Source organism: Salvelinus sp. IW2-2015, linkage group LG5 (genome assembly GCF_002910315.2).
Source record: "Salvelinus sp. IW2-2015 linkage group LG5, ASM291031v2, whole genome shotgun sequence".
Taxonomy (NCBI): domain Eukaryota; kingdom Metazoa; phylum Chordata; class Actinopteri; order Salmoniformes; family Salmonidae; genus Salvelinus; species Salvelinus sp. IW2-2015.
The window spans coordinates 34,359,215-34,431,303 of record NC_036844.1 but is presented as its reverse complement, the minus strand read 5'-3'; the positions used below and the strand labels follow the sequence as shown (position 1 = coordinate 34,431,303).

The following is a 72,089-nucleotide window of genomic DNA, read 5'->3' as shown; positions in this document are numbered from 1 at the left end:
AATAAAGCAGAGTTCACTGCCAGTTCAACAGATATTTCAACAGGGACACAAATGGAATGTCTAGAAGAGACCCACATAAGGCTTAGCAGCATTCAGCACTCTAAAGTTACAGATGATGACGACCTATGAAGGAATGTCATCATGTCTCCTGACAGTCAGAAAAAGCATGCAGGTTCTGTAGAGGTGTATCTGAAGTTCCTTTTACCTTGGGGGTAAGAGTCCGCTGTTTGATTGACATGGGGTCTCTTAATGGCAGAGGAGCGATAAACGATGTGATGTCGTCCGTCTCCGCCTTCCTCCTCCCCTGCCCCACCCCCTCGGTGCTCCAGGGGTTCGATGAAGAACTCCTCCCGCCCCATGCGGATCATTCCTGCCTGAGAAAGATGAGATGAGAAGGGGGTTGAACTCTACAATCACAAGCATCTATCTAATTGGAAGAAAAACAACTTTAAATAACACTTTGAGAATAACTTAATTGAGAAGGGAAATGCACAATACTCAATATATCCACCACTTTAAAGCTCAGCCCGAAGAGAGGACAACATTGACAAAAATACAAATGACATGAGACTGCAAAGAGACATGAGTTGATCAATATGGGGCAAATTTATATCAACCATCTGATCAACAATTTAGACCAGCCAAAACAGCGGTACTAATACTTCCATAAATGCAGACAGACAAAATGTGGCGTGACAGCCCAAACCAGGTGGTCCCCTATCCTGTGTCTGTTGTGGAAAATGGGGAACGGGGAAGAGGAGGGATGTGAATGTAAACTTTAAAACACACTGTGACTGGAACAGACACGCCTGTTCAGGGTCAGCTCAATACTGCTTCTCTCTCTGACCCCGACCATAGAGCTGGAGAGGGGCTGCTGAGACTGCCATTTAGCACAGCCTCCTGAGAAATATTACACAAGGAGCTGTCACATCCTCCCGAGGTTTCATTACCAAGGAAAGATCTGGACTCTGCATAAATCGACACCAGCAGTTACACCTCGGTTGGCCAGCTCTCTGAGCCACTGTGAAGTCAAACTTAACCTACCTTACCACACGCAGCAAGGCTAAGTACACTTCTTCCACTCAGAAAATCAGTTGCTCAGTCACCTCATCTCAGGAACTCTAGAACTCTAACAGCTTATTAAAGTCATGCTAGTGAATAAAGGAAAGATTCTACTCTGGGCTGCAGGAATGAAGCACATACCTCAGTCTTGAAAGCAAGAATTTCCATTCTACCTTGTGACAGGGAAGGCTATATTTTACTGCAGCAACGTTGAAAAACAAATAAACTAAGTCTTGTCATTTTATATTAAACAATGTTGCAAGGCTGGGGGTTTTACATACTAATTCTTTCCATTTGTCTACACTGTGATAGACATCCAAACCCGTAATCTGAAATAAAACTCTGTCTTCAACAAMAAATAACTTTCCCAGATGTCAAATTCTCTCTTGCCAATTGAAAATCGTAAACTAACATTTGAGGGATCAACTTCACTTAACAATCACAAATAAATCACTAGCTCTCACTACCAGCTTTACTGTCAGAAAAAGTCTACAGTGTCCACACAGTTGGATCAGTGGTCCACTATTCAGGTATTATACCCACACCACTCTGTAGATCTTTAGCTGTAAAACAGCATAAAAATTGTAAACGTTGACAGGAGAATTTAAGGAAAAGTTAGCATAAACCATGCTGAATTGCAGAATCCTTTTGAAGATGTGATCCAGCTCCACTGTAACAATGAGACTTTTCCATAAGCCTGAGAGGCTCCAGAGCCTGCCTGGACTGCCAAGAGTGAAATAGGAGAGCAGAGCCTGAGAGAGAGGGCCTGAGCAGCTCCGTCCCGGTTTCCAGCTCAGAGTCAGGCCTGCCTGAGGCGGAGGGAGGGTTCTGATGGAGAGAGCAGCGCTGTGCTGCCTTTGGCTCGTTGGATCTGGCCAAGGGGGTCAGCCTGCTGCCTCGTTAAGAGACTGGTCGCCCGGGAGACCTGCTGTTCATACCCTAACTTTTCAGTGTTCAGTGTGTGTGTGGCGTATGTGTGTGTGGCGTATGTGTGTGAGGGGGCAGGAAAATACATTAATCCAGAGGTAGTTATGTCTGTAGGGAGGAGGAGGAGCACAAAGCCTGCATGACATATTCCAACTTTGCCTTGGTGCCAGCTTTCTGTCTGTCTGTCTGTCTGTCTGTCTGTCTGTCTGTCTGTCTGTCTGTCTGTCTGTCTGTCTGTCTGTCTGTCTGTCTGTCTGTCTGTCTGTCTGTCTGTCTGTCTTGTCTGTTCTGTCTGACTACTGACTGACTGAAATGAAGCAGGGGTGGAATCACTGAAGCACTACCTTAGCTCTCACAAGGACAGCTCTGTGTGAAATGACAGATAATGTATACTGCAGCTAAGTACACCTCTTTGAGGTAATGACAGCTTTGAAAGGGTTGACAATAGTAATCTTTTCAAGTTTATATGAATGAAAGAGCCATTGTAAAACCTAACCCTGGGTAACTAAAAGTTATAATAAACTCTCAATTTTCACTACTGGATTTATGTTTCAGTGGAAGGGCCATGGAAAAGAGAAAATACAGTGTTTAAACTGGAAATAAAGTGGATAAGTTGTTTCCTAATGACAGCGTCTTCACACTCTATGTGTTGGAAAGGAAAGTTTAAGAAGACTATATGGGGCCGTATCCATAAAACTTGATTAAGAGACATCTTTCCATTGCACAAAAGCATGACCTTATGTTCCTTGGCAATAGTTTCCATTGTAAAAAGGCCAAAAGCGTTGAAAAACGTGTTGACTCAGTATTCAGTGTTAGTTTCTCATTGAACAGCTCATTGGTTTACATGACCCTCACTCACACTGCTCCAAAGAAGGGATTTCTAAACTTCCTCAAGCTTCCTCTCAACCTCTAATTGAATCAGCACTCCACTCATGATACTGTGTTAATTGTCAGCCTTTTCAACATAATCTAACACATTATCAATCGATTACATTCAATCAAATCAAATCAAAAATTGATGTTTTGTTAAACTTTGGAAGTGAATTGTGCCAGTTGTTATTGTGGCAAGTGAAATAGACACTCAGATTGTGCCACCAAATCTCTGGGATTCAAGGATTAATGAGTCCTGGAGCAAACTTCATTTTGATCCTGAGTTGGATACAGTATAAAGTCCTGAATTAACATAAACAAGTCAAAATCGTCAGTTTCAAATAAATAAAATATCATCAACCATGTTCATTTTCAAGCCTGGCAAGAATCAAAGGTGCTATGATGTACAGGCCAAAGCTACTTATGATTTGAGTTGGATTGTTGGTTCATTCCAGTTATCTCCTTCATTTCTCTGTTAACCACTGGCAACAGGAATGTAGGACATCAGAGAGTAGGGCTTTCAGAGTAGAAACTGAAAGCCCTTTTGGGCTGCCTCCCTTCACTGTTCATTACAAGCTGTCATTCAAACTCACAGCAGCAGAACTCTACTAACAGGTGTCAGGAATCAACACAACCACATCAATATTAATATCAACACACGACGATAAAAGCCCAATAAAACAAGAACTATATAAAGTGAAATATGCTCTAGTCTGGTCGAACGCACACAATCCCTCTCTCTCAAACGCACACGCACACACACACACACACACACACACACACACACACACACACACACTAAAATGTCCTGGATCATCAGGTCAGATCTCACATGTATTGACTGCCTTATGAATTCTCTTGGTTAACATCCACGGCACACTGCTGTTTTCATTTTGGAGAATGCAACTCCTGCAGGGATTGGACGAGCCAGGTGGCTGACATCACATCTCCTACTGTAACTACAGACAGGTCCAGACGGGAACCATCACGACCAATTMTCCTACTGTAACTACAGACAGGTCCAGACGGAAACCATCAAGACCAAATCTCCTCCTCTTCATTCCCACTCATCACTTTCACATTGCATTTTGGATAGAGTCACAAACAAGCCTTTGTCCATGTGCGCTCTGAGACTCTTTTCCTTTGAAACGTTTTCCTTTGCAACATCTTTCTATAAAGGTCACACTCCTCCTACACACCATCAAATACATCAACAACTCCAAATGCTATGGTGTCAGTCATGGAATTCATCCAAACGCTATATATATAGATATTAAATCTGTGTAATTGGACTGAGTCTCGTGGCACCGAAAGAAAGCTGACACAGAACCAAACAAAAAACAAACATGACAAGATATTTATTGGCTTCCATGTTTGTGATGAGTGTTCTCTAAGGAGGTCAGCTGTATTCAGGTGTATAGACCTGTTCTCTATCGCAGAGGCCTTGTGTCTTCCAGGTCAAAGATCCTCTTTTCACTCCAGCTGGGCCTGTTCTCTCAACTATAAATCCTGACAAGCGCGTCAATATGTCCCTTTGAAACAGTAATGTAACACGCAGCCTACTGGACTGGGCCTACAGCCTGCCTGGACCTGGGTCTACAGCCTGCTGATCTGGGCCTACAGCCTGCTGGACTGGGCCTACAGCCAGATGGACTGGGCCTACAGCCTACTGGACTGGGCCTACAGCCTGCTGGACTGGGACTACAGCCAGATGGACTGGCCCTACAGCCTGCTGGACTGGGCCTACAGCCAGATGGACTGGGCCTACAGCCAGATGTACTGGGCCCAAAGCCTGCTGGACTGGGCCTACAACCAGATGGACTGGGTCTACAGCCAGMTGGACTGGGTCTACAGCCTGCTGGACTGGGCCTACAGCCAGATGGACTGGGTCTACAGCCAGATGGATGAGCGATGGAGAGAGGGAAGAAAATAACACCAGAAAAATGCTATCTTGTATCCTACAATTAGGACTGAGGTTTCCATCCACACTTAAACAGAAATGAATCTAAACTCCTGGTGAGAGGAAAGGAAGTGTGCCAGTGCAGTCACAGTGGGCTCCCCACTCTGTCCTTCCAATGGAATAATCAAAGGCCACAGCTACTCCATAGAGAGCCAGGGGATTCTGGAATGGCCCTACCTGATAAGTGTTCCTCTTTCACCCCGCTCAACACCACAAAGAGAGTGACTCCTATTRGCCCAAACCAGGGAGAGGAGCGACAGATGGCTGAAACAGTTAGCCCTGGTCCAATTTGGTGCATTTGGCTCAACATTGATTTGAGAAGGCTCGGAGGTCGTGTAAGTACGGACACAGCTCCAAACACCCCAGCCACATCCGTGCCAGAGGAGCAACATGAACAAAATTCATACGACTTGATTATAGCACAAAAGTTAACCCAACTAAATAAGTGACATCTACCGCTTGTGTTGAGAAAAGACCCCTGGGACGACAGAAACTTTAGAAAGGCTGCATCTTTGTCACTATGTTAAACACAGCTGACATAGGCTATATCGTGCAAAGGCTGAAGGATTTCCAACCAACACAGAAACCATCACAAYGCAGAATTGCTTAATTTCCTGAACTTTTGGGAAGCGTGTGGTCTGTATGGGATTATGGTGTCTTTGGTGGCTTGATTGAAAGTTGGATAAGACTACCAGCTGTTCTTACTGTTTGTAGTGCAGAAGGCTTCCTTAAACTATGGATCTGGACCCAAAGTGGGCCCTGTGCATGCGAGAGATGGGTCGTGAGTTATGACAATACATCTATAATCACACACTATTTATTCTTAATTTGTGACATTGGAGGACGATTTGGGTCATGGTGGAACGGTCAATTTCTCATTCGGGTCTCGAGCTGTAAAAGTTTAAGAACCCTTGTAGTATAGGATTGACTGCTCTGATATTATAACACAGAGAAAGTGATATGTAAGTTATATTTAATTACAATTCAGCAACGCAATGCATCTCTGGAGCAAGGTCATACGGGACAGATCACACAGAGAAGGGATGAGGGAAAAAATAGATAGATATCACACACACACAGAGAGAGACTTTAAACTGACAGGCTGACCCCTCAGGACAAATTGCATAAGATGATGGTTTCCATGACAACTGTCTGTAGCATAGGCCACAGCAGATTTGCTCAGGCCACCCAATCTAATTTAGCCTGGGTACCAGTCTCTTTAGCTAATCCACTCCCTGTACTCCATGTCATGTGCCAAGGAGACTGGCCTTTCTGCCATCTTCAAATATTAATATTAATGAGATCGAGGAAAACAGAGGATTTGATCCTGATTCGATCACCCTCACAGCTATCTTCCAATCACAACAAAAATGTTATGCACATTTTGGAACTCTTTTTTTCTCCACCTTTTTTTCTCCACAGAACACGTTGGTATTCGGTTGCTAAGCAACAGTTTTTTGTTTGTTCAGATGCTCATATCTAAATTCTCAAACTAAATACATACAGCAATTTCAACCACAAAATGTCTTAGTTTTGATTTTAAGCATCAAAATACAACTTACTTTGTTATAAATTCTAATTTCGAAGCTCCACATGATGTCATGGAAAATAATAATGTTTTTTCCAACAACCAATGAGCAACTCCGCTGTAAATTCAGCGCATATTGAACATTGACATTGCCGACAGACCAGTATTTTTTGGCAATGACAAGGAGTGGCGAGTGAAATGTTAGCTAAAGAGACTGGTACTCACACTAAATCTAACCTAAGAGGCCATACCAACACATCACTTTTTTTCTGAGAATCATTTGGTGGATGTAACTTCCTCCTACAGATACTGTGGCAATGGCAACAGCTTGTGCCTCTGCTGGTGGGGCATCCCTTACTCACGTGTCCCTTAGCAGGGGTCCAGGACCAGCATCATGCCCCTGCACTTCTCAGTGCAGCAGCCTACTCTGGACCCGTATTCATAAAGAATCTTGGAGTAGGAGTGCAGATCTAGGATCAGTTTTATCTTTTAGATTATAATGAATACACAGAGGAACCTGATCTAGGATCAGTTTTATATTTTAGATCATAATGAATACACGGAGGGACCTGATCTTAGATCAGCACTCTTTCCTTCTCTGAGACACTTTATGTACACAAGCTCCACTCTGCTGCTGGTCTGCTGCAGTCTGCTAATGGTGATACTCATGCCTGGCCTGCAGTACCAATGACCTGGGGCCGACCAGCAATGACCTGCATACTGAATACTGCCACACTGCCTAGTGGAGGCCAACCAGCAATGACCCGCATACTGAATACTGCCACCCTACCTGGTGGAAGCCAATCAGCAATGACCTGCATACTGAATACTGCCATCCTGCCTGGTGGAGGCCAATCCGCAATGCCAAGCAGGGAGAAGTTTGTTTCATTATGAGATTACAGCTTTAGTTTGGTTTACAATCCTCTATTTTGATGCAGACCATATGAAAAACATCTGCCTACATGGAAACTGTCCTCAGTCCTTCTGTTCAGTGATACACATCCACAACAATCTACCAGGGCAGGGGTTCTACTTTTCAATCCCGCCCTGCCTCTTGGATGACCTCAGTCTAGCCATCTTTATTACTATGGCATTTCCCCCTCTGTCTATCAACTGAAGCTAGTAATTGAAGTCACTCACGGACAGACACTCGCCAATGAGACTGTCCATGTTTGAAGACCAGTCTTTCCCTTGATGGTTGTTTTCTGACACTGTAATCTGGAGCTGTTTATTGGACAGTTCTGATCATAGCACTGCAGTGTGATTTGTCCAGGGGACATGGGAAACAACACGGTGTAAAGAGAGAAAATCACAGTGGTGTCTTTTTTTAAACAAATTGTTTATCGCTAATTCTAAACGCAGACTTGTCTGAAACCTACCTTGAGAGAGTATTAGTGTGTGTGTCTCTAAGGAGTATATTTAATTAAACAGAGGGGATTTCAGCTAAACTATTTCATGTGATCATTAAGGAGATGTGGTTTATTTCCTGCAGGGTGGGAGGGAGAGGGGATTAAGCAGCTGTTTGAGATATGAAGTGTTAGCCTCCAGGCACTAACACCTCCCCTGGGCCTCCCACCTTCAACAGTACAGAGACCTGCATACTGAATACTGCCACACTGCCTGCTGGAGGCCAATCAGCAATGACCTGCATACTGAATACTGCCACCCTACCTGGTGAGGCCAATCAGCAATGACCTGCATACTGAATACTGCCACCCTACCTGGTGGAGGCCAATCAGCAATGACCTGCATATTGAATACTGCCACCCTGCCTGTGGAGGCCAATCAGCAATGACCTGCATACTGAATACTGCCACCCTGCCTGATGGAGGCCAATCAGCAATGACCTGCATACTGAATACTGCCACCCTGCCTGGTGGAGTCCAATCAGCAATGACCTGCATACTGAATACTGCCACCTTGCCTGGTGGAGGCCAATAAGCAATGACCTGCATACTGAATACTGCCACCCTGCCTGGTGGAGGCCAATCAGCAATGACCTGCATACTGATACTGCCACCCTGCCTGGATGGAGTCCAATCAGCAAATGACCTGCATACTGAATACTGCCACCCTGCCTGGTGGAGTCCAATCAGCAATGACCTGCATACTGAATACTGCCACCCTACCTGGTGGAGGCCAATCAGCAATGACCTGCATACTGAATACTGCCACCCTACCTGGTGGAGACCAACCAGCAATGACCTGCATACTGAATACTGCCACCCTGCCTGGTGGAGTCCAATCAGCAATGACCTGCATACTGAATACTGCCACCCTGCCTGGTGGAGACCAACCAGCAATGACCTGCATACTGAATACTGCCACCCTGCCTGGTGGAGCAATCAGCAATGACCTGCATACTGAATACTGCCACCCTGCCTGTGGAGGACCAACCAGCAATGCCCTGCATACTGAATACTGCCACCCTGCCTGATGGAGGCCAATCAGCCATGACCTGCATACTGAATACTGCCACCCTGCCTGTGGAGGCCAATCAGCAATGACCTGCATACTGAATACTGCCACCCTGCCTGATGGAGGCCAATCAGCAATGACCTGCATACTGAATACTGCCACCCTACCTGGTGGAGTCCAACCAGCTAGGCCAAGCAGGGAGAAGTTTGTTTCATTATGAGATTACAGCTTAAGTTTTATTTACAATCCTCTATTTTGATGCAGACCATATGAAAAACATCTGCCGACATGGAAAATATCCTCAGTCCTTCTGTGCAGTGATACACAACCACAACAATCTACCAGGGCAGGGGTTCTACTTTTCAATCCCGCCCTGCCTCTTGGATGACCTCAGTCTAGCCATCTTTATTACTATGGCATTGCCCCCTCTGTCTATCAACTGAAGCTACCTAATACGTTCTACAGGCGTACTAGCAGGTTAATAACTATACGTGAGGGATACATTTATCAACGGTGCAGCACTTACCAGGCCATCACAGTTGCTGAGAGCGACGGATGTGTCCCTGACGTTGGTGACCTCTCCTACATAAAAGCAGTCGCTCTCCAGTAGAGGCTCGTAGCGGGTCTGGTTGCCCTCCTCATGCCACTCCACTTTAGCTCCGGGGGCCACCAGCCTGGAGTTGAGGCGCAGGTGCAGGTGAAGCTCCCGGCCAAACACAGTGACGTTGTAGAAAAGTGTCTCCCTGTGCCTGGCGGTGCCCTCTCCTTCCTCCAGGTCTCCATGGCTGGGGTCTGAGGCGGCTGCAGCCTCCCTCCTCCGGCGTCTGTAGACCTGCTGGTGCTGGCTGTCCAGCTGAGGTGCGGAGACAGCACCTGAGAGGAAGCGGCCTTCTGCGTCAGTGTTCACAGGCCTCACCACCCCATATTCCCTCAGGACATGCTGCAGAGACTCTGTGTGCAAAGGGAGAGACAGTCACACACTGATCAATACACACACAATCATGCATAGGAGCTCAGATGCACACAGTCACACACGCACACATGCACGCACACACACACTGAAGCAGGTACAGCTTTGGTATCTAAATAGCATGGGTAAATAAATAAATATGCTGTGTCTCACTTGATAAACATGACATCATAYAATGTGAATCTGTGAATAATATAGATCAGACATTTTACAGCCACAACTGACTTTGGTATATTCCCTACCATATCAAATAAACCACAGGCAACAAGAAACCTGGACAATAGGCCTATCAAACAGCGTTTTAAACTTCGGGGTGCCAATTGCCAAAGTGTTCACGCCCGTTCCCCGCGCGCAGATGAGCATGCGTTTTACACGGTAGGTAGGTAGGCAGACTATCATTCTTAAGTAATTTCAAATTCTATGTTTACAACAAGACTACGCAAGACTGTGTCCATCACTTTGTCGACTTCAGTTTAGGTTGGAAGCAGTGACCCACCCAGTAGGCGACGCAGGGAAGCACGCGTCAAGACAGTGTGATGCTCAAAGCTGTCAATTTGAAATAATCGAGGTGGTAATTAAATTAATTAAATTGAAGTGTCAAGTTTAATTTAATTCCAACCATTTATTTTACAAGTCAAAATGTATTATTATTCTCCAAATTATTATTTGGAGAGGTCGTTGTTGTTGTTAGGGTAACTAATAGCCTAACTGCTGTAAAAACTTCAATAAATTAGCAAATTCACGACTTATCAATAGTGCATGATGAATCTGCCATTGGAATGTTCTTTACATGCTGAATTTGAGCGCACGTAAACTGTTTGGATCCAAAATAAATGTGGAAAAAGTTGGTGTCATGCAAAAGAAAGGGAAACCTTACTGAGACACTGCATTGTTTTTAAACAAACTACAGTGCCTTACCAACTCCAGGATATTTCTGTTTCTGTAAAATATTATTCAACATTTCTGGGCTACGAAATAACCTCTGTGAAATTGACATGCATCAAGAGTCGAATCGTGATCAGATCATATTCTCAACGGTGGTGCCTAGGTTAAGCTTTACACAACTGTATAAAACGTAGCCTATAATATCACAAATCCCACATACCTATGCTATTGGATATATAAAGTCCATTCGCGTGAATTAGTTGCAGAAAAACAATAAAGAATGCAAATCCAGTCGTCACATCCATTGCAGGTCCGAAGAAAAAGACCGCACAGGATAGAGGCGGACTTTGAGTTTCTAGATAAACGATCTACCAGCCCCTAACCCTCCCGAACAGATCTTAAAGCTCTCTCTCTCTCTCGGTCTTTGATAGTGTTCACAGTGACAGCTGAAAAACATCCACTCTCTCAATTGCTATTACACGTCACATTCTCACTTACAGGGAACATTGATAACGATATAGCTCAAATATTTGCCCACTTTAAATCGATAACAAACTTTACAAATGGGCATAAGACATCGGTGTGGGAACCAGCACTTTCCATCACCCAATGACATTGCCTTTCCATGGTCTGTGGGGCATAACCTAATAATAATAATACTACTACTGCTACTAATACTACTACTGCTACTACTATTACTACTACTGCTACTACTACTGCTACTACTACTGCTACTACTATTACTACTACTGCTACTACTACTGCTACTACTACTATCATTACTACTGGTACTATTACTACTACTACTACTACTACTACTACTACTACTTCTAGGGAGTTTTTCCTAGCCACCGTGCTTCTACACCTGCATTGCTTGCTGTTTGGGGTTTTAGGCTGGGTTTCTGTACAGCACTTCGAGATATTAGCTGATGTACGAAGGGCTATATAAAATAAACTTGATTTGATTTGAAACTTGATACTACTTATACCACTGCTACTACTACTAATACTGCTACTACTACTACTATTACTACTTATACCACTGCTACTACTGCTACTAATACTAATACTGCTAGTGTAACGGATGTGAAATGGATAGCTAGTTAGCGGTGGTGCGCGCTAATACCGTTTCAATCGGTTACGTCACTCGCTTTGAGACCTTGAAGTAGTGGTTCCCCTGGCCGCGGCTTTTGTGGAGCGATGGGTAACGATGCTTCGTGGGTGACTGTTGTTGATGTGTGCAGAGGGTCCCTGGTTCGCGCCCGGGTCGGGGAGAGGGGACGGACTAAAGTTATACTGTTACACTACTACTGCTGCATCTACTACTAATAATAMTACTAATACTAATACTACTGCTAATACTGCTTCTACTACTGCTACTATTATTACTACAGCTACTACTACTTCTACTAGCACTGTTACTGCTACTACCACTACTACTATAACATCTACGACTACTACTACAGCTACAACTACTACTGCTACTGCTAGTACTACTACTGCAGCTACTACGATTACTACTACTACTGTTAGTACTGATACTACTGCTACTATTACTTCTATTACTACTACTGCTACTACTGTTACTACTAATACTACTGCTACTATTACTAATATTACTACTACTGTTATTACTACTATTACTTATATTACTACTGCTGATACTACTGCTGATACTACTGCTACTACTAATTCTACTACAGCTACTGCTACTGCTACTACAAGTAGTAGTACTGTTACTGCTACTACAAGTAGTACTGTTACTGCTACTACTACTACTACTTATACTACTGCTACTGCTTCTACTATTTTGTTTAACCTTTATTTAACTAGTTAGTTAAGAACTCATTCTTATTTACAATGACGGCCTTCCATCGACCAAACCTTAACCCGGACGGCGCTGGGCCAATTGTGCACCGCCCTATGGAACTCCCAATCACGGCCGGTTGTGATACAGCCTAGAATCGAACCAGGGTCTGTAGTGACTGAGATGCAGTTCCTTAGACCGCAGCGCCACTCGGGAGCCCAAGTGATATGATTAATACTACTGGTACTACCACTACTATTACTTTTACTGCTATTACTACTACTACTACTAGTACTACTACTGCTACTACCACCACCAATACTGCTACTACTACTATACTACTACTACTGCTACTACTGCTATTACTATTAATAATACTATTACTACTACTGCTACTACTACTGCTACTACTACTACCACCAATACTGCTACTACTACTACTGCTATTACTACTACTACTACTACTACTACTACTACTACTACTATTGCTACTTCTACTACTACTACTACTACTACTACTGCTGCTACTACTACTGCTACCACTACTGCTGATAATAATAATAATAATAATAATGAATATGAATGCAATTTAGACAGATAGTTTTATCCAATGTGACTTACAGTCATGCATGCCTACATTTTAAGTACGGATGGTCAGGGGCAAATGCAACCCACTATCATGGCGTTGCAAGCACCTTGCTCTACCATCGGAGCTACAGACTAGAGGACCACTTCCACTGCTATTGCTACTACTACTACTACCACTGCTACTACTGCTGTTACTACTACTACTACTACTAATAATAATACTGCTACTTCTGCTGCTACTACTACTGCTGCTACTGCTACTGCTACTACTACTGTTACTACTACTAATAATAATAATAATAATACTGCTACTTCTGCTGCTACTACTACTGCTGCTACTGCTACTGCTACTGCTGCTACTACTTCTGCTACTACTACTGCTTCTGCTGCTACTACTTCTGCTACTACTACTGCTTCTGCTGCTACTACTACTGCTACTACTACTGCTTCTGCTGCTACTACTACTGCTACTACTGCTGCTACTGCTACTGCTGCTACTACTTCTGCTACTGCTACTAMTACTAGTACTACTACTGTTGCTACTACTACTACTGTTACTACTACTAATAATAATAATACTGCTACTTCTGCTGCTACTACTACCTCTACTGCTACTACTACTACTGCTGCTATTGCTACTACTACTACTAATAATAATAATAGTAATAATAAATGCCATTTAGACAGACACTTTCATCCAATGTGACTTACAGTCATGCATGCTTACATTTTAGGGGGAAATGTAAATCACTATCCTGGCGTTGCAAGATCCATGCTCTACCAACTGAGCTACAGACTAGAGGACTGCTTAACAGTGTCCCTAGGGAGGTCACTATTCTAGAGGAGTGACATGGGCTCAGGAGGCTGGCCCTAGACTGGGGGACTCCAAGCCCATGGAGCAGGGAGATGGCTGGTCCTAGACTGGGGGGCTCCAAGCCCATGGAGCAGGGAGGAGGCTGGCCCTAGACTGGGGGCCTACAAGCCCATGGATCAGGGAGGAGGCTGGCCCTAGACTGGGGGGTTCCAAGCCCATGGAGCARGGAGGAGGCTGGTCCTAGACTGGGGGGCTCCAAGCCCATGGATCAGGGAGGAGGCTGGCCCTAGACTGGGGGGCTCCAAGCCCATGGAGCAGGGAGATGGCTGGTCCTAGAATGGACCACATAGATATCCAGAAACATCCAACTCCATTATGTCAGCTGTCCCCCACCTCACATGCTCCATCCACACAGCCAAGGGGGGCTATGTCTTCCACTTCATCATCCAACACTTACCCCTGAGACCAACCCAGGCTGTCTGCAAGTTGTATTACTTGTGATTTGGCCACCAAAGCCCTAAACTCTCTTGGCCACTGATGGATTGTTTGGGATAGAATCATAAATGAATCAATTACCCAGGTGGTTTTCCAGACTTACATCAGTGATGTTCAGATGCACGGTCTTCCTACAGCCCACGTTGCAGCCACTGGGGCTGACACTGTTCACCCATGGCACCTTAGGGAAACTACACCCGTGCAACAATTTTAAATAATTTACTGAGTTACAGTTCATATAAGGAAATCAGTCAATTGAAATAAATAAATTAGGCCCTAATTTATGGATTTCACATGACTGGGAATACATATATGCATGGATTAGAAAACCAGTCAGTATCTGTTGTGACCACCATTTTCCTCATGCAGTGCGACACATCTCCTTCGCATAGATTTGATCAGGCTGTTCATTGTGGCCTGTGGAATGTTGTCCCAGTACTCTTCAATGGCTGTGCGAAGTTGCTGGATATTGGTGTGAACTGGAACACGTTGTCGTACATGTCGATCCAGAGCATCCCAAACATGCTCAATGGGTGACATGTCTGGTGAGTATGTAGGCAATGAAAGAACTGGGACATTTTCAACTTCCAGGAATTGTGTACAGATCCTTGCGACATCGGGCCATGCATTATCATGCTGAAACATGAGGTGATGGCGACAGATGAATGGGCCTCAGGATATCATCACGGTATCTCTGTGCATGCAAAATGCAATTGGGTTCATTGTCCGGAGCTTGTGCCTGCCCATACCATAACCCCACCGCCATCATGGGGCACTAGGTTCACAAAGTTGACATCAGCAAACCACTCGCCCACACAACGCCATACACGCTGTCTGCCATCTGCCCGGTACAGTTGAATCCAGGATTCATCCGTAAAAAGCACGCTTCTCCAGCGTGCCAGTGGCCATCGAAGGTGAGCATTTTGCCCACGGAAGTTGGTCACGATGCCAAAATGCAGCCAGGTCAAGACCCTAGTGAGGACAATGAGCACACAGATGAGCTTCCCTGAGACTGTTTATGACAGTTTGTGCAGTAATTCTTCGGTTGTGCGAACGCACAGTTTCATCAGCTGTGCGTGTGGCTGGCGATCCTGCAGGTGAAGAAACTGGATGTGGAGGTCCTGGRCTGGCGTGGTTACATGTCGTCTGCGGTTGTGAGACTTGTTGGACGAACTGCCAAATTCTCTAAAACAACGTTGGAGGCGGCTTTTGGTAGAGAAATTAACATTACATTCTCTGGCAACAGCTCTGGTGGACTTTCTTGCAGTCAGCATGCCAATTGCATGATCCCTCAAAACTTGAGATATCTGTGGCATTGTGTAGGCCTGGTGCGTGGTGCCGGAACTGGAGGCACCGGACTGGAGACACGCACTTCAAGGCTAGTGCGGGGAGCAGGGACAGGGCACACTGACCTCTCGAAGCGCACTATAGGCCTGGTGCGTGGTACCGGCACTAGTGGCACCGGGCTGAGGGCACGCACATCAGGACGAGTACGGGGAGAAGGAACAGTGCGTACAGGGCTCTGGAGACGCACAGGAGGCTTAGTGCGTGGTGCCGGAACTGGAGGCACTGAGCTGGAGACACGCACCATAGGAAGAGTGCGTGGAGGAGGAACAGGGCTCTGGAAACGCACTGGAAGCCTGGTGCGTGGTGTAGGCACTGRTGGTACTGGGCTGGGGCGGAAAAGTGGCGCCGGAAATACCGGACCGTGCAGGCGTACTGGCTCCCTTGAGCACCGAGCCTGCCCAACCTTACCTGGTTGAATACTCCCCGTCGGCACCGACCAGTGCGGGGAGGTGGAATAACCCGCACCGGGCTATGTAGACGAACCGGGGACACCATGCGTAAGGCTGGTGCCATGTAAGCCGGCCCAAGGAGAGTATTGGGTGCCAGATATGTAGAGCCGGCTTCATGGCACTTGGCTCAATGCTCAATCTAGCCCTACCAGTGCGGGGAGGTGGAATAACCCGCACCGGGCTATGCACACGTACAGGAGACACCGTGCGCTCTACTGCGTAACACGGTGTCTGCCCGTACTCCCGCTCTCCACCGTTAGCCTGGGAAGTGGGCGCAGGTCTCCTACCTGCCCTTGGCCCACTACCTCTTAGCCCCCCCCCCCAATAAATTTTTGGGGTTTCTTCTCGGCTTCCTTGCTAGCCGCGTACCTTCATATCTGCGGTTTTGGGCTTGATTCTCCGCTTCCAGCCCTGCTTCCTTGCTGCCTCCTCATATCCCGCCTCCTGCTTTCGCTGCCTCCAGCTCAGCTTTGGGCGGCGATATTCTCCTGGTTGAGCCCAAGGTCCCTTCCATCCAGCTCGTCCTCCCATCCAGTAGTCCTGTTATTCCACTGCTCGAACATACGCTGCTTGGTTCTGATTTGGTGGGTGTTCTGTAACGGTGTTCCTCCTCCTCTTCAATCGAAGAGGAGGAGCAGGGATTGAACCAAAACGCAGCGTCTGTGATAAGACATGATATTTATTTTAAACAAAACCGAAACACGACGAACACTTGAATAGAAACAAAACAACAAACGACGTAGACTGACCTGAACGTAAGAACTTACATGAAAACACGAAGAATGCACGAACAGAGAAAATGACTACATAAAACGAACAAACAAACAAAAACGAAACAGTCCCGTGTGGCGGTAACATACACAGACACGACACAGGAAACAACCACCACAAACAAACAATGTGACACCACCTACCTTAATATGATTCTCATCGAGGAGATGAAAACCACCCTGCCTCTATTGAGAACCATATCAGGTACCCATTAAACCAACATAGGAACACAAAAACATAGACTGCCCACCCAAAACTCACGTCCTGACCAACTAACACATACAAAACTAACAGAAAACAGGCAGGAACGTGACAGATGTGTGCTTTCCATCCTCACACAATCTAGGATTAGTGAACCCGAGGTTGTCTGCGTGGCACAACTATGTTAGCCTACTGAGCATAACACCTTGGCATTTGCTCAAGGAGTTAACCTAAGTCTCAGGTCTCAGGCACGGGTTACTCATCACACAGCGTGGTTCATCGAACCACCTCGTTACACAATGACGAGCTACAACCAAAAGATAGAAATACCACGCCAAAGGCCTCCATATTGATGTCAGACCTCATGTCCCTCATCCTGCCAAAGAGGGATCGTGTATTTTTAAATGATTAATATTTGACACCGTGGGCAGTTGTCGACTGCCTCTACAGTATGTTAGTTGAAAAGTGGGTTTGTAAAAGCAGATGGTCATTAATTAATACTGTGTAATATCGAACCCCAGAGCATATTCCCATATGCAGGAATTATTTCCTTTAACCCCCGCCTCTGTAATTTGCTCACTCATCATATTCGCAATTAACAGGATTATGCATAATCATGGTAGGTCATCCACATTAATGTAGAAGAGTTTAGAAACATTCTATTCTTATTTACATTCTTATTACAATAAAAGTGACTCCAAAATTACAAAGACATATTTACCATTAATTCTACTGGGCACAAAATAATCTTGAAAAACACCAACACTAAAAAATACAAACTCAACACAAAGTGCACATCCATAACACATGCCTTGTACCGACGACACAGACCATGTGATTTGTTAAGTCACTTAGTATGTGCTAGGATAGGTGGCCCGAATACAATCGGTTTAGCTACTTTAATACACATACAGTGTAAGTGAATTTGTCCCAATACTTTTGGTCCCTTAAAATGGGAGGACTATTTACAGAAAGTGCTGTAATTTCTAAACGATTCACCTGACATGGATGATTATACCCTCATATTAATGCTGACAGTCTGCACTTTAACCTCATCGTCATTGTATCATTTCAAATCCAAAGTGCTGGAATACAGAGCCAAAACAACAAACATGTCACTGTCCTAATAATTACACTGGATGTTTCCTAGTAGTGTCATGATCAGCCTAAGCTCTCTACTTTAATACCAAACCTCACAAACCAATTGTTGCCCTTAGAATGGTTTGATTTCAAAAACTAAAAAACAGGAGCATTAATCCGTCTCTTTATTATAAAATCAATATTCGGCCTTGATTGACCACTGTGCACTGGACTTTAACCCAACTGGGGGATAGATGCCCAAGCTACAGTCTCATGGAGAGAGAGAGACCCTCTAGTGGGACTTGTAACTGTTGTGTGCTCTTTATTAAGAAGGGCTGCAGTTGTATAACTGCTGGCCCACAACTGGAGCGCCGCCTAGTCTGAGTGTCCTGCCAGGCCGTGTGTTTCCCATTTACTCTCCTATTCCCTCCATTCGTCTCTTCTTCCATCCCTCTCTCCCTCTCTCCCTGCTCCCCCAGAAAAGCTCAGCACTAGCCTGGAACGGGCCCTGCACATCACATCCCTGCAGAGGCCGCGGCTGGTTCACATGCGTGGGTGGGCAGGCGGACTAACTGACAGACACATGCAATAGGATACACGTGCACTAACACTGGAGAGCACACGTCCACAGATACATGCATACGTATTTGTGCACTGCGCTTACTATAATCTTTTTATGGGGTTATATTCCGTTAGAATAGCTACATCTAAAATGATGAGTCCAAATTTGAGATTTTTAGTTCCAACCGCCGTGCATTTGTGAGACGCAGAGTAGGTGAACGAATCATCTGGTTTGGGATGAGTTGGACCGCAGAGTGAAGGAAAAACAGCCAACAAGTGCTCAACTCCTTCAAGACTGTCGGAAAAGCATTCCAGGTGAAGCTGGTTGAGAGAATGCCAAGAGTGTGCAAAGCTGTCATCAAGGCAAAGGGTGGTTACTTTGAAGAATCTCAAATATAAAATATATTTTGATTTGTTTAACACTTTTTTGGTTACTACATGATTCCATATGTGTTATTTCATAGTTTTGATGTCTTCACTATTACTCTACAATGTAGAAAATAGTCAAAATAAAGAAAAACGCTTGAATGAGTAGGTGTGTCCAAACTTTTGACTGGTACTGTATATGTACTGTCTGGCATTGATGAACGTGCTATATTATTTATCTTCTCCCTAAATTGAATTACAGAAGCCAATACAGAGTCATGAATAACAAGGCACGGTATGTTGACATAGAGAAAAGCTCTTCAAGTGAAGACGAACCACTGCAGGTCTGAGCAGTAAAGCATGGTACAAGCCGCGCTGCCATTACCGCATGCTAACACCATGACAACGTAAACTATACCAGGTTCAGACACTACTTCTCTGTCAGCTCACTAAGCTGATTGGCTAACTCCCAAGAAGTGGTAGTCTGTTGCAGTATGTGATTGGTTCTCACTGTAGGTCCAGAAGGCCCACAGGGCTTCCCTGGTGTCTGTTGTTAGTTAATTAGTCTTCACGCAGATGTAAAAGGCAGAAAACAACATAGCAGAGCATCCTCTCCCCCCTCTCCTCCTCTACTCTCCCCTCCCCTCATCCTCCTCCCCCTCGCCTCCTCTCCCCCTCTCCCCTTCTCTCATCCCCCTCCTCCTCTCCTCCTCCTCCTCCTCCTCTCCCCTCCTCTCATCCTCCTCCCTCCTTGCCTTTTCCTCYTCTCCTCCTCCTCTCCCCCTCCTCCTCTCCCCTCTTAGAGTATGTGAAGATGTAATGAATTGAGAAAGATAGATTGGTCCTGTGATAGTCTGAGAGCTAAGCAGAAACAGCATGTGATCCTTGCTGGCAAAATGTGCCAAGCGTGCTGTCTCCAATTCCATGATCAAAGCAGTTGAAATGTTGGACAGGAATGAAGTGGAATGGAAAGGAATGGAACGTTGCAATGAAGAGTTGAACTATCACCGGGATTTACCAGAACAGTTTGTTTTCACAGCTAGTTTTAACACCAGAGCAGCAGACCTGTAAGGCCAAATTGAAGAAATAAACCCTGAAAAATCCCTCAATAAATACAGAGCATTCAGAAAGTATTCACACCCCTTGACCTATTCCACATTTTGTTCTGTGACTGCCTGAATTCAAAATGTATAAAAATGTCTCACCCATCTACACACAATACCCATAATGACAAAGTGAAAACATGTTTTTACAAATATTTGCAAATTTATTGAACATGAAATATAGAAATATCTAATTTACAAAAGTATTCACACCCCTGAGTCAATACATGTTAGAATCACCTTTGGCAGCGACTACAGCTGTGAGTCTTTCTGGGTAAGTCTCTAAGAGCTTTGCACACATCGATTGTACAATATTTGCCCATTATTTTTTTCAAAATGTTTCAAGCTCTGTCAAATTGGTTATTGATCATTGCTAGACAATCTTTTTCAAGTCTTTCCATAGATTTTCTAGCAGATTTAAGTCAAAACTGTACCTCGGCCACTCAGGAACATTGACTGTCTTCTTGGTAAGCAACTCCAGTGCAGATTTGGCCTTGTGTTTTAGGGTGTTCTCCTGCTGAAAGGTTAATTAATCCCCCACTGCCTGATGGAAGCAGATTGAACCAGGTTTTCCTCTAGGATTTTGCCTGTGCTTAGATCCCTTTTGTTTATTTTTTATGCTGAAAAACTCCCCAGTCATAACGATTACAAGCATACTCATAACATGATGCAGCCACCACTATGCTTTAAAATATGTAGAGCGGTACTCAGTACTGTGTTGTATTGGATTTGCCCCAAACATAACACTTTGTATTCTGGTCAAAATGTAATTGCTTTCCCACATTTGCAGTATTATTCCTTCCTCTGCGGAAACTGAGTTAGGAAGGACTCCTGTATCTTGTAGTGACTGGGTGTATTGATACACCATCCAAAGTGCAATTAATATTTTTTTTTTTACCCATCTACCAATAGGTGCCCTTTTTTGCAAGGCAATTGGAAAACCTCCCTGGTCTTTGTGGTTGAATCTGTGTTTGAAATTCACTGGTCGACATACAGATTTTAATTTAATTTAAATTTATTTTACCTTTATTTAAGAACAAACTCTTATTTTCAATGACGGCCTAGGAACAGTGGGTTAACTGCCTTGTTCAGGGGCAGAAAGACATATCTTTTACCGATCTTGCAACCTTTCGGTTACTAGTCCAACGCTCTAACCACTAGGCTACCTGTTGCCCCAGATAATTGTATGTGTGTGGTAGAGAGATGAAGTAGTCATTCAAAAGTCATGTTAACACTATTACTGCACACAGTCACACAGAGTGAATTCTTGCAACTTATTATCTGACGTGTTAAGCACATTTTTACTCCTGAACTTATTTAGGTTTGCCATATCAAAAGGGTTGAATACTTATTGACTTAAAACATTTCAGATTTTCATTTTAATTCATTTGTAAACATATCTAAAAACATAATTTCACTTTGACATTATGGGGTATTGTGTGTAGGCCAGTGACAAAAAAAAATCTAAATGTAATCCATTTTAAAGTCAGGCTGTAACGAAAAAGTCAAGGGGTGTGAATACTTTCTGAAGGCATTGTAGAGGGGTTCTTATTATTATAAAATAACGATAAACACGTTGATCCAACATCCCCTCCCCACAATAGTTCTGGCCACCGAAAGATCCACATAGACAAGACCTACCAATAATAACTAGAGATGATGTAGTTCATCGTTATGCGTAAGCAACACATAACAGCTTATCTAGACACAAACCACTTCCACTGGTAAATATCCATGTCACTTTCTATGAAAATCCTTTCACCGAAATTGACATCAATGCATGACTATAAATGAAAATGTGTATTGACTTAAGTGGAAGTTGCTCCACTACAGCCTCTCTGTCACATTGCATACTCTCTACACTACAGCCTCTCTGTCACACTGTATACTCTCTACACGACAGTCTCTCTGTCACATTGCATACTCTCTACACTACAGTCTCTCTGTCACATTGCATACTCTCTACACTACAGTCTCTCTGTCATATTGCATACTCTCTACACTACAGCCTCTCTGTCAAAATCAAATCAAATCAAATTKTATTAGTCACATACACATGGTTAGCAGATGTTAATGCGAGTGTAGCGAAATGCTTGTGCTTCTAGTTCCGACAATGCAGTAATAACCAACAAGTAATCTAACCTAACAATTCCACAACTACTACCTTACACACACACACAAGTGTAAAGGGATAAAGAATATGTACATAAAGATATATGAATGAGTGGTGGTACAGCAACGCATTTAAAACCGAGACGCACAGATCATCACGCCGAGGCGGCCTACCTGCACAAAATGTTCTTTCAACATACGTCCAGGAGCGGTGGGGCGAACTCCTCCACCCGCCGTTATAGAGACACCTGGGCTTACGCCGTCATCTACCATTAATAGATGGAGTGATAATGGTACGCCCTGGATAACACGTCAAACCATAAAGTGGCATAGTTTACAAGCGACGAACCGGCCCCAGCTCAGGTACACATACCTTTGTACTCACCACACGTCAACACAGGATGCGCAAGTCCACTCCTGTCAGATCAGCACATACTGATCTAATCAGGACGTACAAGTATACCTCACATATTGCACGCCAATAGCACCAATGCATGCGATATCTGCTAACCATCGCTAGGGTATGCATAACATCAACAGATATCAATATATTAACAAAGCTGGCATGTCAGAAGTGGCTCACTAGCCACCGCCCCCTCGACATACCCCGTAGATCGCGCTACCCATCGTACTAACGATTAATCCTTTCACCACACACTCAATTCCCACATATTCTTCTCTCAACTCTAGGATCCACTGCACGTGAGGACTCGTCCTTATCTCATTCGTTCCCGCACCGCCGGCACCCTCCGGCCTAAACGATCTGTATAGCTGGTGCGCGCTTTACACCAGTCCAGCGACCTGCCTTCGACTGAATCTAGAACGCACCATCTCATCGTCCAGCTCGGTCCAATCCAGCGCCTAAAGCGTCCCCTGCACCTTTCGCACCCTCCCTTTTGCCACACCCACAGCTGACTGGACCATCGCCTACTGCCCAGAATAGATAGCTAACGGCGGGACAGTCGAAAGCAGCTGGCTTGGCGTGGTCATCAGTCATGATCCATCTTCAGATGATCCGTCTTAATGGGCCCCTTCCTGTGACATCGCGCGTGGCGTCCGTCAAGGTGTGCCTCTCGAAAGGCGCAGGTAGTTTTGCCCCTGGTCGTGCGCTACTTCTGCCAGCACCTCACTACCCTCCTGTGATGAGCCTTCACGCGACTCTGGCCGGCAGCAAAGTTTGCCGTACCAGGCCGGTATTACACGCCCGACAGAGTGCTCTCGCATTGTGCATCTGTAGAAGTTTGTGAAGTGCTTTTGGGTGACAAGCCGCAATTTCTCCTCAGCCTTCCTGAGGGACTTGAAGAACGAGACGCGCTTAGCGCCTTTCCCTTCACAACGCTGTCTGTGGTGGGGTGGCACCCAATTCAGTTATGCATCGAACGACGCGGCCGAGAAGCTTCCGTTCGACTGCTCCAGGTTACAACCGCTCCAGGAACACATTAAAACCTTTCCCCCCATTGCTTCCCACATCCTACAACCTCGAACTCCTCGCGTCTCATGACTCCGCTGGTCATAGGGCGAGGGGGGTCCTCCCTCTGCTGTATTTCCCTGGAAGTACACCACTCACGATCATCACTCTTGTCTCTCTGTTGATGTTCGTCAGATGTGAGCGCCACAATAATCTTTCAACCATCGAACCACCCATACCACTCCACAAGCAAGGCAGCCATCACCCCTCTCTCCACCTACCTTGAACAATAGGCCGCAACCCTCTCCGTTCGCCCACTACCGTGTTCTGGTACACTCCAAGACGTATCCCACCTGTTACGTGTTGCACTCCACCGCAATCAACTTGATGACTTGATTGGAAGGCGTGCCCATACGCCACCGCCACCCTCACGTCCTGTATTAGCATGGTTGAACCAGGGCAGCATACAAGCCCGCAGCAACGCGGCCCGTCCTCCAGCAAACGCCCACAACCCTTCGTCCTATGGAAGTACCAGCATCACCGACACTAAGACTCGCGACGGCACCCACCCAGTGTTGCTATCTGACGGCCCAACATCAGCTCCTCCGGCGCCGTGGCCCATCTACCGTCCCCGTATCGCGCCACATGCTTCTGGTTACCTACCACACTCCTACCCCACCCTGCGGGCGCCGCGCCGGAAAGCTCACCACCATCTCCCCACATACAGCCGACTAAGCCCAGACCCACAGGCCTGTTGAACAGCACAACGCGCGACAACGCCCTGCACTCGCTGACATTCCCTACCGGTCCGATACCCCCTAGACGACACCCCGCACCTCCAACGCCCCGTTACCCACTAACGAATGGCATGACACTCTCGAACAGCACATCCACGTCCCAACCGCGACACCGCTCTCTTCGCAGAAGTACACGGTACATTCCTATGGGCACTGATAATCAACGTTGTCTGGAGAACAGACCGATACACTCGACCGACACGACCCCACAACCACTCACTCGGAAACCACGCACTTCTCAAAGGAGATCGACACAGTATATCACTCCCTTCAGTTCAGCTTAACCCACACAGTGACTAGACGTCCCGTCATTCTGTCCTATATGGGAGTGCACCGGCTCAGTGAGCATATAGCCTGCCCTCCTGCCATGGTGATCTTCATCCTGACGCTTTGACTAGAATCTATCCTACAACAAACTCACCGTAACCTCTACCTACATCTTCTGCCTTCGAGTCACTTTTCTTCGGTCGAACTGATGGAACCCTATATCTGGGCACCGCCAACCCAATCTCCATCGCGTTACAGACAATAGACATCGGACGATTCCAGGCGCGCTCCTATCAACTCTATGCGTATGCAGTCTGTTGACGTCCTACACACATCGAGACACAATCAGAATAATACCTAGGTGTAGCCAGATCGACCTCTTCATGATCGTAATGATCGGTGATATTGCACTCTGTACCTATGCCATGCACATATAGCGTCAACATCCTTCAAAAAGCAACTCTCTGCGATGCGACCATATCTATCGAACTTGTGATCTACTCGTACGTTTGCTCATATTATGACTACACGACGCTACCTGTCGCACCCCTTCATTGCGTGGCACATGTGCCTGTAATTGAATACGAGTAGCCTCAGTGATCACTGCCACCCTTACGTCTTGTATCTTACAAGTCTTACCTTTCAGCCTTCTTCCAGCGCGGTATACAACACGTAACACTTGTCGATACCATACACGATGAGGGCGCATAACGAAATGGCAGCGTGCTGCCCACTCTGCCCGCTAATGTCGCTCAAATGCTAACCTGATTAGAAATTATGTCTACCGTTAACACTGACGAGGACAACCTAATCGTATCATGCAATGTCTGCGTCTGACATCGACAGGTACTTGCACGATTCCGTACATGTCAGCACTCACCTTGTCCTTGAGTCAAAATCGCACAACTCGCCTAATGCAATTGCAGTCTTAGTAACTGACCTAGCCTGACCCTTGAATTCCAGTTTATCGCTCAGTCATTCTGCACTCAACCATCGACCGTATAGGTGGAGTACCACACCTATATTCTGACCGCCTCGGCCATGAAGTGCGGTCTTTCGGCTTAAGTCATTCGATAACACTGCCTCGTCAGTGGGCTAGCCTCAGCGGCGGAGCCCTCTCACACCACTGTGCTGACACAAGCTGAACCTCTCACTTGTGACGTTGCTTAGAGACACTGTTGATATATAAATGATCGTACTAATGTCTTCAACACTCCATTACATTAGTCTGCATCCACTGCTGCGTACTTCGGATCTCCACCTGCAACCGACCTGCACAGGTGCAACACGACCCAACTCTGTATAACTCTCCCTGCCTCAGTGCACTAATTCGTGTGAAGCATCTTGAAGTATGTACCTGACCTCTGATATGTCTATGAGGAGCGGGCACCACACGCGTTGTCACACCACAGTGCGCAGCATCTGTCTGTATTCGTAAGCGTCCTCTACTTGAGCCACCTGCCAAGAGGCACACCTCATCCGCTAGCACACCAACTAATTGAATAGAGACATCTTTCATTAAACGCTTTACGACATCACTTACGCCAATCACTTGCGAATAAGCAACGAACTAGTCTCCTGCCATCAGTCGTCTTGGCCTACTCGCTATATTTCGAACTGTGGTGTGCATCGCGCTGCGTTACTTCTAGTGAGCTCCTAACAGCATCCTCCAATCGGTGACTTTAGACCTCTCTATGCTACGCGTACGAATAGAGTAAGCTCCACATAGCCACACTACTTGCTACTTGTTGGTATATACCTACCTGACCGGCTGGACACCCTTTATCGTTCGGATCGATCTGGTCCGCCTGAGTTATCCTATCCGAATAGGACCCTTATTACGGGCTTGCACTCTTTAATTGACGTGCTCGTCGGGAACTCAAGGTCCTACCCAACCACCCCCTGTCTTGCAATCATTGCCGAGTCTTTGCCGGACTGAATACCTGAGACCTGACGCACATCAAGCCACTCTCTACACCCAGGTTATCATCTACGGCATATTCGTCTGTCATATTGGATCATTCCGAGTGCAATTCACATGTGCACCATTCATCGATCTTATGCGCCTACATAGCACATCTCTCGTGCATTGTGTCAAAAGAGTCAGCATAACCGTGTCCGCGCTCTTCATGTCAACTGTTGTCGCGCGAGTCAAGATGCCATGCCGTTCAATATCCGAACGCCTCATCTCTGAGCGTGGTGTTCACCTTGTAGTAGATTTTATCGCTTTGCTGTTGTGAGGTTTACCTGAACGATACTGGTACAAACGTGCCACTTCCCTCCATATGAACTAATCGTGGCATCATCTTTGTATATACCATGGAACCTATGTGCACCCTTATAGTGATGTTCAGCCCTTACTAATCTCGTCAGATCCATCTTACGTAGTTCGTTGCGAACTCTGAATGCCGCCGCCTAATCCGCACTGGGACACAGCCCATTATCCCTCCATCTGTATACCGCCTTGTTGTAGTTGAATTTGCGAATACTCGACCACTATGCAATGTCGTCATGACGCCTTATGTTATGTTGTAATTCTAGGATTGATCGGATGACCCTATGTGCACCTTCAATGTGCAGTTAGTCATTACCAAGCAGATTGAAATCGAGACCCCTAGTAGTGCGCACCCTAGCTCTTGTTGTTATGTGGATGCTAGTTGTTTCTACTGTCATAGATTTTGTAGCCGTCTATGTCGCACTCCGTGTGAATATCATGTATAGTAAATTGGGAGTAACGACGTCAATCCCCATGGATGTCCGGCAACCTACATTTTGGTTCAGTCCCTGTCTATTTTATACCGAAAGGAGTGAGCCCATGGTAGCAGCCTCTTATGATGTTCCGTTATTAGATGATAATGACCTATTTGTGCCACCTTATTGTGATAGCTTCGCTACGTCGCATACTACGTGACCCCTACTCCCTGCACACTTATTGTATGTCTCGTTCAATTGGAGTATGACGCGTGAGCCGCCTCTTATCTCTTGATGTCTATGTTGATGTCATGTGCCGGAACAATGCAATTCAACATAGCCTCACTGTGCCGCACCCTAGCCTTTGACAGTTAGTATCATCTAATAAGTAACTGATCTTAGATGAGACAGACGCCTCAGTGGTCATACTCTTCCCATATGCGTCGACTTGTCCAGAGATTCTTTATATGCCTTACCAACAATCTCGATATGACCTTATAATCGTCCCCGACACTCAGCTAAACTCTCTATAAATGCTACGATCATCGACCTCTATGAATCACTACTCAATTTTGCCACAACTACCAGTACTCTTATACCTGACTCTTATTGCATCCCTAAAACTCCTTATGACTAACCTTCCACATTTGAATATATATTACCCCGTCTGCTTGCGAGCCAGCGCTATGTTGTGGTTTCCAGTTACTCTAATTATGATAGCGCGCTCTATGCAAGTCTAATCTAAGACAGACGTCCTGTTCACTAGGGAATTGCCCACCTTCGACATTGTGCGAGTTCCCTCAGTCTCCCGATTCTCTCGCTACATAACGTAGCTGCGGATGACTGCGCGCGGAACTATTATATTTGTGATCGCTCGGCTTGTCTGAATTTAATATTGAATAAGCAGACACTCCATGGGTCTCCTAGTCGGGCCTCAGCAATCCCTGACGATTCTGCGACTCCTATGCCTCCGATCTATCGATTCAATTAATGATTGTGGAGAGGCTATGTGCAGCTCTCTATAGTATTCGTAGGATCGTTAACTTGTGAACAGAGTAAATGACATTGATCCTACTAGTGCACCCTCTGTATTGTGTGTATGTATGATGTATGAATTCAATCACCACCCTTTCTGTGCACTTACATATTTCATAATGGGTCATAACCCCTCTTGATCGAGCCCAACTCTATCTACTTGTTAGCCGCGGCCAAAGAGTAGTGTTGTTTCTGTCGGCGCGATGCATGAAGAAACCAGCTGGCTGCACCGACTCCGTTAGCGTCCCTTGAGTTAGCCATGTTTCCGTGAAGCAGAGCACGTTGCAATCCCTGATGTCTCTCTGGAATGCTACCAGCTATTGCGTGGCTCCGATATTCCAAGTTCAAATACCTGTTCATTTTCGTCCCGACCGAGAGACTGCTCTTGTACATTGTGCGGACAACACTTAGTCAAGCTTACTGCTTCGTGTTCAAAGGCTGCGGAGGTGAACGGCTATGCTCGGAGTGCGAAAAATGTGGGGGGGGGGGGGGCTGGCCGAGGCGTGTGCGGCTCTATTCCCGTATAAGTGTTGCATCTTTTTCCCTTATTTTTTTTCCGGAAAAGCATACGGATAGGATATTACACTTGACCCGAGACCTGCCAATCCTGTGGTCACTGCGGAACTTTCCTAGTTCAGGCGATACGTTACGTATCACAGTTCACGAACACGAGTCGTTGTGGACTCATAATCCTTATAGTAATACAAAGACCATGAGTAGAGTGTAGGGGAAGAAGAGTGCCATCGAGACACCATGTGCGCAACAAATATCACCCTGATGAACAGCATCCGAGTGAGTCGGGAGAAGAGGTGCAATAAAAGCCTCGAGTAAGAAGAGAATCTAGTGAAATGGAACAGTTGAACCTGGTGTAAACACTATCCAGTATATCAGTTAGTTCCTCCGGACTGTATGTAATGAAACCTAAGATTACCTGGAAGTGAGGTTACCGATGTAAGAAATAACACATAAAAAAACAAAAAACTGCATATTTTCCAAGGAACGCGAAGCGAGGCGGCCATCTCTTTTCGGCGCCGGAAGTACAATCACATTGCATACTCTCTACACTACAGCCTCTCTGTCACACTGCATACTCTCTACACTACAGCCTCTATGTCACATTGCATACTCTCTACACTACAGCCTCTCTGTCACACTGTATACTCTCTACACTACAGCCTCTCTGTCACACTGTATACTCTCTACACTACAGCCTCTCTGTCACATTGCATACTCTCTACACTACAGTCTCTCTGTCACATCACATACTCTCTACACTACAGCCTCTCTNTCTACACTACAGCCTCTCTGTCACATTGCATACTCTCTACACTACAGTCTCTCTGTCACATCACATACTCTCTACACTACAGCCTCTCTGTCACACTGTATACTCTCTACACTACAGTCTCTGTCACATTGCATACTCTCTACACTACAGTCTCTCTGTCACATTGCATACTCTACACCACAGCCTCTCCCTCCAGGTGTCCCTACCTGTCCTGCCCTGCCCTGGTCTAGCCCGCCACCTGCACAACACCAATGTCCTGGAGGGTTCTAGGCTATGATGAATGATAGCTTCTCTCTGGCTGTTTTGAGCGAAATCAACACAACTGAGACAAACTTCAGTAACTTTGAAACTCAGATTGATCTGGCTCACTGGAACGATATAGCTGCTCTGCAGTGCTGGAGATTAATATCAATGGGAATCGGTGGTGACAAAAACAGCAGCAATACAGAGGCGGGGAAAACCAAATCAATCTGCTACCTAAAAAGGGAGCTCTCTTTTTTAAATGAGTTTCAGGTGACATTGAGAGAGACTGATTATAGTATAGTGGATGCAAGGAGAAGCAGGCGGCGCTGTCCATGGTCGTTTACATCAAAACGTATCCCGACTGCGGCAACCCTCGCCAGGATCCATCTGTGACTCTGTGTGCGTGTTTGTTTGTGAGAGAGAGAGAGACTTAACTTGAAAACAATTATAAACTCCTCATTCTAACCTCCCAAAGTAGGCTGACCTGAGGACAACAGTCAAACATGCTCCAAGACCAGGGAAAACACATGCTTAGCTATAGACCTGTAATGGGCACCGTCTTAAAGTTTCTGCATGCTCAATCCGACATCTGAAGTGGCCATATAGCATTTACTGCGATGCAGCCAACGTAGATGTCAGGGATTTTATACTTCTTGCGTTTAGTGTTATTGTGAAGGAAGTTGTCAAGGAAGTGAGTTTGTGTTTATACAGGATGTACTAGCCTCCATCTACCGTCAACCAATCATGTCAATGCGGCGCTACGGAGTCCTCCACATTGTTACAACATTTGAGAGGTGCAGGGTGATGCAGAACGGAGCTGGATTTGGCCTCTGCATGCCTCCAGAGGCTCTGCATTTGTGTCCCACCCTCCATACGAAGCCTCTGACTACATTTTCTGATAAAGCATAAATTGGCTTTTACCTCTTCCTCTGTTACCAGATGCAGAGGAGGCCAACCAATTGATCCATGCATCTGAATAATTTGTGATCTATAGACAATCTAACAATTTGAGATTGATTTTATTGGAGCTTGGGAGTGGAGACTTGTTTCATCGCATGCTGCAGCTCCACATGCTTCCCATTAAGGTCAGCGGTCAGCTTGCATGGTGAGGAGCTTGCAGCTTTAGCTCAACGATGTTTGGTTCTTGAGCAGAAAAGACAGACCACATGATCCAATTTCCAGTCCAGTGGTTAGTTTCCTGCAAGCGCTCTCCTTGGCTCCTCCAGGGCAGGGCAAAGGAGACGAGGCTGTATGGATCACAGATGATATCCCATCAAATTCAGCTACAGGAAAACCATCTGGCATTCCCATATCTATTCCCAGGTTTTCCAGAAATCCCGTTTGGCAGAATCCCAGAATCAGGGGGAAATAAGCAGGAAATCCGGAATTATGGGAAAGTTACCAGAATTTTGCAACTCTTGTTGTAATGATGGTGGGTTCTTCTTGGCTCTTGTTTTTAGCTGGAGGCAGGATAGAGGCAGGATAGAGGGAGAATGGAGGCAGGATAGAGGGAGGATGGAGAGAGAGATGGGTTGAGGTTTTTCATCCAGTTCACTTATTTAAAACATATGCTACTGCTGGTGGGTTTGATTCATCGGGGGTTTACGGTTTACTTTTAATTAGTCACATGCCCCTATTTTTCCACACTTTTACAGACACCAACAGGCAAGCACTAGGCATAAGCACTAGACGAAACATAGATTCAAAAATATCTTCCTAAGTACAGCAACACAAAAGTAACCATGGCAGTTAAACTAAGCTGCCCTTGTCTGGTATCTATGGTATCGTCCCAGGCAGAGGGAGAGTTACTGGGGTGAACAGAGCTACTGTATCAGGCCGAGACAAGCGAGGACACGTCTAATACTAATGGACTCCATGGAAAATAGGACAGATGATTTACTATCAGGGCAGCCCCATGGCAGCAGAAAGCCTTTACAGAGTGATTTACAGCCTGCGCTCTTTCGCTCAAACAAAAATCAACGCTCCCTATTCATCAGACTGACATGGCCTGTCCTTGGAGTTGATTTGAAACACCTCAATCCACCGCCCTTGCTGGGTGGATACAGGGGGAGGGTGTGCCACATCCCCAAAGGAGTCTGTCTGTCAGTCTGGAATCGTGTTGTCCTCAGGCGCTAATAACGGCCTTGACCCTAACCATACCCTCTGAAGCGCTAATAACGGCCTTGACCCTAACCCTACCTTCTGAAGCTCTAATAACGGCCTTGACCCTAACCCTACCTTCTGAATCTCTAATAACGGCCTTGACCCTAACCAATACCCTTGAAGCGCTAATAACGGCCTTGACCCTAACCCAACCATCTGAATCTCTAATAACGGCCTTGACCCTAACCCTACCTTCTGAAGCTCTAATAACGGCCTTGACCCTAACCCTAACCTTCTGAATCTCTAATAACGGCCTTGACCCTAACCCTACCTTCTGAATCTCTAATAACGGCCTTGACCCTAACCAACCATCTGAATCTCTAATAACGGCCTTGACCCTAACCCTAACCTACCTTCTGAATCTCTAATAACGGCTTGACCCTAACCCTACTTCTGAAGCTCTAATAACGGCCTTGACCCAACCCAACTTCTGATCTCTAATAACGGCCTTGACCCTAACCCTACCTTCTGAAGCTCTAATAACGGCCTTGACCCCAACCCAACCTTCTGAATCTCTAATAACGGCCTTGACCCTAACCCAACCATCTGAATCTCTAATAACGGCCTTGACCCTAACCCACCCATCTGAATCTCTAATAACGGCCTTGACAAGCATAGTAATTTTCAATTCTGTAAAGTGAGTGAGGAAGAGGTGAAAAAGGTATTGTTGTCTGTCAACAATGACAAGCCACCTGGGTCTGACAACTTGGATGGAAAATTACTCAAGATAATAGCGGACGGTATTGCCACTCCTATTTGCCGCATCTTCAATTGAAGCCTACTAGAAAGTGTGTGCCCTCAGGCCTGGAGGGAAGCAAAAGTAATTCCGCTATCTAAGAAGAGTAAAGCATCCTTACTGGCTCAAATATCTGACCTATCAGCTTGTTACCAACCCTTAGTAATCTTCTGGGGAAAAAATGGTTTGACCTGATACAATGGTATTTTACAGTAAACAAATTGACAACGGACTTTCAGCATAGGGAAGGACATTCAATAGACACTGCACTTACACATATGTAAAAAATGTATGATAAAAAGATTGTGGGGGCTGTTTGACAAAATCGATCATAGTCTGCTGCTGAAAAAAACGTATATGTTATGGCTTTACACCCTCTGCTATATTGTGGATAAAGAGTTACCTGTCAAAAAGTACACAGAGGGTGTTATTTAATGGAATCCTCTGCAAGATAATCCAGGAAGAATCAGGAATTCCCCAGGGCAGCTCTCTAGGCCCCTTACTTTTTTCAATCTTTACTTTATTAATCTTTACTATGCCACTGGTTTTGAATAAAGCTATATGTTATTTTATTGTGTTTATTTATTTATGTATTTTTTTTTTTACTTGAGTTTATTTAATAAATATTTTAAATCTATTTTCTTAAAACATTATTGGTTAAGGGCTTGTAAGTAAGCATTTCATGATATGGTCTACTACGCCTGTTGTATTCAGCACGTGACAAATACAATTTGATTTGCTTTGAGATTGTTTCAGAATGGGTGGAAAGGAATAAGTCCTAAATATTTCAAAAAATAAAGCATTGTATTTGGGACAAATCATTCACTAAACCCTAAAACTAAACTACATTTTGTAATGAATAATGTGGAAAGCAAGTTGAGGTGACTAAACTGCTTGGAGCAACCCTGTATTGTAAAATGTCATGGTCAAAACATGTTGATACAACAGTAGCTAAGAGAGAAGTCTGTCCATAACAAAGCACTGCTCTGCCTTTATAACAACACTATCAACAAGGCAGGTCCTACATGCCCTAGTTTTGTAACACCTGGACTACTGTTCAGTCATGTGGTCAGGTGCCACAAAGAGGAACTTAGGAAAATTACAATTGGCTCAGAACGGGGGAGCACGGCTGGCCCTTAAATGTACACGGGGAGCTAACATTAACGATATGCATGTCAATCTCTCATGGCTCAAAGTGGAGGAGAGACTGACTTCATCACTACTTGTTTTTGTAAGAAGTGTTGACAAGCTGAGTGCACCGAGCTGTCTGTTTAAACTAATATGCACCGAGCTGTCTGTTTAAACTAATAGCACACAGCTCGGAGATCCATGCATACCCCACAAGACATGTCACCAGAGGTCTCTTCACAATGCCCAAGTCCCGAACAGACTATGGGAGGCGCACAGTACTACATAGAGCCATGACTACATGGCTACTATTCAACTTCAGGTAACTGATGCAAGCAATAGAATCAGATTTAAAAAACAGATAAAAATACACCTTATGGAACAGCGTGGACTGTGAAGAGACACACACAGGTACAGGCACACGCATACTCTCACAAATGCTAGCACTCTACACACACGTACATTGAAATAATGTTGTATGGAGGTATTATACATTTTGTATTGCCTTTGTATTGTTTGGACTCCAGGAAGAGTAGCTGCTGGATATCCTTAATGAATACAAATACAAAAGTACAAGGTATGACAGCAATCCATGCTTTGGTTTAGTTTCCCTGGCACTGTTTCTAAATGCTAACATTTTATAATTCATGACACAAATCCCATTCAAGTCATGGGACCAACATTAGCAGTTTTTGTGCATCATGTCCAAATCATTCAAAAGTATCTGAAATTGATTGTGAAGTTCACCAATAAATCATATGAACATCATGCGTGAAAAATGCTAATATCGGTCCCATGACGAATAGGATTTGTGCCACAAATGCTAAAACGTTAGCATTTGGGAAGAGTGCCTACCACTGTCAGGGAAACTAAACCATAGCTGATTGCTGTCATACCTTGTACATTTGTATTTTGTATTTGTATTTATTAGGAATCCCCATTAGATGCTGCCAAGGCAACAGCTACTCTTCCTGGAGTCCAAACACATAAAAAAAAAACTTACATTACAATATAAACAAAAGATAAAACAGTATTACATCATATAACATTATTACACCACTTCATATCTACAATACAAAATGTATAATACCTTAGAAAGTGTTATAATTTACTAAAAATGTACTAATAAAAAACATAAATACCTTATTTACATAAATATTCAGACCCTTTGCTATGAGACTCGAAATTGAGCTAAGGTGCATCCTGTTTCCATTGATCATCCTTGAGATCTTTCTTCAACTTAGTCCAACWGTGGTAAATTAAMTTGATTGGACATGATTTGGAAAAAAACACACTTGTCTTTATAAGGTCCCACAGTTGATAGTGCATGTCAGAGCAGAAACCAAGCCATGACGTTGAAGGAATTGTCCGTAAAGCTCTGAGACAGGATTGTGTTGAGGCACAGATCTGGGGAAGGGAACCAAAAAATGTCTGCAGTATTGAAGGTCCCCAAGAACACAGTGGSCTCCATCATTCGTAAATGGAAGAAGTTTGTAACCACCAGGACTCTGCCCAGAGCTGGCTGCCTGCTCCAGAGATCTCAGGACCTCAGACTGAGGCAAAGGTTCACTTTCCAACAAGCCAATGACCCTAAGCACTCAGCCAAGACAACGCAGGAGTGGCTTCAGGTCAAGTCTTTGAATGTCCTTGAGTGGCCCAGCCAGAGCCCGGACATGAACCCGATCAATCCAGCATGACTTTCGCTGCGTTCTAAACAACTGGAAACTCGGAACTGGGAAATCTCAGACTTCAGTGAGTTCAAGACAACTGGGAACTCTGAAAACARCCGTGCTCCGACTGGGAAAACACATTTTGAACGGTCATCCAACTCGGAATTCCAAGTCGGAAACTCGGGCCTCTTTCTAGGGCTCCGGCCTGAAGATCACTGACGTCATGATTCAACCTTGTTTTCTCRAGTTCCCAGTTGTCTTGAAAGCACCATAAATCCAGAGAATGACAAAGTTTCATGACAAAATTTGCCCACAAGAAGGACCGCCGCACCACCTTCCTGTTCAAGTGAGCACAGCACAACAGTGAGTCYAAAAATGTATTGTATGCTGCTGCATAAATTATATAATATGCCAGGAAGACACAGTATGTATACTGTAGCTAAGAAAGAAATACTAAGTGTATGTTGTGTAGTAATCTGTTAGTCGCCCATGTGCATCACCCTAATAATTTGGTACTGAAAAACAAAGTTCTGCTGCTAGGACAGCTTTATGTAGGCTCTAACAGTTTGTGGGCACCGTTTGTCACCGTTATAGTGCAATTAATGTACTGTTAAGTTTTGTTTTGTGTTGTGCAGAGGCTTTGCTGGCATGCATAAAAAAAAGAAAATGGTTGAGTTTGCCCCACCAAGATTGACATGCTAAAATCGCCACTGTAACCCTCGCAGATGACATCCTAAGCCACGTCATCAGAGCATGTGCATACCAGTTGGCTGGAGTGTTTAAATACATAYTAAATCTCTACCTATCCCAGTCTGTTGTACCCACTTGCTTCAAGATGTCCACCATTGTTCCTGTACCCAAGAAAGTGGAGGTAACTGAACTAAATGACTATCGCCCATAGCACCCACTTCTGTCATCATGAAGTGCTTTGAGAGGCTAGTAAAGGACCATATCACCTCCATCTTACCCGATACACACTACAATTCACATATCGCCCCAACAGATCCACTGACGACGTAATCGCACTGCACACTGCCCTATCCCACCTAGACAAGAGAAATACCTATGTAAGAATGTTGTTCATCGACTACAGCTCARCATTCAACACCATAGTGCCCTCCAAGCTCACCACTAAGCTCAGGGCCCTAGGTCTGAACCCCTCCCTGTGCATCTTGGTCCTAGACTTCCTGATGGGCCGACCGCAAGTGAAGGCAGGCAACAACACCTCCACCACCCTGATCCTAGACACGGGCTGCCACAGGGGTGTGTGCTTAGTCCTCTCCTGTACTCCCTACTCACCCATTACTGCGTGGCCATACGTCTCCAATGCAATCACTTTATATGTATATACTGTATTCTAGAAATGGCTCATCGTATATACGGATGTACACACCGTTTCTATCCATATACTGTCTTTACAGACCGTTATATTGTCATTCAAYTATTATATGTACAGTACCAGTCCAAAGTTTGGACACACCTACTCATTCAAGGGTTTTTCCTTCAAAACTATGAAATAACACATATGGAATCATGTGGTAACCAAAAAAGTGTTTTAAAATATATTTTAGATTCTTCAAAGTAGCTACCCTTTAGGGCTTTGATGACAGCTTTGCACACTCTTGGCATTCACTCAACCAGCTTCATGAGGTAGTCACCTGGAATGCATCTAAATCTACAGGTGTGCCTTGTTTAAAAGTGAATTTGTGGAATTTCTTTCCTTCTTAATGCATTAGAGCCAATCAGTTGTGTTGTGACCAGGTAGGGGTTGTAAACAGAAGATGGTCTTTTACAAAATAGGGCTAAGTCCATATTATGGAAAGAAAAGCTCAACTAAGCAAGGAGAAATGACAGTYCATCATTATTAAGACATGACGGTCAGTCAATACAGAACTTTTCAAGAATTTTGAAAGTTTCTTTAAGTGCAGTCATAAAAACCATCAAGCTCTATGATGAAAATGGCTCTCAATGAGGACCGCCACAGGAAAGGAAGTCCCAGAGTTATCTYTGCTGCAGAGGATAAGTTTATTAGAGTTAACTGCACCTCAGATTGCAGCCCAAATAAATGCTTCAGTGAGTTCAGATGAGACTGTGTGAATCAGGCCTTCATGGTCAAATTGCTACTAAAGGACACCAATAATAAGAAGAGATTTGCTTGGGCCAAGAAACACAAGCAATGTACATTAGACCGATGGAAATCTGTCCTTTGGTCTGATGAGTCCAAATTTGAGACTTTTGGTTGCAACCACCTTTGTGAGACCCAGAGTAGGTGAACRGATGTTCTCCGCATGTGTGGTTCCCACTGTGAAGCATGGAGGTGGTGGTGTGATGGTGCTTTGCTGGTGACACTGTCAGTGATTTATTTAGAATTCAAGGCACACTTAACCAGCATGGCTCCCACAGCATTCTGCAGCGATACACCATCCCATCTGGTTTGTGCTTAGTGGGACTATCATCTGTATTTCAACAGGACAATGACCCAAAACACCTCCAGGATGTGTAAGGGATATTTGACCAAGAAGGAGAGTGATGGAGTGCTGCATCAGATAACCTGGCCTCCACAATCACCCAACCTCAACCTAATTGAGATGGTTTGGGATGAGTTGGACCGCAGAGTGAAGGAAAAGCAACCAACAAGTGCTCAGCATATGTGGAAACTCCAAGACTGTTGGAAAAGCATTGCTCATGAAGCTGGTTGAGAGAATGGCAAGAGTGTGAAAAAGCTGTCAAGGCAAAGGGTGGCTACTTTGAAGAAACTCAAATATAAAATATATTTTGATTTGTTTTAACACTAATTTGGTTACTACATGATTCCATATGTGTTATTTCATAGTTTTGATGTCTTCACTATTTTTCTACAATGTAGAAAATAGTAAAATAAAGAAAAACCCTTGAGTGAATAGGTGTGTCCAAACTTTTGACTGGTACTGTGTATGTACAGTATATAATAAAAGTGAGTACACCCCTCACATTTTTGTAAATATCTGAGTATATCTTTTCATGTGACAACACTGAAGAAATGACACTTTGCTACAATGTAAAGTAGTGAGTGTACAGCTTGTATAAGTGTAAATTTGCTGTCCCCTCAAAATAACTCAACACACAGCCATTAATGTCTAAACCGCTGGCAACAAAAGTGAGTACACCCCTAAGTGAAAATGTCCAAATTGGGCCCAAATTAGCCATTTTCCCCTYCCTGGTGTCATGTGACTCRTTAGCGTTACAAGGTCTCAGGTGTGAATGGGGAGCAGGTGTGTTAAATTTGGTGTCATCGCTCTCACACACCCTCATACTGACTGGTTACTGGAAGTTCAACATGGCACCTCATGGCAAAGAACTCTGAGGATCTGAAAAAAAGAATTGTTGCTCTACATAAAGATGGGCTGGGCTATAAGAAGATTGCCAAGACCCTGAAACTGAGCTGCAGCACGGTGGCCAAGACCATACAGCGGTTTAACTGGACAGGTTCCACTCAGAACAGGCCTCGCCATGGTCGACCAAAGAAGTTGAGTGCACGTGCTCAGCGTCATATCCAGAGGTTGTCTTTGGGAAATAGACGTATGAGTGCTGCCAGCATTGCTGCAGAGGTTGAAGGGGTGGGGGGTCAGCCTGTCAGTGCTCAGACCATACGCCGTACACTGCATCAAATTGGTCTGCATGGCTGTCGTCCCAGAAGGAAGCCTCTTCTAAAGATGATGCACAAGAAAGGCCGCAAACAGTTTGCTGAAGACAAGCAGACTAAGGACATGGATTACTGGAACCATGTCCTGTGGTCTGATGAGACCAAGATAAACTTATTTGGTTCAGATGGTGTCAAGCGTGTGTGGCGGCAACCATGTGAGGAGTACAAAGAGAAGTGTGTCTTGCCTACAGTCAAGCATGGTGGTGGGAGTGTCATGGTCTGGGGCTGCATGAGTGCTGCCGGCACTGGGGAGCTACAGTTCACTGAGGGAACCATGAATGCCAACATGTACTGTGACATACTGAAGCAGAGCATGATCCTCTCCCTTCGGAGAGAGACTGGGCCGCAGGGCAGTATTCCAACATGATAACGACCCCAAACACACCTCCAAGACGACAACTGCCTTGCTAAAGAAGCTGAGGGTAAAGGTGATGGACTGGCCAAGCATGTCTCCGGACCTAAACCCTATTGAGCATCTGTGGGGCATCCTCAAACGGAAGGTGGAGAAGTGCAAGGTCTCTAACATCCACCAKCTCCGTGATGTCGTCATGGAGGAGTGGAAGAGGACTCCAGTGGCAACCTGTGAAACTCTGGTGAACTCCATGCCCAAGAGGGTTAAGGCAGTGCTGGAAAATGAKGGTGGCCACACAAAATATTGATACTTTGGGCCCAATTTGGACATTTTCACTTAGGGGTGTACTCACTTTTGTTGCCAGCGGTTTAGACATTAATGGCTGTGTTGAGTTATTTTGAGGGGACAGCAAATTTACACTGTTATACAAGCTGTACACTCACTACTTTACATTGTAGCAGTGTCATTTCTTCAGTGTTGTCACATGAAAAGATATACTCAAATATTTACAAAAATGTGAGGGGTGTACTCACTTTTGTGATATACTGTATATATATATTTCGGCCTCTGACATTGCTCATTCTGATATTTCTTAATTTAATTTTTTCTGGATTATGTGTGTTTTGTTTTTTATTGCTAGATATTACTGCACTGTTATCACTGCACTGTTATTGCTGCACCTGCAAATCTGTGTACSCAACCAATAAACTTTGATTTGTCTGCATTGGCATTCTTGACCCAAACCAACTGTGGACCGTAATCTCCCAATAATCTGAAGCCATGTAATTTGAGGAAAAGCTGAACAGTGACATTACTAACATAGGGAGAGTGCTTTCTGGGAAAAAGATAAATGTGCAATCCACTAACTTTGGCTCATGGTATTGGTGTTTCAAGGTGAATGAACCTCAGTACAGGCCAGAGAGGCAGATAGGTGTCAGTACTCCCACAGACAGCTCTCATAGAGCACTGTGCAACAATAACCTTTGTATAAAACCATGCCACTATTGGCCTTGAGATGCAAACTTGATTTTCTACTTTATAGATTTACAAAAGTTTTTTTCTAAATGTTTTCTAATAAAACCATTTTATCTCCTGGGAATGTTAGAAAAAAATTAAACTTTAGCCAAGCACTCCTTCACCAGCCATGTACAGCACCACCAGAGGCAATCTGTGTTTCTGTGGGCCAACGGCATGCTCCAGTGAGAACATTCCTTGGTTTGCTGAGCGGAATCTGTCCTTATCAAGACTAATGGCAGCGTTGATTAACTACACAGAGCTGGAATCAAACTGTTGCTCTGTGCAGAAGGGCTTAATGCTAGCAGCTCTAAACTCGCTCGCTGAGCCTCTCCTCATWCCAATCTGGCAAGTAGATCAAAGTGGCAGTTCCCCAGCTCGAGTACTGACAATACTAACTGTTCTGGTGACAGAATGACATGCCAGAGACAAGGCAAGAGAGAGTGTTGAGCACGTGCCAATTGTGAGGACCTGCTAATGGATTGATTTCACGCAGTTTACAGCAAAGCCATTAGTAACATCTGCTGTGAATGTTCCCCTGCGTATAGGAAATAACCCTGGGCTGGGTCTAGAGCTGATATCAAGTTCCTACTCGCATGCCCCTCCCAAGAAATGTAGTTGTCTCTTTACATTTCTTGGCCCCTCCTCCCAGCTTGCCTCCTAACCCACAGCAACAGATGCTGCTCAGACAGAAGACAATGCCGATGCAGCAGCTACAATCAGTAGTCTCTCTCGCCAGACTCAGGGAGATACAGCGGCCATCTGTGAGAAGAAACAACAGTCGATACAGAGATTCATCTGGGATCCAGTTGAGTATCACATCCACAAGACAGAACCTCGATCTATATATTCAACCGTGTCCAGATAAAACAGTCTTTCATCTCTTCCCTAACATGCTGAGTTATTGGAAATCAAACCATTCATAAACCACCTGAAATCAGATTGGACTTTCTAACCGATGGTACATAGACACCATCTGCTGGCTGACTGTCACGATTTTCTGATTGGAGAAATCCCCTCTGTGGGATCCAATAGGAGAAACAATTCACTGCTTATTTATCCAGACTGTTGCACTGCATGTTCCTGAAGGGAATRTTGTTAAATATCAGTTGAGATGTACCTTGAAATAGTCTCCCAATGTCACGCCTGTCCCCATAGGGATCTGCAACTAGAACAAGACATAACTCACATTACCAGAGTCACAGATTCACTCCGGTGTACAACACACAAGTGTTGTAGTCAAGTCACTGAACTCAAGTCCCTAGCATTCAAGTCGTTCAAGTCCAAGTGTTGAGTCACGAGTCCCTTGGTAGCGCTAAAAGCTGCAGTCCAACGATCTCTGAAGCTACAGTATATTTCGATATGTATACAGCTAAGCAACGTTAGACTGCTAATACAGCAGCTATCCAAACATCTGCTGTTGTAGCTAGTATGTTGAATTATGCAAGGGAGGGAGATTCTGACAAATACCGGTCAAGTCATGAGTCATGAAAATCGTGACTTGAGTCTGAATCCTGGACTCAAGTACTACAACACACAAATACAATACACATGGATTTAAAACAGATATAGCATTTATTTTCAACCAGAAGTAGGAAAAATACAGAGGTTTAAAGGAAGCAAACTGACCCAGTTATAAACAACTAGTGGAGCGAACCAAGAAAAATGGAGGATGACATGGTAAACAATTTCACTTGACATATGTATTTAATTGTTTAATTAAAAACAGCTGCCATTATGTTGTGTGTGTGTATATATATATATTATTATTGTTTAAACATTGTGCAAGTTTGTTGCTGGTATTCCATAAAAATGGTCAACAAGAGTTGGTCCAGTGCATTACCTCTATACAGTTCTTYCCTTTCAGCTGGCCACAAGCCTAACCACTGCATTTCTACCTCTACTTTCAGAAAGAAAGGGAAATGGATTGGGAAATAGCATGGAAAAGACGACAAAACGGAAAAGACAGGGATATTGTAATTTCTGCCAAATACTTCTGCAAAAGCATTACAAACTGGAAACTCGTGCAAAAAGTTGAGTTTAAAGCATTATTATTGGCAAGCTCTGGTCAACTATTCATAAGGACGGATGAGGCGCGCCGCAAATCTGTCAGTCGCATCAAATTCATATTCTGCCAATGACGGTGATGGCCATACACGCACCGGTTATCAAACGTAAGAGAAATGGCTAGAGATGAAGTCAAGACACCTAAAGTAGTGCCAGGGAATAGCTCAACGTTGTCAACTAGGCTGTGCTAACAGTAGCACCCGTCAAACATCTCCAGTCCCCCTAGAGCAGTGCTCTCCAATTCTGTTCCTGGAGAGCTACCGTCCTGTAGGTTTTCTAGCACGCCTGACTAATAATTAGATGGTCGATAAGCTGAATCAGGTTAGTTACAMCTGGGGTTGGAGTGAAAATCTACAGAAYGGTAGCTCTCCAGGAACAGGGTCGGAGAGCCCTGCTCTAGGGTCTGCCAGGGAAACAGTGTGAGGGACAAATAGTCTGATAAATGTTGGCTAAAAATCAGTKGAACCTCAAAATGCTGCACATCTACAAGCAAATAGCCTTTTACGCCAGCCTGCTCTTCAGCTACTAGCAGACATCCCCTACCCAGTACCAGCACCCGATAAGATTTTACAAAGCTAAAAGTTGATCTCATTTCGTGACAATGACAAATCTTTATTTATCTGTGATTATTTTCTCTAGATATTTGCCAATTGTTTTTTTTCTTTAAAAATACTGTTTAAATCATCCATACAAATCTAGAATTCGGTGTGCCAACATTTTTACAAAACGACATTTGGTTTAAGAATGAKCAAAGAAAGAAACCAATCATACTACTACGTCTATGTAACACACACACTTACTTCATGTCAAAGAAAGGAAACGTGATGCATCATGACAATTTCACACAAAAAAAAAATCTTAGTTACAATCAGCAATCCAATATAATTAAACAGATACATTGCTTTTGTTGAAAACAACCAGATTTTTTAATTGTAAAAGAAAAGAAAAAGGGACAACAGAAAAGGACCAAGACCGTACTCTCTCCATCAGTTCTCCTGCTTGGTAAAATTCATTAAAAAAATATGCTTTTGCAAAAAGGCAAAAGCGTCAATTAAAAAAGCCATACGAGTAGCTACGCTAGTGTTCTAGAATAAAGTTCTCATCAATCCTTCAAATAAAATAAACTTCAGGAGAGCAGAACAAAAACAAGAAAAATGGCCTTGTGAGAAAATATCCATAATTTAAACAGATCATATGTTATACAGTTGAAGTTTACATACACCTTAGCCAAATACATTTAAACTCAGTTTCACAATTCCTGAGTTAATGACTCCAACCTAGGTGTATGTAAACTCCCGACTTCGACTGTATATCCACTGTGATTTGGAAAAGAGCTGGACCACGCCACCATTCTGGACCACATCACCGTTCTGGACCACATCACCGTTCTGGACCACATCACCGTTCTGGACCACATCACCGTTCTGGACCACATCACCGTTCTGGACCACATCACCGTTCTGGACCACATCACCGTTCTGGACCACATCACCGTTCTGGACCACAACGGACTCAGAATAACACATTCTGCCCCCATTTTTACCTCTGTATTTTTTGTACTGTATGTAAGTGGACTTCATAAATGCCCTTGAAGTAAAATGCGTCAACACTGTAGGTCTAGCAGTAGACAAAAAAAAACATAACATGAAACAAAACTTAAAAAGAGAATGGCCTGAGTTGAGGAGTCAGATAGAACCATTTTACACAAGACTGAGGCTTCTTCATGATCGGCTTCCTCCGAAAACAATGAAGACATGATAAAAACAGACCTAAATACGTTAGAGACAAATTTCAACAGCGGAAACCTGAAAAAAAAACTATTGTACAAGCTGGACTTTTATATTTCTTTAACTTTAAAATGGAGACAAATGTTGCCTTAAAATTTACAATACAATCATTCTTGCAAAAACTGACCATACTTACAGGTACAAAATAACGCAGCATATKATGACTTCTGCAGTTCATATACAATCAAGTTGAGTCCAAGTTTCTGTATCAAACAAATAGCTATTAGTAATGGAAAGGAATAACTCTGTTTAGAGCATGGATGTCTTTAAAATTGACATTTGTTACCTGCCTCTAAGACAGTGCTACAGCTCTGTCTGTTGGAGCATGTTTCTAGGGGGCTGTCCACCCAGCATTAAACCATAACGCAACTTGGCACCTGACCAATTCCATATGGCTACACAGCTATGAGGTCAGAGATGGGCTCTCTGGCCTAAGACAACATGTTGGGAAGCTGTCAAGTCAGACTGACCATTTTCCCTTTTCTAAATCCCTAAGCCCCGTCACTTATAGACATTTTACAGCAGTATTTCAAAGAGGTTTGGAAATGCTGTTGTGCCTTAGCTGCACAGAGCAATTGCGCCACTCAGTATAAAATGGAGCCGCTGAGTTAGAGGACAGGCTTTTAGCACCTGGAGAGGTGGTCTCCGCATCAGCAGGTGGAAAAATAACGTTTGGCCTGCTCTCTCCAGCACCTCCAAACCTGMTACACTATTCAACACACCTTTATGGCAAGATACAGCAATGCAAGGGAATGGATTTGGAGTTGCAGAGGCTGAGACAGACTCTGGTTAAAAACAGGTATATCGGCCTCGTGGGTTTATCTAGTTGATCGGTGGCAACTTGAGATGTACCTGTTTGCTCGGGCTGGAGTGTGGCGACACGACTCCTTCCCTATCAAAATATCTCACTTTTAGATTTTACCATTTGCCACACAATACAATTCAACAACTTATCTGTAGGTGATGTAAAAACTATATGCAAAGTGTGATATGGTGCGGAAAAAAATACAACATCAAATTGTGCCCAGGAAAGGAGGTAAAGACTTATCGTTGAGCTTGCCGTGAGCTTTTGCTTCAGTTAAAATCCTTGGGGGGGGGGGAATGATTGCCGTACCCCCCGCCCCCTCTGATTGTACATCGATTTATCCAGAATATTCTTAATCGACTTTGCAGGAAAAATAGAACAAGATTAGAGCATCAGCTCCCTCGTGGCTCTGAAAACTACCTGCGCCCTGGCAGGTGGATTCCGTTGACTGACGACGGGTTGGGAAAGAGCAGCTCCAGTTGTGCAAACAGGGAGAAGTGATCGGAGGGGATGTGGGGGTGGGGACAGCCGCTGATATTGTTCTCATGGAGCCAGTGAGGATCCAGAGGACCCAAAACCCCCAACACATTGAGCGTAGGCTGAGAGTAGAAGATGTAGTCAATGATGCCCTACACAGAGAGGAAAAGCATGTTAGATGGCAATACATTCACATCACCCGGGCTGGAGAAGATTTATCAGTGTGACCCAAGCCTTCATAATAGCCCAGGCTTTTAGAACATTCCAGACAGCTTGACGCTAAATTTACACCAACGCAAAAAGAACGTGCTACACAGAAGAGGGAAGCTGTGACCGTGACAGTGACAGTCTCACCTTGAAGTCGAAAGTATAGTTGGTGTAAGGCATCAGGCCGTTTTTATAGGYACTCTTCAGCTTGAAGTCGTGGGTGATCCTGCCTTTGGACGCGCYGTTCTTTCCGTTGCAGTTGAAGTTCGTCAAGCTGTCGATGTTACGCAGCTCCTGAAAGTCTTTGTGGGTGCTGTCCACACCACCCGAGCTCAGGAACTCCACCACACCTGCAAGCCCGCAAACACACATACCACCAGGCATCACAAATGTCACTAYAGTAGAGCACGCTCACTATTCAACTGAGCCAGTCCAGTCATCCACTCACCAGAGTCAGGCAGTGAGTTGAGGTCAGCACACAGGACGAGTGGGACGGCGTTGGTCTCCCCGGAGATGGAGGAGAGCTTGAGGCTGCGTGTGGCCTTGTCTACGATGTTCTTCACCTCAGACAGGAACATGACGGTCTGGACCACCTTGACGTCCGAGTACGCCGGGTCCCAGTGCATGTGGGCGTTGGCCACCAGGAGGAGCTGTTTCTCCATGCCGTGCAGAGACTTCCCCRCTGGACAAACACACAGCATAACAGCAGCGTTTCTACATGGGAAACATTTAAGCCCTATGGAATTCCCGCTTCTTTCATGTGTGGTGAGACCTACCACACTGCTCCATYATCTCCTTGCGCAYCTCTAGAAGCGCAGCCACACCAATGTTGTCCTTAGTCATGACTCTGTTGAGCATGGCCTCAGAGCCCTCAGAGTTGGCCATAGCCAGCTGGTTGAATTCCACCGTGTGTTTCTGTACCAGGCTGAATCTATACAGTAGACAGGACAGTCAGAACAGACCGGGTGAGGAGAGCAGAGGCAGAACAGACCAGTGAGAGGAGGAGAGGAGAGCAGACCAGAGAGAGGAGGGCAGAAGGAGAGGCAGCAGAGAGAGGAGGAGAGAGGAGAGGAGACCAGAGAGAAGGAGGAGAGGAGAGGCAGACAGAGAGAGGAGGAGAGGAGAGGCAGACCAGGAGAGGAGGAGAGGAGAGGCAGGCCAGTGAGAGGAGGAGAGGAGAGGCAGACCAGAGAGAGGAGGAGAGGAGAGGCAGACCAGAGAGGAGGAGAGGAGAGGCAGACCAGTGAGAGGAGGAGAGGAAGAGGCAGACCAGAGAGAGGAGGAGAGGAGAGGCAGACCAGAGAGGAGAGGAGAGGAGAGAGGAACAGACCAGTGAGAGGAGGAGAGGAGAGGCAGACCAGTGGAGAGAGAGGAGAGAGGAGGAGAGAAGAGGAGGAGAGGAGAGGAAGAGGCAGACCATGAGAGGAGGAGAGGAGGAAAGGGAGGAGGAGAGAGAGACAGACCGAGGGAGGAGAGGAGAGGCAGACAGGAGAGGAGAGGCAGACCAGAGAGAGGAGGAGAGGAAGAAGGAGACCAGTGAGAGGAGGAGAGGAGAGGCAGGACCAGAGAGAGGAGGAGAGGAGGCAGACAGTGAGAGGAGGAGAGGAGAGGCAGACCAGTGAGAGGAGGAGAGGAGAGGCAGACGCAGAGAGAGGAGGAGAGGAGAGGCAGACCAGTGAGAGGAGGAGAGGAGAGGCAGACCAGGAGAGGAGGAGAGGAGAGGACAGACGAGAGAGGAGAGGAGAGGCAGACCAGGAGAGGAGAGAGGAGGAGGCAGACAGTGAAGGAGGAGAGGAGAGGCAGACCAGTGAGAGGAGGAGAGGAGAGGCAGACCAGAGAGAGGAGGGAGGAGAGGCAGACCAGAGAGAGGAGGAAGAGGAGAGGCAGACCGAGAGAGGAGGAGAGGAGAGGCAGACGCAGAGAGAGGAGGAGAGGAAGGCAGACCAGTGAGAGGAGGGAGAGGCAGACCAGAGAGGAGGAGAGGAGAGGCAGACCAGTGAGAGGAGGGAGGAGAGGCAGACCATGAGAGGGGAGGGAGAGGCGACCAGTGAGAGGAGGAGAGGAGAGGCAGACCAGAGAGAGGAGGAGAGGAGGCAGACCAGGAAGAGGAGAGAGGAGAGGCAGACCAGAGAGAGAGGAGAGAGGAGAGCAGACAGAGAGAGGAGGAGAGGAGAGGCAGAACAGAGGAGAGGAGAGAGGAGAGGCAGACCAGAGAGAGGAGGAGAGGAGAGGCAGACCAGAGAGAGGAGGAGAGGAGAGGCAGACCAGAGAGAGAGGAGGAAGGAGAGGCAGACGCAGGAGAGAGGAGAGGAGAGGCAGACAGTGAGAGAGGAGAAGGAGAGGCAGACCAGTGAGAGGAGGAGAGGAGAGGCAGACCAGTGAGAGGGGAGAGGAAGGCAGACAGAGAAGAGGAGGAGAGGCAGACCAGTGAGAGGAGGAGAAGGCAGACCAGAGAGAGGAGGAGAGGAGAGGGCAGACCAGAGAGAGGAGGAGAGGAGAGGCAGAACAGTGAGAGGAGGAGAGGAGAGCAGACCAGTGAGAGGAGGAGAGGAGAGAGCAGACCAGTGAAGGAGGAGAGGAGAGGCAGACCAAGTGGAGAGGAGGAGAGGAGAGGCAGACCAGAGAGAGGAGGAGAGGAGAGGCAGACCAGGAGGAGGAGAGGAAGAACAGACCAGTGAGAGGAGGAGAGGAAGAGGCAGACCAGTGAGAGGAGAGAGAGGCAAACCAGGAGAGGAGGAGAGGAGAGGCAGACCAGAGAGAGAGAGAGGAGAGGCAGACAGGAGAGGAGGAGAGAGAGGCAAGACCGGAGAGGAGGAGAGGAGAGGCAGACCAGTGAGAGGAGAGAGGAGGCAGACAGAGAGAGGAGGAGAGGAGAGGCAGACCAGAGAGAGGAGAGAGAGAGGGCAGACACAGGAGAGGAGGAGAGGAGAGCAGACCAGAGAGAGGAGGAGAGGAGAGGCAGACGAGTGAAGGAGGAGGAGAGAGGCAGAAAGAGAGAGGGAGGAGGAGAGGCAGACAACCGAGTGAGAGGAGGAGGAGAGGCAGACCAGAGAGAGGAGGAGAGGAGCAGACCAGAGAGAGAGGAAGAGGAGGCAGACAGTGAGAGGAGGAGAGGAGAGGCAGACCAGAGAGAGGAGGAAGGAGAGGCAGACCAGTGAAGAGGGAGGCGAACAGGAGGAGGAGAGAGAGGAGAAGCAGACCAGTGAGAGGAGGAGAGGAGAGGAGCAGACCAGTGAGAGGAGGAGAGGAAGAGGCAGACAGACCAGAGAGAGGAGGAGAGGAGAGGCAGACCAGAGCAGAGAGAGGAGGAGAGGAGAGGCAGACCAGATAGAGGAGGAGAGGAGAGGCAGACCAGAGAGAGGAGGAAGGAGAGGCAGACCAGGAGAGGAGGAGAGGAGAGGCAGACCAGTGAGAGGAGGAGAGGGAGGCAGACCAGTGAAGGAGGAGAGGAGAGGCAGACCAGAGAGAGGAGGAGAGGAAGAGGCAAGACGCAGGGAGAGGAGGAGAGGAGAGGCAGACCAGAGAGAGGAGGAGAGGAGAGGCAGACCAGTGAGAGGAGGAGAGGAGAGGCAGACCAGTGAGAGGAGGAGGAGGGAGAGGCAAGACCAGTGGAGGAGGAGAGGAAGGCAGACCAGAGAGAGGAGGAGATGGAGAAGGCAGAACGAAAGGTAAGTGCAATGTGCTGCCTCTGGGACAGCTTAAAAAGGCTATTCTGCAATGGCTGAACTTGGAATCATTACACCTCTGAAACACACGATATACACACACACACACAGGGTAAATGTCATACATATAGTACACACACACACTAAGGATGCACAATTCAGTAAATTTTCCTGCCGACTAACTGACCTTCAACCAGTTAAGGTTACATTTTTATCAAACAGTAAAATGACATGACCAACAGAAAATACTTTCAGAGATCTGTATATAATGAAGAGATGTTTATTAATAAATGGTAGTCGTCCCAAGRCTGGAAGGCAGGCGACAGAAACACATTGGGCTTGTTTTAATTTTTAATTAAGAGCTTAAAAATGGAATCTTGCAACAATAGCAAGCCTATTGTCTTACAGTCAAAAAGCTATAGCCTATTATTGAACATGCAACTGCTGTAATGAAGCAACTAAGTCATTTTCAAACATTTACCAAAATGAAATTAGCTGGAAAACACAGTTCTAAACAGCAGACCAAAATGTGACAGAGATGAAACTCTCCACTAGAAACTTAGAGGGGGAATCTACAACAACTAGGATAATGTTGCTAATATGACCAGGATCGTGCCTTCGGCTCCAGGACAACAAAAGACAGTTGATATGGAAACCAATAGAACAGGAGAGAAATGCTGGTTAATGGCATCAAGAAGTCTTTATAAAATAATTGCCTCCACGTTTCTATGGAAAGATTTTAAGACATGCCTCATTATTTGAAGTAAAGTAAAACGTTCAGCTTTCAGACAATTACTGCCTCAAGCTCACATTGCAAAGTGGTGGGTGACGCGCTGATAGCCTCCCTACCGTTGACTATAGCCTACGCACTCGAATGGCAAGAGGGAGGTGCGCTTGATTGACAAATATAAAAAAAAAAAAAAGCTCCTTTTAAAATTGTGGCTATCAAAATGTATTTTATTTACACGCGATTGCATTTAGAATTGTTATTTGTTGCGCAATGACTGGGCTTATAAAAGCATGTTTCACTCCAGTGAAGAGCTGATAGGACATCCCTCTCCTCAAACTAGTCTCTGTATGCTGTGAGTGTGATAAGATACATGATGACTAACAAAAATACACAAGTGACAATTTAATTCCACAGAATTATGCAAATTAAACTATGGCCCGATAAGCATGACCGGTGAAATGTATTTTTGGCGRCTAACCGATTAACCGTTAACATCCTGAATACATACGTGAGCTCACAATCTAATTAGGACTGACAGGTGGCAGTGTGGTGTCAACTCACTTTTCGGTTCTGTAAAATATGGCGCAGCCGTCCACATGCTTGCGGTCGCACTCTGCCATGGTCCTGGCACGGGACTTAGGGCTAAAGAAGCCCTCGTAACCTTGCTCCTTCAGCTCTGGCAGGAAATAGCTGTAGTACTGAACTGTTTCCACTTCCTGTTAAGGAAAAACCAGGACAATTCCAGTTAGTGTACATTTTGAAGGTGCATTATTCAAAGTATAGGACCTGTAAACTATGGAAATCGAACCCCCGTTCTCTTCCGACAGATGTCATTCTAACATGACACAGTTGTCCTGCCATCTGATGAAAGACAATGATCTATGCCCTAAATGCTAGACCGATTGTACCACGCACGTGTCATCATTTATTGCAGCGGTCAGTATTAAATCCCAGTGTGTCCGTCTGCCCACCTGTAGGCTGATGATGTCAGCACTGCAGTTCAGGATCTCCTGCATGATTGACTTCTTCCTGTAGTCCCAGTTGAGGGCCCAAGAGGGGCAGTAGCCGTACAGCTGGCGCGTGGCGTACTTATCACACAGCACGTTGTAGCACATCACTGAGAACAGGGCTAGCAAAGGACATARGGACGTAAACAGGAGATTATTCAAGTCTAATTAGGGCTCTGAATATGATCAACACACACAACAATGTGTGTGTTGATATGTGGCTTTCAATATGCATTGCAAGTGATTTGTAAGGGTGGATGAGTTTGTTACCTGCTGTTCTTGCCCGGTCCGGCTCGGCCTGAACAATCCATGATCTGGGCGGAGGCTGCTCTGAGCTGACTGGGACAGATAGGGGGAACATGAGTCATCCTTACACTGCTCCTTAAGGAGGAGTGACCACTTGAATAGGATCCTCAAGATCAACTGACGGAGCCGAGTCATTCCACTCACCCAATGTCAAAGAAAAGCACAACTTATTTAATACCTGCTAACTAACACACTCACAATTCAACACAACACAGGAGCAACAACATCATTTTCTTGTATTTGGACTCACCTTGTTTAGTCCCTGACAGTTTGCCCAGAAGGTAGTTGAGCAGTTTCCTTGTGCCATCATGCTCCTGGTAGAGGTTCAATATTTCTTGTGCAAGGGGGTTACCTGAGGAGGAAACAGAAAGAAAATGAACACACTACACAGAAGATATTACACAGGTTCCAGGATGAAAACAATGCCACATCTCTCATTCTGTGACCTCTACTCTGGAAATCACTTGGCTGAGCAACCAAATAGGCATACACAGATTATTATTAGAGCTAAAAGTACACAAGGGAATCCTTAGAGAAAAACCATGCAAGATTACAAATCACTATGAACTTAGATAACCCAAACATCCAAAACTTAAATGATTATGAAGCGAAGCTTACCTTTTAATCCCAGTGTTTGTAACTGAAATAGATTTCCAAGCTCAAAAGGTAGAACCCTCAACTGGTTGTTGTTTAAAATAAGTTCCCTGTAGAAGAGGTAAGAGACACGTTTTAGGATGCTAGGGACAGAATAAGATTCAGAAAGTAATCAAAGAAGTGAAGGCTTTTGTCAAGTCACCAGAGCTGTAGAAATCCCTCTGAAGTAAAACATAACGATCATCTGTCAATCAATAAGTATCTGTTCAGGTCATTTCCATGTCTGCTCAGCCAGTTACTGAGCAATGTTTAATTGAGGGTCAGGTGCAGAAGAGGGAATACACAGGAGCGATACAAACAAAAATATAAATTTCCTTGAAACAGAGGAACTAGCCATTACAAATTTCAATCATAATGAGGAATAAGGATATGCAATACCACACACGGGAGCCTGAAATGTCTCTTCATCCATCTCCTTTATAGAACGTGCTCTCAGTCTAAATTCCCTAGAGACTCTGAAATGGCAATGTTGACTGAATGAACAAACACAGTTAACATTTCCAATTATAATGGAAACAGCTCAAAAACAACAGGGGTTGAAGCATGATAATTGTAGAAAGGGGTTAAATGAAACAGAAACGAGGATAATTCCAATGCTATTTTGTAAAAGAGGAACAGCAAACTCTTCTCTTTAACAGGCCATATCAATAGCTGTTAGCGCATATAATTTCTCATGTGGAAGACAATAACAGTAATATGGATTTTAGTTCTCCAAACTAGCATCACTTAGTGCAGTTTGAATTGTCGCCACCGTAGACTGACAGACTATGTCGCCACCGTAGACACTATGTCGCCACCGTAGACACTATGTCGCCACCGTAGACACTATGTCGCCACCGTAGACACTATGTCGCCACCGAGACACTATTGTCGCCACCGTAACACTATGTCGCCACCGTGCTACGAGACACTATGTCGCCACCGTAGACACTATGTCGCCACCGTAGAACTATGTCGCCACCGACAGACACTATGTCGCCACCGTAGACTGACAGACACTATGTCGCCACCGTAGACTGACAGACACTATGTCGCCACCGTAGACTGACAGACACTATGTCGCCACCGTAGACTGACAGACAACTATGTGCACCGTAGACTGACAGACACTATGTCGCCACCGTAGACTGACAGACACTATGTCGCCACCGTAGACTGACAGACACTATGTCGCCACCGTAGACTGACAGACACCATGTCGCCACCGTAGACTGACAGACACCATGTCGCCACCGTAGACTGACAGACCTGAGAGACACTATGTCGCCAAGCTCGGCAGGCAGGCTCCTGATCTTGTTGGATGAGAGGTCCAGGTACACCAGGTTTTGAAGTTTGGCAATATCGGGCGGGATACGACAGAGGGAGTTATCGCCGATATGAAGAGCAGTGAGGTGAGTCAACGTCCATAACGAGGTGCTCAGACTCCTCACTTTACCTGCCCAGGCGAGGGGGGGAATGAGGGGACAAGAGAGTCAGTGAAAACAGGAGCACAGAAATACAGTAATTTAAATAAAAATAAAGAACACACCTACTAGGCCACGGGAGGTTGCTGAGGGGAGAACGGCACATAATGAACAGAGCAAAGGGAATGGCATCAAACACCTGGAAACCATGTGTTTGATACGACTCCAGTCATTACCCTGAGCACATTCGCCCCAATTAAGCTGCCACCAACCTCCTGTGCATAGGCTTACGTGTGGAAGCCTTCAAATCAAATTGTGCATTTTACATTTTAAGTCATTTAGCAGACGCTCTTATCCAGAGCGACTTACAAATTGGAAAGTTCATACATATTCATCCTGGTCCCCCCGTGGGGAATGAACCCACAACCCTGGCGTTGCAAGCGCCATGCTCTACCAACTGAGCCACACGGGACCGTGTTTTGTCACATGCACCGAATACAACAGGTGTAGACTTTACTGTGAAATGCTTACTTACAAGCCCTTAACCAACAATGCAGTTAAGAAAATAGTTAAGTAAACATTTACAAAAAAAATAAAAATAAATAGTAACACAATAAACAATAATGAGGCTATATACAGGGGGTACAGGTTAGTCGAGGTCATTTCTACATGTAGTTAGGGGTGAAGTGACTAATACATACTAACGCCGTCACCACAATGAGCTTTTCGACATGCGCTAAGCCAAACAGTTTCATCTGTATTTGATGCTATAGCATGTGATGCCGCCCCAACCGGTCCTCACCACTGATTTCGAGCTCAGCCCAGTATGACTTCTTCCCGTTGGCTGCCTCATCAGTGGACATTATCGTGTACATCCGCCTCGGGCGGATCATATTTTTCCTTGGGCATCCCTGTAATACTAAAAAAACACAAAAATACATTGCATGATCCATTTGAAACCATTCCCTCAAAGAGCTATCCTGGAGATTTTGACTCATAGACAAATAGCCTAACACATGAATTCCTAGGACACCTAATATTTACAAACCTGTGAAAAAAAAAAAAAAAAACATGACTAAGATAATGCAACTTCAATACAAGTCTGTTTAGCCTAAAGTTATTTGAAGAAAGGAAAAACCTGCACTCACTGAAATATTCTTTAAGTTTGTTGTTTTTAACATGGATAACATGCCTCTCTGTAGCAGCAATTTATCTCTAGCCTAAAGTAATTACTTATTCCACGAGGCCATCTCCAAACATGCAAAGCAGTAGACAACAGGGTTTTTTTCTGAAACTAAATGTACACCTCTAGTAAAACCGTAGACCGTAGACAGCTGCTTCAACCTGCCATTCATTCAGCGCCACAGATTCAGACCCTGTGCCAAATGGTCGTCAGTAGTTACCACAGCCACAAAGTCATGAACTATTACTACAATTTCTCTTAAAATCTGATTAAATCTTACCCTAACCTTAACCACACTGCTAACACTAACCTTAAATTAAGATCAAAAAGCAAATTTAGTTTTTATATATTTTTTACGATATAGCCAATTTTGACTTTATGGCTGTGGTAACTAGTGGAAACAGTGCCATGAAAAAAACAAGAGGCTATTGAATGAGCACTCTTAAAGAGAGCCATAGAAAAACACGTATACACAAATTATTTTGCTTCAATTCTAAAAATCAAGTAACATCTTAACAAAATCAGAAAAACACAGGGTCATGAACAGATTGACACTGTAGGGGACATGTGTCAAGATTGTACAAACAGCAAGATCCACGTGTTGAGTTTAGGAGCTCCCACAAAGGCAAAGACTTGATAAAATAGCTAGCCTAGCTATCTTAAATGACAAAAACAAGACCTTCCTGTAAATCAAATGTTAATTTCAAGCCAGTTTTGGGAGGGGGTTGTGCTGTGCTGCCAATAAGCATAAACACACATACCTTGTTAACGTAAATTATTTCTGATACATAAAATAACTTTCCATCACGTTGACAGTGTGGCTAACACAAACCTCTGTTTTGACAAATTGAAGTCAAAGACTAGCGGATTGCATCTTGCAAGTTGTTAGCTAACTTCTATAATAGTTCATTTTTGACAGTGGTTACTGGTTTAGCTAAACTACTAAGTAAACACTTGACATCATTAGCTAACTAGCTGAACAAGTTGGTAGCTAACGTTAGCTGGTAAGCTAATGTTAAATAATGTCGTCGCATATGCTACCTAACGTTAATAACCATATGCCATTCAAACCAACATTTCATGATAACTAGCAACTATGACAGCTAAGTTAGTTAACTGATCCATCTAACTTTGTTAGTTCAACACAAATGCAGCTATCTTTGCCATTCGGCTTGATTCGCATACTGGGTACAGTGTATATAAAGTGGCTTAATTACATTGAGCCGTATGAGCTTCAGAGGTAGTTAGTTTAGTTAGCTAGCCTTTCGAGTACATTTACAGAACTAGAAAGATATCAGCTATCAAATACTTCAGCCTCCCTCGACTTCTAGATTGACTTCAGAGTCTAGTTAGTTAGCTAACGTTAGTTAACAAAACAGAAACCAATAGTTAAAGTAGCAACGAGGAAATGTGGCTATCCCTCATGGATTAGTACGTTTTGCTATATACCTGGCTAACTATCTTATTTAGTTTGACAACTAACGTTAGGGTTCTAGTTAGCTACCCATTTTTATTGTTCCCTAACTGGGTTAGCATTCGTGTTGGTTAGCTGACTGGTATTAGCTATCTAGCTAATACGTCTCGTAAAAGTAACGTTTTCGTACACAAACAAATGCGTATCTATGACTGAGAATATTATGTTTTAGCTACCTGTATGTGCATACCAATCATCGATGGCGAGTACGTTACGTTTCCTTTGTTTCTAATTCACTTTGGGTCAGCTGTTACTCACTGAAGGAAAACAAGAATCATGGCGTCTGTCAGAATTTTGGTCTGTGATAACGCTTGTCGTAATTGGCCATTGCTGATACGATCAAGGCCATTGGGCCATTTACTCACACAACGCCTCCAAACTGTGTCTGCTGGTACAAAACAATATGTAGTTCGCATCAAACCAAGTACCCCTGACTGTAGTGTGCAGTTCGGGGCTGGGCTCCTTTGACCCCGCCCACCGTTTTTTTTGTTGTTGGTCCATCTGAGGTTTGACACACGGAATACCAACACACACGTTTGTGTGTTCATTTTTGAAGATCGTAAGAAATATTATATAAAGCGGTACTTGCGCTTGTGCTTCTAGTTCCAACAGTGCAGTAATATCTAACACATAATCGAACAATTCCCAACAACTACCTAATACACTCAAATCTAACAAGTAATCTAACAATTCCCCAACAACTACCTAATGCACACAAATCTAAAGGGGGAATGAGAATATGTGCATATAAGTATATGGATGAGGGATGGCCGAGCGGCATAGGCAAGGTCCAGTAGATGGTATGAAATACAGTATATTACATGTGATATGAATAATGGATGATAGCGGTGTGAACAGGCAGTGGCTAGGGTGGTTGTTGACCTTGATGATCTTTTTGGCCTTCCTGTGACATCGTGTGCTGTAGGTGTCATGGAGAGCAAATATTTTGCCCCTGGTGATGTGTTGTGCAAACCGCACCACCCTCTGGAGAGCCTTGCTGTTGAGGGCGGTGCAGTTGCCGTACCAGGCTGTGATACAGTCCGACAGGATGCTCTCGATTGTGCATTTGTAAAACTTTGTCAGGGTTTTGGGTGACAAACCAAATTTCTTCAGCCTCCTGAGGTTGAAGAGGCGCTATTGCGCCTTCTTCACCACACTGTCTGCGTGGGTGGACCATTTCAGTTTGTCTGTGATATAGACATACTGACAAGCTGAATGTGCTTTGTACACTTCTTAAGGGTAAGGGGCACTGTTCGGAAGTTCGGATGACTGACGTGCCCAAAGTAAACTGCATTTTACTCAGGCCCAAAAGCTAGGATATGCATATAATTGGTAGCATTGGATAGAAAACACTCTGAAGTTTCTAGAACTGTTAAAATAATGTCTGTGAGTATGACAGAACTGATATGGCAGGCAAAAACCAGAGGAAAATCCATCCAGAATTATTTTTTGAGGTCACAGGCCATTTCAATGCTAGCCTATGGGATATACAAATCAATAGGACCCAGATTGTAGTTCCTATGGCGTCCACTAGATGTCAACCGTCTTTAGGCAGGGTTTCAGGCTTGTTTCTTGAAAAATGAACAAGTAGTTGTAGTTTTTCCAAGGTGTCCCTCATTAGAAAAGTAGTCTTGTTGTCTTCGTTATTTATCTTCCCTATTGAACATACTATTCTCCGTCTTAAATATGATCATTTATTTAGATATTAGAGTACCTGAGGATTAATTAGAAACATCGTTGACATGTTTGAACGAACTTTAACGGTACTTTTTGGATTTGTTTGTATGCATGTTGAACAAGTGGATTACTGAGATCAATGGGGCCAACTAAACAGACTTTTTGGGATATAAAGAAGGACTTTATCGAACAAAACAACCATTCATTATGTAGCTGGGACCCTTGGGATTGCAAACAGAGGAAGATCTTCAAAGGTAAGTGATTTATTTTATCGCTATTTGTTATTTTGTGACGCCTGTGCTGGTTGAAAAAGTATTTTGATGTGGGGCGCTGTCCTCAGATAATTGCATGGTATGCTTTCGACGTAAAGCCTTTTTGAAATCTGACAACGTGGTTGGATTAACGAGAAGTTAAGCTTTTAAATTATGTAAGACACTTGTATTTTCATGAATGTTTAATATTACGATTTTTGTATTTTGAATTTCGCGCTCTGCAATTTCACTGGATGTTGTCGTAGGTGTCCCGCTAGCGGTTCATGTGCCCTAAGATTAAGTTATACCAGCTCCAGTAAAGAGATCAGAGACTCGGGTGACTTCTACATCATCTTTACTAAACAACATAAACACAATTAACAATTGAAACAGTTCACACAGCAGACAAAAACAAGGTTTGACCACTCCTCAAAAATGGCTTCAAACCTGCTCTTCAAAAGAGGCAAAAATAGTCATTTTCTTGTTGTCAACTGCCTCCACATAGAACATCTCATCTCTCTGTAATTGGAACATGAATGGTTCCTTGAGGTGAATATTTTCCTCTTCATCCAGGCCATCATACAACCGTAGTTCTTTAAGGGTTGTAATGCGGTCTTCCCCGTCCATCCCAATTACACTAGGGAGGGAAAGGTGCCTTTAAATGTTTGGCGTTCGCACCACCTTGCTGCCTCTAGGGTGTCCCTTAGAAGAACATCTGCTTCTTGAAGAAAAAGGAAGAATAAATATTAAGAATTGTGTCTTATTGGGTGATCAAGACAAATTACACCCCACTATCACAAGTGTAATACACCCCACTACCACCATGCAAACAAAAGCCACTATTACTAAAAGGGTTTTCAGTGATATCTATAACTACTCAACAAGTCATCACAACTATTATATCTTGCCATGCATCAAGCCTTCAGCATTACACACAGTAGACTACATACCCAGTTCACAGCTCCCAGTTCGCCGTGCATTTTGTTTCAGTATCGTCTAGAAAGAAAACAGATTGTGGTCATTAAGTAATGTAAGCGAACCTCTAGGAATGTGTATACAATAATGCACCTTACTTTAGCTAATAGCCTATACAGTACCTGATCCTGCAGAGCTGGATCCTGATGCTGTCTCTTATACACATCTAGATGTGTATAAGAGACAGATACCACTCATCATATGAGAGGGGGGGGTAAGTTTAAACATTGGTTTAAGACTATACCACTCATCATATGAGAGAGGGGGGGTTTAAGTCTTTAAACATTGGTTTAAGACTATACCACTCATCATATCACTGTAGCCAGACTGACCTGAATATATGTTCATATTTAAGGTATGTCGTTCACTCACGAAGGTCTGAAGGAGAGAGGTTGAAAGATTGAAAAAGGCGGCGAAAACAAAACACACTACAGGTAGGAGGTGTCATATGATGAGTGGTATAGTCTTAAACCAATGTTTAAAKACTTATCCCCCCCCCCTCCAATATATTTCAGGATGATGTAGAAGACGTGACCCCCCCAAGAAGTCACAGCACGTCACATCAGCATTCAGCTCTGCAGGAGTTTGATGTATGAATTGTGCACGTAGTATAAAAACTGTAGGAAATAGGTTCCAAAAGGTGTCAAGATAAATAAACAAGAAAAAGTATGAGCAATAACAGTAGTGTGCTTTGCATGCTGCAAGCACAGAAATAATAACTTTTCATATGTTATAACCACAGAAAATAGGACTAATATAATACTGTATAAAGAATAGCCAGCATCTTACCATCAAAACAAACACCCCACGGTTTGAGAAACCTTGCTTTGATAGGCCCTGTGGTGTGAACAAGGTACACTTTTCAATAGAGGAATGACAATCAAATGGTACAGAATAATAATTTAATTTAAAGAAATATCTAACCTGATCATGGACAAGATCTTGAGGGGCGAAGCTCTTGAGCGGCCTCTGGGGACTGTTTAAGGGCCTCTGGGTGCTCTTGAGGGGCCACTGGATGCTGATGGTAAGTCAGGTGCTTCAGAAACGGTGTTCTGTTAATTATTGTTGCCGTGCAACAGCAACAATGAAAGTGTGTCACATTTCTACAACTGAAGCCATACTTTATGATTGTGAACTCTGAAAGAGAGGAATACAAGTTATACAATTAAATTAAATACACCGATGTAACTGAAGAAAATAGGGCAAATAAAAAACGTGAACGTCAAATATATTCAATAAGCAAAGAAAGAAATAGTACCTCTGTGCCTCACTGAAGCATGACCTTTGATGTGGTTGTTGACCGTATATTGTTCAGCCTTATAAACTTAGCAAAAAAAGAAACGTCCTCTCACTGTCAACTGCGTTTATTTATGGAATAATGTGTCCCTGAACAAAGGGTGGGTCAAAATAAAAATGAACAGTCAGTATCTGGTGTGGCCACCAGCTGCATTAAGTACTGCAGTGCATCTCCTCCTCATGGACTGCACCAGATTTGCCAGTTCTTGCTGTGAGATGTTACCCCACTCTTCCACCAAGGCACCTGCAAGACATTTCTGGGGGGAAGGGCCCTAGCCCTCACCCTCCGATTCAACAGGTCCCAGACGTGCTCAATTGGATTGAGATCCGGGCTCTTCGCTGGCCACGGTAGAACACTGACATTCCTGTCTTGCAGGAAATCAYGCACAGAATGAGCAGTATGGCTGGTGACATTGTCATGCTGGAGGGTCATGTCAGGATGAGCATGTAGGAAGGGTACCACATGAGGGAGGAGGATGTCTTCCCTGTAACGCACAGCATTGAGATTGCCTGCAATGACAACAAGCGCAGTCCAAAACCGCGACTCGTCAGTGAAGAGCACATTTTGCCAGTCCTGCCTGGTCCAGTTGTTGCTGGTGATGTCTGGTGAGGACCTGCCTTACAACAGGCCTACAAGCCCTCAGTCCAGCCTCTCTCAGCCTATTGCGGACAGTCTGAGCACTGATGGAGGCATTGTGCGTTCCTGGTGTAACTCGGGCAGTTGTTGTTGCCATCCTGTACCTGTCCTGCAGGTGTGATGTTCGGATGTACCGATCCTGTGCAGGTGTTGTTACACATGGTCTGCCACTGTGAGGATGATCAGCTGTCCATCCTGTCTCCCTGTAGCGCTGTCTTAGGCGTCTCACAGTACGGACATTGCAATTTATTGCCCTGGCCACATCTGCAGTCCTCATGTCTCCAATGGTTAACAGCCTGAGTGAGTTGTCTTCATTTATCCACCATCGTTGTCTAGTCTGCCAAATCATTGCAAATGTACAATTCCTAATTCTCATGAGCAGTGCAATATTTTCTGGCCCCAGTGGAGGGCAGCAGAAAATAGCAGATGGTTGAATTGGCACTGCTGTGCAATATCCAAGAGCTACCATCAAGAGAAAAACATAAGTGATGTACGAATATGTATATTCAGAATTTTTAAACGGAAACATAATGATGAGTTAATTACAAGCCCTGTCAAGTTACAAGCCCATGCGCACATACACCTTTTACATAACGTCTGATACATGCTCAGCCAAGTCTGTGATGTCTAACTCATAATTCCTAGTTACAAGGGTAGTGAGTTACACAGGAATTTTTCATAGCCATCTGATACATGACATCTGATACATGGCATGTGATACATGTTTTGACTCTGGGATTTCGGTAAGGTGCAACGACGCATGTGTGGGACTGTTGAGCCTACTCAAGTGCTCTTTTAATTCCTCAGGCATCTCTCTCTCTCTCTCTCTCTCTCTCTCTCTCTCTCGCTCTCTCTCTCTCTCTCTCTCTCTCTCTCTCTCTCTCTCCTGCTCTCTCTCTCTCTATATCTCTCTCTCTCTCTCTCTCTCTCTCTATCTCTCTCCTGCTCTCCCTCTCTCTATCTCTCTCTCCTTCTCTCTCTCTCTCTCTCTCTCTCTCTCTCTCTCTCTCTCTCTCTCTCTCTCTCTCTCTCTCTCTCTCTCTCTCTCTCTCTCTCTCTCTCGCTCTCTCTCTCTCAGTGTGTAGGAGATTGTCTCTGGGCTGTCTGTCATATCATCCTACAGCAGCACACATTGCCAGTAGAGCAGGATACAAAAGCCTCAATATCATCCAGACTGACTGTAGCACAGCATCTATTTTTCAGTTTGCTCATCTCTAGGCACGACTCTAAGCCTCTGATCCTCCACAAATTCTTCTGTTAGATGCGGATAAAAAAGTCAGAATATTAGGGCTTCTCTCCTCCCTCTCGACTCAGGCTTTACTCAGCCTTTCACTAATAAACGAGGTTACTCATGGATCCGTTGTGAGTTTGGGATTAAGTACTTTTTAGAGTTGCTAAAGTTTTTGAGAAAAGAGTCACCTTTTTCATTATATTTAGTCTGTGACTTGGTGATTTTTACGGAAGGACCAATCCACAGCCCTCTAAAAACAATGAAGTTAGATTGTGGATAATGATGTCTGCAATAATAACCATCACATGGGCTCCTGAGTGGCGCAGCGTTCTAAGGCACTGCATCTCAGTGCTAGAAGCGTTACTACAGACCCTGGTTCGATTCCAGGCTTTATCACAACCGGCCTTGATTGAGAGTCCCATAGGGCGGCGCACAATTGGCCTAGTGTCGTCCGGGTTTGTCTGGGGAACGGCCTTCACTGTAAATAAGAATTTGTTAACTGACTTGCCTAGTTAAATAATAAAAAACATGAAAATCAGACATAGAACAACAGAATCTTGAATCAGAGGCAAGTTCTTCTCCCAGTACTGGAAAGACAGTACCATCGAAGTGCCCTCACTGCTGCTTGATCACCTATTTTTCCACCATAATTAAGGAGAATAAGAACAATGAACTTCTTCGACAAAAAGATCCTGATCATTAGAAAGCAAATTATGGAATCCTCTTTGATTCTGCGCATTTCTCCAAAGCTCAGTTGTCCTGAGTCTGCACAACACTGCCAGGACCTAGGATCAATGGAGACACTCAAATTTTTTAATCTTATATCTCTTGACACATTCATGAAAATAGTCATGGCCTCTAAACCTTCAAGCTGTTCCAACTAAACTACTGAAAGAGCTGCTTCCTGTGCTTGGCTCTCCTATGTTGAACATAATAAAAGGCTCCCTATCCACCGGATGTGTACCAAGCTCCGAAAGACAAATAATGTATACAAAACGCTTCAGTCTGGTTTTAAACCCTATCATAGCACTGAGACTGCACTCGTGAACGTAGTAAATAACCTTTTAACGGCATCAGACCAAGGCTCTGCATCTGTCCTCGTGCTCCTAGACCTTAGTACTGCTTTTGACACCATCGATCACCACTTTCTTTTGGAGAGATTGGAAACCCTAATTAGTCTACACGGACAAGTTCTGGCCTGGTTTAGATCTTATCTGTCTGAAAGATATCAGTTCGTCTCTGTGGATGTTTTGTCCTCTGACAAATCAATTGTAAGTTTCTGTGTTCCTCAAGGTTCAGTTTTAGGACCACTATAGTTTTCACTACATATTTTACCTCTTGGTGATGTCATTCGGAAACATAGCTGTAACTTTCACTGCTACGTGGACGATGCACAGCTGTACATTTCCATGAAACATGGTGAAGCCCCAAATGGCCCTCCGTGGAGGCCTGTGTTTCAGACATAAGGAAGTGGATTTTTTACTTTTGAACTGACAAAACAGAGATGCTAGTTCTAGGTCCCAAGAAACAAAGAGAACTTCTGTTGGATCTGACAATTAATCTTGATGGTTGTACAGTCGTCTGAAATGAAACTGTGAAAGACCTCGGCATTACTCTGGACCCCGATCTCTCTTTTGATGTACATATCAATCATATTTCAAGGACAGCTTTTTTCCATCTTCGTAACGTTGCAAAAAATTGAATATTTCTGTCCAAAAATGATGCAGAAAAGCTAATCCATGCTTTTGTCATTTATAGATTAGACTTCTGCAATGCTCTACCTTCCGGCTACCCGGATAAAGCACTAAATAAACTTCAGTTAGTGCTAAACACGGCTGCTAGAATCTTGACTAGAACCTAAAAATGTGATCTTATTACTCCAGTGCTAGCCTCTCTGCACTGGCTTCATGTTAAGGTTAGGACGGATTTCAAGGTTTTACTGCTAACTGACAAACATTACATGGGCTTGCTCCTACCTATCTCTCCGATTTGGTCCTGCCATACATACCTACACGTACGCTACGCTCACAAGATGCAGGCCTCCTTATTGTCCCTAGAATTTCTAAGCAAACAGCTGGAGGCAGGGCTTTCTCCTATGAAGCTCAATTTTTATGGAATGGTCTGCCTATCCATGTGAGAGACGCAGACTTGGACTCGACCTTTAAGTCTTTATTGAAGACTCATCTCTTCAGTAGGTCCTATGATTGAGTGTAGTCTGGTCCAGGGGTGCGAAGTTGAACGGAAAGGCACTGGAGTGATGAACCACCCTTGCTGTCTCTGCCTGGCCGGTTCCCCTCTCTCCACTGGGATTATTTTCCTCTGACCCTATTATGAGGTCTGAGTCACTGGCTTACTAGTGCTCTTTCATGCCGTCCCTAGGAGCGGTGTGCGTCACTTAATTGGGTTGAGTCACTGACGTGATCTTCCTGTCCGGGTTGGCGCCCCCTTGGGTTCGTGCCGTGGATGAAAGCTTTGTGGGCTATACTCAGCCCAGTCCGGGGGTATCGTCGGACGGGGCCACAGTGTCTCCTGACCCCTCCTGTCTCAGCCTCCAGTGTCTATGCTGCAATATTTTGTGTCGGGGGGCTAAGGTCAGTCTGTTATATCTGGTGTAATTCTCCTGTCTTATCCGGTGTCCTGTGTGAATTTAAGTATGCTCCCTCTAATTCTCTATCCCTCTCCCTCCCCACCGGAGGACCTGAACCCTAGGACCATGCCTCAGGACTACCTGGCCTGATGACTCCTTGCTGTCCCCAGTCCACCTAGTCGTGTTGCTAGTCCAGTTTCAACTGTTCTGCCTGCAGCTATGGAACCCTGACCTGTTCACCAGACGTGCTACCTTGTCCCAGACCTACTGTTTTTGACTCTCTCTCTCTACCGCACCTGCTGTCTCTAACTCTGAATGGTCGGATATGAAAAGCCAACTGACATTTACTCCTGTGGTACTTACCTGTTGCACCCTCTACAACCACTATGATTATTATTATTTGACCCTGCTGGTCATCTATGAACGTTTGAACATCTTGGCCATGTACTGTTATAATCTCCACCCGGCACAGCTAGAAGAGGACTGGCCACCCCTCAGAGCCTGGTTCTTCTCTAGGTTTCTTTGTTATTTCCAGCCTTTCTAGGGAGTTTTTCCTAGCCACCATGTTTCTACATCTGCATTGCTTGCTGTTTTTCTGTATAGCACTTTGTGTGATGTAAAAGGGCTTTATATATTCATTTGATTGATCCCAGTATTTCATGTGATTGCATGAGATCCAGGTGGAGGTTTTAAATCCTTTAAAGGGGCCTTCTGCAATTGCTACATTCCTTTTTGGACTTTTACATTTTAAGCAGGTAGCCTAGCGGTTAAAAGCATTGGGCCAGTAACTGAAAGGTTGCTGGTTCGAATCCCCGAGCCAGCAAGGTGGAAAAATCTGCCGTTCTGCCCTTGAAAAAGGAAGTTAACCCCAACAACAACTCTCTTCGGGGGCCATTGACGTTGATTTAAGGCAACCCCCCGCACCTCTCTGATTCAGTTGTGCAACTGACTAGGTATTCCCTTTCCAATTGACGAATATAACTTATAAATGCCGTATTAGCTTAATTCCATTGTCTTACCCTTATCAGAACCTACAATATAAGCTTGTCCCGTGGAAGGGACACCGATCCCGAATAGGTTTTTTAAGCAGTTCAGGTGGAAAGGTGAGTGTCCCCTGTTTTAATAGGAACAGAGACWAAATGTACAGAGCGAAAGAGGAAAAAGTTAGTATTTTTTGCTGTCTTCCCTCCGTCTCAGCAGCCCACAGCCATCTGATGATTCAGGATAAGTTTAACATTGTAGCTTCTCTTTTATTCAGTGACATTTCCAAACCATTCCTCCATCATATTTCTCCTTCTTTGTGCAATGCATATTCATGTTATGACTGCAGGAATGAGTGAATGGAATGGTATGCTTTAAAAAGAAACCATGTAACGTAAAGAATTACCCTTGTTTATTCAACTACAACTTCCTCACTTTCTTTTATTAAACATTTATCCATCAGTGTCAAATATATTTTGTCATATCTCTTTGAACAAAGTCAAAAGGTCGTATCTTATACAATATCTCTTTGATATGACAATATGTAATCATGACTAAAACAAAATGCCACTGGGCACACCATGTCATTTCAACATGGAGAATTGAGTAATATTTGGTAGATTTGTTGATCAATGAGATTCCAACCTATTTTCACCCACTCAAAAAAACAGACAATAGTTTGTTGAATTCCCAATGTGTTATTACTATGCTTTCAACCATCTAAAAGCACAACAAAATTCCAATGGGATACAATGTCAGGTATTTTGTTTATTTATTTAACAACTTAATGTGTTATCACTGTACTTATCTAATAGCACAACAAATGTCCTGGTACTGAGTTGAATATACATTAAAGTACATGGTGCAAGTGATCAATGCTGTGAGACTCGGTGCAGAGACCCACGACCCTGAACATACATGCTTTCTATATTACATAAGAAGACATTTACTGTTACAGTAACCTCAAAATGTGGCCATGGATGTGTTACTCATAGTTAGAGGTAGAATAAATACTGTTTACATTAGTTGTTAAGATAGCTTTAACATTAGGCTATTTACTGTTTCACAAAAGTAATATTGAATTGTGTTTTGTTGAAAAGAGAGTGTATGCTACTGCTTGAGAGTATTAGGATCTGAGCCACTGGCTTAATCCTTTTATTTTATTATCTGCTTGAGATGGAGACACGAATCCAACCTATAATTGTAACTTGTAGACCAAGAATAGACATTTCCGTATTGCAAAAGTGATATTGAATTGTGTTTGGTTGTTAACGCAGCCAAATATCAACATTTGAAGGAATGTTTCTTCTGCTTGTATAGTCTCCACTCTGACCACTGACGCTGGCTTTAACTCAGTTGTCTACAATTAATTATTTATTGTTGGATCACGTCTCCATTTCAACCAAAAATTTAAAGTTAAATAATAGGACTAAGTCAAATCTCAAACTAAAATTATAAATCAGTTTTTATTTGATTGCACTTCTAGCTCAGGGGTCCGCTAGCGGAACACTCACAACATTCCACTGAAAGGCAGCGCGCGAAATTCAAAATATATTTTAGAAATATTTAACTTTCACACATTAACAAGTCCAATACAGCAAATGAAAGATAAAAATCTTGTTAATTGTCACCCAATGGTGTCGATTTCAAAAATGATTATCAGAGTGAAGCAGCACAAAACATATGATTATGTAGTCAGAGCAAAGTCACAAACACAGCCATCTTTTTCAGCCAACAATAGGAGTTAGAAAAAGCAGAAATATAGTTTAAAATGAATACTAACCTTTGATTATCTCTCATCAGCAATGACAGTCTAGGACATCATGTTATAGATATTGTGTGTTTTGTCGATAATGTGCATATATATATATATTAAACAAATCTCAGTTTACATTGGCGCGTACGTGCAGTAATGTTTTGATTCCAAAACATCCCGGTGATTTTGCAGAAATACTCTTAATAAACATTGATAAAAGATGCAAGTGTTATTCACAAATTTAAGAGTATAAATCTATCGTCTATGCAACCGCTGTGTCAGATTTTCTTTTAACTTTACGGATAAAGAATAATCTGAGAACGGCGCCTACAGAGCACAATCCAGCCAAGAAAAAGCCGCCATTTTGGCGTCAACAGAAGCTACAAAACACTATATAAATATTAACTACCTTCGAATAACTTCATCAGAAGGCACTCCCAGGATTCCCAGTTCGACAATAAATACTGATTGTTCGCATATAAAGCCCATCATTTGCCACTTGTTGTTAGCATGTTCAGCCCAGTAATCCATTTTCATGACGCACGAGCAATCCCTCCAGACAAAAACTCAAAAAAGTTCCCGTTACAGGTCGTAAACAAGTTCAAATGATGTATGCAATCCATATTTAGGGATGTTTTTAAACATTAAGCATCAATAAAGAGCCAACCAAGAATTTCATTGTCGAGAAGAAAGAGCATTGGAACGAGAGCACTCTCTCCTGTGAGCGCGACAATGAGACCGAGTATTTCTGCAGACACTCAGTAAATAGCTCCTATGAGCCCTCCTTTATAGTAAATCCATATACCAGAATCTACAAGACGGCGACTCTAGTGGAAGCCCTAGGAAGTGTTTGCTCATCCATATTTAAAAGGGATATCATTTGGCACTGTTTTGAAAATCGAGTTCTCACTTCCTGTTTGGATTTCTTCTCAGGTTTTTGTCTGCCATATGAGTTCTGTTATACTTACAGACATAATTCAAACAGTTTTAGAAACTTCAGAGTGTTTTCTATACAATAGTAATAATAATATGCATGTATTACCTTCTGGGACAGAGTAGGAGGAAATTCAGTTTGGGCACGCAATTCGTCCAAAGTGAAAATGCTGCCCCCTGTCCCGAACAGGTTTTTAATCCTTTTCTTTAACTTTGATTTTTACTTGCGAGGGAGACGTGAATCCAACATATTTATTATTGACTTGTAGATGCCATTTAGAAATCAACTGAAGCTTGAAACCGCAGGCCTACAGTATATGTACTGTCAATTTTTAGTTGAATCCTGGGCTGAATTTAAACAATAGCTGTTGATTTACATTTAAGTCATTTAGCAGACGCTCTTATCCAGAGCGACTTACAAATTGGAAAGTTCATACATATTCATCCTGGTCCCCCCGTGGGGAATGAACCCACAACCCTGGCGTTGCAAGCGCCATGCTCTACCAACTGAGCCACACGGGACCACATTTGGGAAGTTGATGACTTCCCAAATGCTATATAGGCCTGAATAGCATCAATGATGATATATGATTGATCAAATATGGTTCCATTTCATTTGCTCTGTTTAACCTACCCTTTAGATTAACTTTGAGAGCAACAGTGAATCTATTAAGTGGATTTCTCAATTATCATTCTCACAATAGCACATTGTTTATAGTCAGTGACAAATATCAAAGCTAGGCTGGGCAATACCACAATAATGTGGTTAAAATTGTACCCTAAAAACAACAGATTACTTCTTTCAAATCCAATGTATTTTCCTCATAGATCACACGTCACAATGCGTTGACAAATTAAGTTGAAACAAATTTGATTTAACCAGTTTGTGCCCAGTGGGTACTTTACATATGCTGCTAGGCTTGCACAGGAAATACAAACACTTCCCGGGAATGCAACTGTACAGCCTCTGCTATTATTTTCATCCTCCATCCGTGTCTCTCTTTTCAGCCTGCCTCTTGGTCTCTCTGTCTGTGCTTTCCTCGCCCTGCTGCTTCTCGGATCAAAGGGACTCAATGGATTCTTCAGCCTGGCTCTGTCTGTAGCTGCTGTGACAGTGAATGAAATCACAAGCAGGATTCAGCATTGCCAAAAGAACAAAAACAGCTTATGGATGTGAAAAGCATACAAAGAGATTCCTGAAATATCCTCGCAGGAGACACCGCCAAAGCAGTCTTTAATGCACACGAGGGCGGGGGGTTGAGAGACTAACGTTGCTGGGTCTGTGAGAGGGCAGACATGTTGTTCGTAGGTGGCAAAGAAAGGGAATATTGAGATCAGTCCTGTTCATTCATATTACTCTTATCACCATAGTTCAGTTTGAATACTTTATGAATACCTGTGTAGTACCCTACCGTATTCAACATCTGTCTTGCGAAAGTGGTGAATTTGCTTAAATTGTTTGACTTTATGAGGCTGATAAGAAACGGGTCTCCTGTAAAACGTGGCCTGTCTGCAGGAAAAGATAACTCTGGTTTTCAAAATATTAATATTTCAGCGCATTGTCATCTCATTTACTATTTCAAGTCTTAAGTGTCAGACTGATAAGCTTGCAGTCAACTAAATCAGTTCTGAAGGCTGAGTGTAAGCCGTTTCTACTTTATGTGGTCATACAATCTTAATTGCTTGGGATTGATTAAACTCTGCCCCCGTATCTCTGTCTCTCACACACACACACACACACACACACACACACACACACACACACACACACACACGACATTAACCTTCGTTCTCCTTATAGAGGGGTGACGGCAGTATGGATGGTTCAATGCAGAGATGATCGAAAACATTAGAGTAAAGCAAATGTTGTTTGTTTAATTCAGCTCAGACACTCATTGTACTCTGAGTATCTGATGCTGTGTATTGTAATAACAAGGCCAGCTCTTACCATTAAGCAACCTATGTTTTTTATTTCATTACATTTTTTAGGAACTCAATCGGGGTCTCAACTTACAATTGAGAGTAAGAATAGTAGAATACACAAGGTGCCAGATTTTGACATTGGTTGTGCATCAGCAGTTTTTCTCTTGTTATGTCAGTCACTGACAGTGACTCAATTAGCCCATGTCAGCTAACATCTTTTAGATTGGTTAGTCTAGCCAGCTATCTAAACTTGTAGTAAACATTTCGCTTAGGGCCCCCAAAAGGCCCTGACTACAAACAGTAATGTCACCATAGCCAGTGTTTATGACACGTGATGTAGTGATGGGTCTTTCGAGTACAAGCGGCTCTTTTTGAACAGATGTTTTTGGTGAACGTCAGGAAGCGAATCGCATCTGTGAAAGAGACATTTATTTGGCTCCCTGATTTGCACACTGCTACCACTGCTGCTTGATGAGCTCTAKACCACCATTAWWAGTCATAAAACAYTATCTGTAGATAAATTATGAAACGTTATCTGGTAATCCCTCTCTCCAGGAACAATAGGTAAGGTGGAGAGAGACTCATTCTGGTCCACGTTAACTTTTGCAAGCAATTTAATTCCATCTGGTAAAAAAARAAAWTTGAACTCACATTTCACGATCTGACAAAATGATAAGCAACTTTTTAGGCTTAACCTTAGAAATKTTATATTTTAATGTTTTTGTATGAAATTTCAGCACTACTGAACAAAGAGCCCTTTAGGAGCCAAATGAACAGCTCATTTAGGTGAGTGGAGTTAAAAGATCAGGCTCATCGAAAAAGACTCAGAATGCCCATCACTAATGTGGCCTGCTACTCATCCATCTGGCCCGGTAAACCMCTCATGCCATGGATAACATCTGAAGCAGGTTGAAGAGTGGTGCCATATGATCTCTTCATTAGAGAGGAACTGACACTCCTCGGCGGTTGTGTACACACAGTCATCCGTTCTGGACTACCTCTGTAGGTTTMCATTCTCTGTTATTTGGGTTCTGTTGTGTCCACTGGAGATGTGCATTATTCAAAATTATAAACTGGGTGGTTTGAGCCCAAAATGCTGATTGGCTGACAGCCAGCCGTCGTATATCAGACCGTATTCCATGGGTATGACAAAACATGTATTTGTACTGTTCTAATTATGATGGTAACCACTTTATAATAGCAATAAGGCACCTCGTGGGTTTGTGGTATATTGCTAATATACCACGCCTAAGGGCTGTATCCAGGCACTCCGCTTTGCGTCGTGCATA

At 44.2% G+C, this 72,089-nt stretch overlaps 1 protein-coding gene and 1 pseudogene across 1 annotated transcript in view; both read right to left on the bottom strand.

Annotated features, from left to right (window-relative positions):
* LOC111964411 (A disintegrin and metalloproteinase with thrombospondin motifs 2-like) overlaps window positions 1-10,955 on the bottom strand; it is a 77,529-nt gene extending 66,574 nt beyond the window's left edge. Inside the window, 3 exon segments of the mRNA XM_070443752.1 lie at window positions 206-374; window positions 9,292-9,716; window positions 10,841-10,955. Coding sequence (XP_070299853.1) covers window positions 206-374; window positions 9,292-9,716; window positions 10,841-10,925 — 679 coding nt within the window. The 5' untranslated portion in view covers window positions 10,926-10,955.
* Window positions 10,956-42,344: 31,389 nt separating this feature from the next.
* Window positions 42,345-54,805, bottom strand: LOC111964410 (CCR4-NOT transcription complex subunit 6-like; annotated as a pseudogene).
* Window positions 54,806-72,089: the final 17,284 nt, after the last annotated feature.